We start from the raw sequence: 58,191 nt of genomic DNA on the forward strand, positions 1-58,191 counted from the left end.
GAACCTGTCATGGTGGACCTTCCCTCCCCCCTTAGTGTCAGCCTGCCAGGAGACTATCTGAAGATTATCAGACACATGCTCAGACATCCTTGGTTCTCCGGTCCCGCGTCGGCTCGGTAACAGGCTCCAAAGCCCATTTCGCTGGTTGCGTCGCAAATGGCACCCTATTCCCTTTGTAATGCACTAGTTTTGACCAAGGCCCATAGGGCACTCGTCTAAAGTAGTGCACTACATAGGGAATAGGGTGCCATTTGGGACCGATATCTCCCTCCACAAAGAGGGCCTGTTATATCCCCAGCTTTAAAAACTGATGCATCCAATTGATTAAAGGGAAAGGGGATGAAAGGGAGACGGAGATAAAACACATGACTGGGAAAAGGGGGGATACCTAGTCAGTCGTACAAATGAATGCCTTCAACTGAAACGTGTCTTCCTGCATTTAACCCAACTCCGCTGAATCAGAGAGATGAGGGGGGGGGGGGGCTGCCTTAATCGACATCCAGCAGCAAAAGGGGATGAAAGGGAGACAGAGAGATAGTGAGAGAGAGAGAGAGAGAGGGGGGAGTAGTGAGAGAGAGGGGGGGGGGAGTAGTGAGAGAGAAAGAGAGAGAGAGCGTGGGGGGGAGTAGTGAGAGAGAGAGAGAGAGAGAGAGAGAGAGAGAGAGAGAGAGAGAGAGAGAGAGAGAGAGAGAGAGAGAGAGAAAGAGAGAGAGAGAGAGAGAGAGAGAGAGAGAGAGAGAGAGAGAGAGCAGAGAGAGAGAGAGAGAGCAGAGAGAGAAAGAGAGAGAGAGAGAGAGAGAGAGACAGAGAGGATAGAGTGTCTTGCAAAAGTATTTATCCCCCTTGGCATTTTTCCTATTTTGTTGCATTACAACCTGTAATTTAAATGAATTTTATTTTGGATTTCATGTAATGGACACATACACAAAATAGTCAAAATTGGTGAAGTGAAAACAGAAAGTTGTGCGTGCATATGTATTCACCCCCTTTGCTATGAAGCCCCTAAATAAGATCTGGTGCAACTAATTACCTTCAGAAGTCACATTATTAGTTAAATACAGTCCACCTGTGTGTAATCTAGGTGTCACATGATCTGACACATGATCTCAGTATATATACACCTGGGCTGAAAGGCCCCAGAGTCTGCAACACCACTAAGAAAGGGGCAACACCAAGCAAGTGGCACCATGAAGACCAAGGAGCTCTCCAAACAAAGTTGTGGAGAAGTACAGATCAGGGTTGGGTTATAAAAAAATATACGAAACTTTGAACATCCCACGGAGCACCATTAAATCCATTATCAAAAAATTTAAAGAATATGGCACCACAACAAACCTGCCAAGAGAGGGCCGCCCACCAAAACTCGCGGACCAGGCAAGGAGGGCATTAATCAGAGAGGCAACAAAGAGACCAAAGATAATCCTGAAAGAGTAAGAGGCCGACCCTTCTCCGGTCTCTACTCTTCCCGTTACGGAGTCTGAGACACCGAAGGCTCCCACCATTAGCTCTGACAAATTGAAAACCCTAGTCATTGGCGACTCCATTACCCGCAGTATTAGACTTTAAACTAATCATCCAGAGATCATACACTGTTTACCAGGGGGCAGGGCTACCGACGTTAAGGCTAATCTGAAGATGGTGCTGGCTAAAGCTAAAACTGGCGAGTGTAGAGAGTGTAGGGATATTGTTATCCACGTCGGCACCAACGATGTTAGGATGAAACAGTCAGAGGTCACCAAGCGCAACATAGCTTCAGCGTGTAAATCAGCTAGAAAGATGTGTCGGCATCGAGTAATTGTCTCTGGCCCTCTCCCAGTTAGGGGGAGTGATGAGCTCTACAGCGGAGTCTCACAACTTAATCGCTGGTTGAAAACTGTTTTCTGCCCCTTCCAACAGATAGAATTTGTAGATAATTGGCCCTCTTTCTGGGACTGACCCACAAACAGGACCAGGACTGGCCTGTTGAGGAGTGACAGACTCCATCCTAGCTGGAGGGGTGCTCTCATCTTATCTACCAACATAGACAGGGCTCTAACTCCCCTAGCTCCACAATGAGATAGGGTGCAGGCCAGGCAGCAGGCTGTTAGCCAGCCTGACAGCTTAGTGGAGTCTGCCACTAGCACAGTCAGTGTAGTCAGCTCAGCTATCCCCATTGAGGCTGTGTCTGTGCCTCGATCTAGGTTGGGCAAAACTAAACATGGCGGTGTTCGCCTTAGCAATCTCACTAGGATAAAGACTTCCTCCATTCCTGCCATTATTGAAAGAAATCGTGATACCTCACATCTCAAAATAGGGCTACTTAATGTTAGATCCCTCACTTACAAGGCAGTTACAGTCAATTAACTAATCACTGATCATAATCTTGATGTGATTGGCCTGACTAAAACATGGCTTAAGCCTGATGAATTTACTGTGTTAAATGAGGCCTCACCTCCTGGTTACACTAGTGACCATATCCCCCGTGCATCCCGCAAAGGCGGAGGTGTTGCTAAAATTTACAACAGCAAATTTCAATTTACACAACAAAAAAAACGTTGTATTTGTCTTTTGAGCTTCTAGTCATGAAATCTATGCAGCCTACTCAATCACTTTTTACAGCTACTGTTTACAGGCCTCCTGGGCCATATACAGCGTTCCTCACTGAGTTCCCTGAATTCGTATCAGACCTTGTAGTCATGGCAGATAATATTCACATTTTTGGTGACTTTAAAATTCACATGGAAAAGTCCACAGACCCACTCCAAAAGGCTTTCGGAGCCATCATCGACTCAGTGGGTTGTGTCCAACATGTCTCCGGACCTACTCACTGCCACAATCATACTCTGGACCTAGTTTTGTCTCATGGGATAAATGTTGTAGATCTTAATGTTTTTCCTCATAATCCTGGACTATCGGACCACCATTTTATTACGTTTGCAATCGCAACAAATAATCTGCTCAGACCCCAACCAAGGATCATCAAAAGTCGTGCTATAAATTCTCGGACAACCCAAAGATTCCTAGATGCCCTTCCAGACTCCCTCCACCTACCCAAGGACGTCAGAGTACAAAAATCAGTTAACCACCTAACCGAGGAACTCAATTTAACCTTGCGCAATACCCTAGATGCAGTCGCACCCCTAAAAAAAAATATACATTTGTCATAAGAAACTCTTTGGTATACAGAAAATACCCGAGCTCTGAAGCAAGCTTCCAGAAAAGTGGAACGGAAATGGTGCCACACCAAACTGGAAGTCTTTCTACTAGCTTGGAAAGACAGTACCGTGCAGTATCGAAGAGCCCTCACTGCTGCTCGATCATCCTATTTTTCCAACTTAATTGAGGAAAATAAGAACAATCCGAAATGTATTTTTGATACTGTCGGAAGGCTAACTAAAAAGCAGCATTCCCCAAGAGAGGATGGCTTTCACTTCAGCAGTAATAAATTCATGAACTTCTTTGAGGTAAAGATCATGATCATTAGAAAGCAAATTACGGACTCCTCTTTAAATCTGCGTATTTCTCCAAAGCTCAGTTGTCCTGAGTCTGCACAACTCTACCAGGACCTAGGATCAAGGGAGACACTCAAGATTTTAAAAACTATATCTCTTGACACAATGATGAAAATAATCATGGCCTCTAAACCGTCAAGCTGCATACTGGACCCTATTCCAACTAAACTACTGAAAGAGCTGCTTCCTGTGCTTGGCCCTCCTATGTTGAACATAATAAACGGCTCTCTATCCACCGGATGTGTACCAAACTCACTAAAAGTGGCAGCAATAAAGCCTCTCTTGTAAAAGCCAAATCTTGACCCAGAAAATATTTAAAAAACTATCGGCCTATATCGAATCTCCCATTCCTCTCAAACATTTTAGAAAAAGCTGTTGCACAGCAACTCACTGCCTTCCTGAAGACAAACAATGTATACGAAATGCTTCAGCCTGGTTTTAGACCCCATCATAGCACTGAGACTGCACTTGTGAAGGTGGTAAAGGACCTTTTAATGACGTCAGACCGAGACTCTGCATCTGTCCTCGTGCTCCTAGACCTTAGTGCTGCTTTTGATACCATCGATCAACACATTCTTTTGGAGAGATTGGAAACCCAAATTGGTCTACACGGACAAGTCCTGGCCTGGTTTAGACCTTATCTGTCGGAAAGATATCAGTTTGTCTCTGTGGATGGTTTGTCCTCTGACAAATCAAATGTAAATTTCGGTGTTCTTCAAGGCTCCGTTTTAGGATCCCTATTGTTTTCACTATATATTTGACCTCTTGGTGATGTCATTCGGAAACATAATGTTAACTTTCACTGCTATGCGGACGACACACAGCTGTACATTTCAATGAAACATGGTGAAGCCCCAAAATTGCCCTCCTGGAAGCCTGTGTTTCATACATAAGGAAGTGGATGGCTGCAAACTTCCTACTTTTAAACTCGGACAAAACAGAGATGCTTGTTCTAGGTCCCAAGAAACAAAGAGATCTTCTGTTGAATCTGACAATTAATCTTGATCGTTGTAAAGTCGTCTCAAATAAAACTGTGAAGAACCTTGGTGTTACTCTGGACCCTGATCTCTCTTTTGACGAACATATCAAGACTGTTTCAAGGACAGCTTTTTTCCATCTACGTAACATTGCAAAAATCAGAAACTTTCTGTCCAAAAATGATGCAGAAAAATGTATCCATGCTTTTGTCACTTCTAGGTTAGACTATTGCAATGCTCTACTTTCCGGCTACCCGGATAAACCACTAAATAAACTTCAGTTAGTGCTAAATACGGCTGCTAGAATCCTGACTAGAACCACATTTTTTTTATCATATTACTCCAGTGCTAGCCTCTCTACACTGGCTTCCTGTTAAGGCAAGGGCTGATTTCAAGGTTTTACTGCTAACCGACAAAGCCATTTTATGGAATGGTCTGTCTATCCATGTGAGAGACGCAGACTCGGTCTCAAACTTTAAAATCTTTATTGAAGACTCATCTCTTCAGTAGGTCCTATGATTGCGTGTAGTCTGGCCCAGGAGAGTGAAGGTGAACGGAAAGGCACTGGAGCAACGAACCACCCTTGCTGTCTCTGCCTGGCCGGTTCCCCTCTCTCCACTGGGATTCTCTGCCTCTAACCCTATTACAGGAGCTGAGTCACTGGCTTACTGGTGCTCTTCCTTGCCGTCCCTAGGAGGGGTGCGTCACTTGAGTGGGTTGAGTCACTGGCGTGATTTTCCTGTCCGGATTGGCGCCCCCCTTGGGTTGTGCCGCGAGGGAGATCTTCGTGGGCTATACTCGGCTTTGTCTCAGAATGGTAAGTTGGTGATTGGAGATATCCCTCTAGTGGTGTGGGGGCTGTGCTTTGGCATAGTGGGTGGGGTTATATCCTGCCTGTTAGGCCCTGTCCGGGGGTATCGTAGGACGAGGCCACAGTGTCTCCCGACCCCTCCTGTCTCAGCCTCCAGTATTTAGTCTGCAATAGTTTATGTGTCGGGGGGCTAGGATCAGTCTGCTATATCTGGAGTATTTCTCCTGTCTTATTGGGTGTCTTGTGTGCATTTAAATATGCACTCTCTAATTCTCTCTCTCTCTTTCTTTCTTTCTTTCTCTCTCTCAGGACTACCTGGCCTGATGACTCCTTGCTGTCCCCAGTCCACCTGGTCGTGCTGATGCTCCACTTTCAACTGTTCTGCCTGCGGCTACGGAACCCTGACCTGTTCACCGGACGTTCTACCTGTCCCAGACTGAAGTTTTCAACTTTCTAGAGACAGCAGGAGCGGTAGAGATACTCTGAATGAATGATCGGCTATGAAAAGCCAACTGACATTTACTCCTGAGGTGCAGACCTGTTGCACCCTATACAACCACCGTGATTATTATTATTTGACCCTGCTGAACATTTGAACATCTTGGCCATGTTCTGTTATAATCTCCACCCGGCAAAGCCAGAAGAGGACGGGTCACCCCTCATAGCCTGGTTCCTCTCTAGGTTTCTTCCTACGTTCTGGCCTTTCTAGGGAGTTTTTCCTAGCCACCGTGCTTCTACATCTACATTGCTTGCTGTTTGGGGTTTTAGGCTGGGGTTCTGTAAAGCACTTTGTGACATCAGCTGATCAGTAAGAAGGGCTATATAAATACATTTGATTTGAAGGAGCTGCAAAGCCCCACAGCTGAGATTGGAGTATTTTTTTATAGGCAAGTTAGTTAAGAACAAATTCTTATTTTCAATGACGGCGTAGGAACACAGTGGGTTAACTGCCTTGTTCGGGGGCAGAACGATAGATTTTTACCTTGTCAGCTCAGGGATTTGGTCTAGTCCAACGCTCTAACCACTAGGCTCTATGCCGCCCAAATAAGTATTGGAGTATCTGTCCATAGGACCACGTTAAGCCGTACACTCCACAGAGCTGGGCTTTACGGAAGAGTGGCCAGAAAAAAGCAATTGTTTAAAGAAAAAAATAAGCAAACGCGTTTAGTGTTTGCCAAAAGGCATGTGGGAGACTCCCCAAACAGGAAGGTACTCTGGTCAGATTAGACTAAAATTGAGCTTTTTGGTGGTGGCAACATCATGCTGTGGGGATGTGTTTTTGGCAGGGACTGGGAAACTGGTCAGAATTGAAGGAATGATGGATGGCGCTAAATACAAGGAAATTCTTGAGGGAAACCTGTTTCAGTCTTCCAGAGATTTGAGACTGGGACAGAGGTTCACCTTCCAGCAGGACAATGACCCTAAGCATACTGCTAAAGCAACACTTGAGTGGTTTAAGGGGAAACATTTAAATGTCTTGGAATGGCCTAGTCAAAGCTCAGACCTCAATCCAATTGAGAATCTGTGGTATGACTTAAAGATTGCTGTACACCAGCGGAACCCATCCAACTTCAAGGAGCTGGAGCAGTTTTGCCTTGAAGAATGGGCAAAAATCCCAGTGGCTAGATGTGCCAAGCTTATAGAGACATACCCCAAGAGCCTTTCAGCTGTAATTGCTGCAAAAGGTGGTTCTAACAACGTATTGACTTGGGGGGGGGGGGGGGTTGAATAGTTCTGCACGCTCAAGTTCTCTGTTTTTGTCTTATTTCTTGTTTGTTTCACAATTAAAACAATATTTTGCATCTTCAAAGTGGTGTCATGTTGTTTAAATCAAATGATACAAACCCCCCCAAAAATACATTTTAATTCCAGGTTGTAAGGCAACAAGATAGGAAAAATGCCAAGGGGGGTGAATACTTTCACAAGCCAGTGTAGATGCTCCTCTGAGGCTCTGCTCCAAGATCACAAGGGAATAGACTGTGTTATAACTTTATAGGGCTCTAATAACAGTAAGATGGACTAAAATAAAAAAGTGTCCTTATTTTGGGTTTGATTACTTTTTGGATTAGTCAGAGAGTGTTTACATACTGTTATACTTTTACATACTGTAGATGTTTGTGTTATTAGAGAGAGTACTATTGTCATTTTGATGTCATAAACTGTGCATGACTCCAAATTCTTTCTTTCTTTCTCTCTCTCTCCCTCGCTCACTACTCCCCCCTCTCTCTCTCACTTCTCCCCCCTCTCTCTCACTACTCCCCCCTCTCTCTCACTACCCCCCCTCTCTCTCTCTCTCTCTCTCTCACACACACTACTCCCCCCTCTCTCTTTCTCTCTTTCTCTCTCACTACTCCCCCCCTTCTTTCTCTCTCACTACCCCCCCCCCCCTCTCTCTCTCTCTCTCTCAACATAATCTGCTACCCCTCTGTCTGTCTCTCTCAATTTCAGGGGCTTTATTGGCATGGGAAACATATGTTTACATTGCCAAAGCAAATTAAATAGATAATATACAAAAGTGAAATAAACAATCAAAATTAACAGTAAACATTACATATACAAAAGTTCCAAAAGAATAAAGACATTACAAATGTCATATTATATATATACAGTGTTGTAATGATGTGCAAATAGTTAAAGTACAAAAGGGAACATAAATAAACATAAATATGGGTTGTATTTACAATGGTGTTTGTTCTTCACTGGTTGCCCTTTTATTGTGGCAACAGGTCACAAATCTTGCTGCTGTGACGGTACACTGGTATTTCACCCAGTAGATATGGGAGTTTATCACAATTGGATTTGTTTTCAATTTCTTTGTGGGTCTGTGTAATCTGAGGGAAATATGTGTCTCTAATATGGTCACACATTTGGCAGGATGTCAGGAAGTGCAGCTCAGTTTCCACCAACCGGTTTTGTGGGCAGTGTGCACATAGCCCGTCTTCTCGAGGGCCAGGTCTACCTTTCTCAAAAGCAAGGCTATGCTCACTGAGTCTGTACATAGTCAAAGATGTCCTTCATTTGGTGTCAATCACTGTGGTCAGGTATTCTGTACTCTCTGTTTTTGTCACACCCTGATCTGTTTCACCTGTCTTTGTGATTGTCCCTCTCCAGGTGTCGCCCATCTTCCACATTATCCCCTGGGTATTTATACCTGTCTTTTCTGTCTGTCTGTGCCAGTTCGGCTTGCCTTGTCAAGTCAACCAGCGTGTTACGCCTGCTTTTTCCGTTTTTCTCTGTTTTTTTGCTAGTCCTCCCGGTTTTGACCCTCGCCTGTCTTGACTCTGAACCCACCTGACCATACTGCCTACCCTGACCTCGTTCCTGCCTGCCACTCTGTACCTCCTGGACTCTGACCTTATGATCTTTTGCCTGTCCACGACCATTCTCTTGCCTGCCCCTTGGATACGAATAAATATCAGAGACTCAAACCATCTGCCTCCCGTGTCTGCATCTGGGTCTCACTCTGTGTCCTTATAGTTTATGGCCAAACAGCATTCTAGTTTTCAGTTTTTTTTTGTAAATTCTTTCCAATGTGTCAAGTAATTATCTTTTTGTTTTCTCATGGTTTGGTTGGGTCTAATTGTGTATCTGTCCTGGGGCTCTGTGGGGTGTGTTTGTGTTGGTGAACAGAGCCCCAGGACCAGCTTGCTTAGGGGACTCTTCTCCAGGTTCATCTCTCTGTAGGTGATGGCTTTGTTATGGAAGGTTTGGGAATCGCTTCCTTTTAGGTGGTTGTAGAATTTAACGTCTCTTTTCTGGATTTTGATCATTAGCGGGTATGGGCCTAATTCTGCTCTGCATTCATTATTTGGTGTTTTATGTTGTACACGGAGAATATTTTTGCAGAATTCTGCATGTAGTCTCAATTTGGTTTGTCCCATTTCGTGAATTTTTGGTTTGTTTACGGACCCCAAATCTCACAACCATAAAGAGCAATGGGCGCTCTCACTCTTTTTCTCTGGGCCCTGTCCACCTGAACATAATCTGCTACCTCTCTCTCTCCCCTGTCCACCTGAACATAATCTGCTACCTCTCTCTCCACTGTCCACCTGAACATAATCTGCTAACTCTCTCCCCAGTCCACCTGAACATAATCTGCTACCTCTCTCTCTCCCCTGTCCACCTGAACATAATCTGCTACCTCTCTCTCTCCCCTGTCCACCTGAACATAATCTGCTACCTCTCTCTCTCCACTGTCCGCCTGAACATAATCTGCTACCTCTCTCTCTCCACTGTCCGCCTGAACATAATCTGCTACCTCTCTCTCCACTGTCCGCCTGAACATAATCTGCTACCTCTCTCAGGGCTCTGTCCGCCTGAACATAATCTGCTACCTCTCTCTCTCCACTGTCCGCCTGAACATAATCTGCTACCTCTCTCCCCCCCTGTCCACCTGAACATAATCTGCTACCTCTCTCTCTCCCTGTCCACCTGAACATAATCTGCTACCTCTCTCAGGGCTCTGTCCACCTGAACATAATCTGCTACCTCTCTCAGGGCTCTGTCCACCTGAACATAATCTGCTACCTCTCTCTCTCCACTGTCCACCTGAACATAATCTGCTACCTCTCTCCCCCCTGTCCACCTGAACATAATCTGCTACCTCTCTCTGGGCCCTGTCCACCTGAATATAATCTGCTACCTCTCTCTCTCCCCTGTCCACCTGAACATAATCTGCTACCTCTCTCTCCCCCCCTGTCCACCTGAACATAATCTGCTACCTCTCTCTGGGCCCTGTCCACCTGAACATAATCTGCTACCTCTCTCTGGGCCCTGTCCACCTGAACATAATCTGCTACCTCTCTCTCTCTCCACTGTCCACCTGAACATAATCTGCTACCTCTCTCTGGGCCCTGTCCACCTGAACATAATCTGCTACCTCTCTCTGGGCCCTGTCCACCTGAACATAATCTGCTACCTCTCTCTGGGCCCTGTCCACCTGAACATAATCTGCTACCTCTCTCTCTCTCCACTGTCCACCTGAACATAATCTGCTACCTCTCTCCCCCCTGTCCACCTGAACATAATCTGCTACCTCTCTCAGGCTCCAGTTCACTAGCAGTCACCAATAGCCCTGTGGGTGCCGCAAAAATTAAAGCAGGAAGCACCAGTGACTCGGTCTATAAAAAAGTGGTCAGATGAAGCAGGTGCAAAACTACAGGACTGTTTTGCTATCACAGACTGGAACATGTTCTGGGATTCCTCTGATGGCATTGAGGAGTACACCACATCAGTCATTGGCTTTATCAATGACGTCGTCCCCACAGTGACTGTACGTACATACCCCAACCAGAAGCCATGGATTACAGGCAACATTCGCACTGAGCTAAAGGGTAGAGCTGCCGCTTTCAAGGTGCGGGACTCTAACCCAGAAGCTTACAAGAAATCCTGCTATGCCCTGCGACAAACCATCAAACAGGCAAAGCGTCAATACAGGGCTAAGATTGAATCATACTACACCGGCTTCGACGCTCGTTTTATGTGGCAGGGCTTGCAAACTATCACAGACTACAAAGGGAAGCACAGCCGCGAGCTGCCCAGTGACACGAGCCTACCAGACGAGCTAAATTCTATGCTCGCTTCGAGGCAAGCAACACTGAGGCATGCATGAGAGCATCAGCTGTTCCGGACGACTGTGTGATCACGCTCTCCGTAGCCGACGTGATTAAGACCTTTAAACAGGTCAACATACACAAGGCTGTGGGGCCAGATGGATTACCAGGACTTGTGCTCCGGGCATGTGCTGACCAACTGGCAGGTCCCTGATTAAGTCTGTAATACCAACATGTTTCAAGCAGACCACCATAATCCCTGTGCCCAAGAACACAAAGGCAACCTGCCTAAATGACTCCAGACCCGTAGCACTCACGTCTGTAGCCATGAAGTGCTTTGAAAGGTTGGTCATGGCTCACATCAACACCATTATCCCAGAAACCCTAGACCCACTCCAATTTGCATACCGCCCAAAAAGATCCACAGATGATGCCATCTCTATTGCACTCCACACTGCCCTTTCCCAGCTGGACAAAAGGAACACTTATGTGAGAATGCTATTCATCGACTACAGCTCAGCGTTCAACACCATAGTACCCTCAAAGCTCATCACTAATGTAAAGATCCTGGGACTAAACACCTCCCTCTGCAACTGGATCCTGGACTTCCTAACGGGCCGCCCCCAGGTGGTGAGGGTAGGTAGCAACACATCTGCCACGCTGATCCTCAACACTGGAGCTCCCCAGGGGTGCGTGCTCAGTCTCCTCCTGTACTCCCTGTTCACTCATGACTGCACGGCCAGGCACAACTCCAACACCATCATTAAGTTTGCTGATGACACAACAGTGGAAGGCCTGATCACAGACAACGATGAGACAGCCTATAGGGAGGAAGTCAGAGACCTGGCCGGGTGGTGCCAGAATAATAACCTCTCCCTCAACGTAACCAAGACTAAGGAGATTATTGTGGACTACAGGAAAAGGAGGACCGAGCACGTCCCCATTCTCATCGACGGGGCTGTAGTGGAGCAGGTTGAGAGCTTCAAGTTCCTTGGTGTCCACATCAACAACAAACTACATTTTACATTACATTTAAGTCATTTAGCAGACGCTCTTATCCAGAGCGACTTACAAATTGGCTAGAATGGTTCAAACACATCAAGACAGTGGTGAAGAGGGCACGACAAAGCATATTCCCCCTCAGGAAACTAAAAAGATTTGGCATGGGTCCTGAGATCCTCAAAAGGTTCTACAGCTGCAACATCGAGAGCATCCTGACTGATTGCATCACTGCCTGGCACGGCAATTGCTCGGCCTCTGACCGCAAGGCACTACAGAGGGTAGTGAGTACAGCCCAGTACATCACTGGGGCTAAGCTGCCTGCCTGCCATCCAATTGTCAAAGACCCCAGCCACCCCAGTCATAGACTGTTCTCTCTACTACCGCATGGCAAGCGGTACCGGAGTGCCAAGTCTAGGACAAAAAGGCTTCTCAACAGTTTTTACCCCCAAGCCATAAGACTCCTGAACAGGTAATCAAATGGCTACCCGGACTATTTGCATTGTGTGCCCCCCCAACACCTCTGTTACGCTGCTTCTACTCTCTGTTTATCATATATGCATAGTCACTTTAACTATACATTCATGTACATACTAACTCAATTGGGCCGACCAACCAGGTCTCCCGCATATTGGCAAACCGGGCTAACTGCATTGTGTCCAACCCACCACCCACCAAACCCTCTTTTACGCTACTGCTACTCTCTGTTCATCATATATGCATAGTCACTTTAACCATATCTACATGTACATACTACCTCAATCAGCCTGACTAACCGGTGTCTGTATGTAGCCTCGCTACTTTTATAGCATCACTACTGTATATAGCCTGGCTTTTTACTGTTGTTTTATTTCTTTACTTACCTATTGTTCACCTAATACAGTCTCTAACCAATAGTGCAAAAAAGGTAAGTAAGCATTTCACTGTAAGGTGGCCATCTGTGAAACAACCTCTACACACATAATCAATTGACCTGTTGTATTCAGCGCACGTGACAAATAAACTTGGATTTGATCTCACGTCAGTGGCTTTGTGGCACCGCGTGTGTGCCTGGTTGCTTGAGCTCTCCTGCTGTGTGGGCCTCCTACATCTCTCTCTTTCTTAACGGTGTCACTTCCCATCACTCAGAGAGCAGCGAGGTATTGAATCACACACTCTCACCTCTGATATGTCAACCATCTTCCCTCCCTCCCTCCTGCCTTCCCTAACTCCCTCCCTCCTGCCTTCCCTAACTGCCTCCCTCCTGCCTTCCCTAACTCCCTCCCTCCTGCCTTCCCTAACTGCCTCCCTCCTGCCTTCCCTAACTCCCTCCCTCCTGCCTTCCCTAACTCCCTCCCTCCTGCCTTCCCTAACTCCCTCCCTCCTGCCTTCCCTAACTCCCTCCCTCCTGCCTTCCCTAACTCCCTCCCTCCTGCCTTCCCTAACTCCCTCCCTCCTGCCTTCCCTAACTGCCTCCCTCCTGCCTTCCCTAACTCCCTCCCTCCCTCCTGCCTTCCCTAACTCCCTCCCTCCTGCCTTCCCTAACTCCCGCCTTCCCTAACTCCCTCCCTCCTGCCTTCCCTAACTCCCTCCCTCCTGCCTTCCCTAACTCCCTCCCTCCTTGTTTTCAGCAAGGGCCTCTGCTTTTTCCCTCCACAAACACACACTCACACACACACAATCAGACACAAACTCAAACACAGACACAGATCTGGGGAAAATAAAGAGTGATTCTTTATTATCTCTAGCCGCCATCTGTGAAAGCACCGCTACACATATAATCAATTCACAGCCAGGCGCTCAGCTCAGCTCCCCCCTTCCTACCAGTTCAAACGAGAACCAATTGAAAGCAGGACTAGTATAGTAACTCTACCCTGACTACTGTTCTGACCCTAACCTTCAGCTAGTATAGTAACTACCCTGACTACTGCTGTAACCCTTACCTTCAGCTAGTATAGTAACTCTACCCTGACTACTGCTGTAACCCTTACCTTCAGCTAGTATAGTAACTACCCTGACTACTGCTGTAACCCTAACCTTCAGCTAGTATAGTAACTACCCTGACTACTGCTGTAACCCTTACCTTCAGCTAGTATAGTAACTCTACCCTGACTACTGCTCTAACCCTTACCTTCAGCTAGTATAGTAACTCTACCCTGACTACTGCTGTAACCCTTACCTTCAGCTAGTATAGTAACTACCCTGACTACTGCTCTAACCCTTACCTTCAGCTAGTATAGTAACTCTACCCTGACTACTGCTCTAACCTTTACCTTCAGCTAGTATAGTAACTACCCTGACTACTGCTGTAACCCTTACCTTCAGCTAGTATAGTAACTACCCTGACTACTGCTGTAACCCTTACCTTCAGCTAGTATAGTAACTCTACCCTGACTACTGCTCTAACCCTTACCTTCAGCTAGTATAGTAACTACCCTGACTACTGCTCTAACCCTTACCTTCAGCTAGTATAGTAACTCTACCCTGACTACTGCTCTAACCCTTACCTTCAGCTAGTATAGTAACTACCCTGACTACTGCTCTAACCCTTACCTTCAGCTAGTATAGTAACTACCCTGACTACTGCTGTAACCCTTACCTTCAGCTAGTATAGTAACTACCCTGACTACTGCTCTGACCCTTACCTTCAGCTAGTATAGTAACTACCCTGACTACTGCTGTAACCCTTACCTTCAGCTAGTATAGTAACTACCCTGACTACTGCTGTAACCCTTACCTTCAGCTAGTATAGTAACTACCCTGACTACTGCTCTGACCCTTACCTTCAGCTAGTATAGTAACTACCCTGACTACTGCTGTAACCCTTACCTTCAGCTAGTATAGTAACTCTACCCTGACTACTGCTGTAACCCTTACCTTCAGCTAGTATAGTAACTCTACCCTGACTACTGCTCTAACCCTTACCTTCAGCTAGTATAGTAACTACCCTGACTACTGCTGTAACCCTTACCTTCAGCTAGTATAGTAACTCTACCCTGACTACTGCTCTAACCCTTACCTTCAGCTAGTATAGTAACTACCCTGACTACTGCTGTAACCCTTACCTTCAGCTAGTATAGTAACTCTACCCTGACTACTGCTCTGACCCTTACCTTCAGCTAGTATAGTAACTACCCTGACTACTGCTGTAACCCTTACCTTCAGCTAGTATAGTAACTCTACCCTGACTACTGCTCTAACCCTTACCTTCAGCTAGTATAGTAACTACCCTGACTACTGCTGTAACCCTTACCTTCAGCTAGTATAGTAACTCTACCCTGACTACTGTTCTAACCCTTACCTTCAGCTAGTATAGTAACTACCCTGACTACTGCTCTAACCCTTACCTTCAGCTAGTATAGTAACTACCCTGACTACTGCTGTAACCCTTACCTTCAGCTAGTATAGTAACTACCCTGACTACTGCTCTGACAGTTACCTTCAGCTAGTATAGTAACTACCCTGACTACTGCTGTAACCCTTACCTTCAGCTAGTATAGTAACTCTACCCTGACTACTGCTCTAACCCTTACCTTCAGCTAGTATAGTAACTACCCTGACTACTGCTCTAACCCTTACCTTCAGCTAGTATAGTAACTACCCTGACTACTGCTCTAACCCTTACCTTCAGCTAGTATAGTAACTCTACCCTGACTACTGCTGTAACCCTTACCTTCAGCTAGTATAGTAACTCTACCCTGACTACTGCTCTAACCCTTACCTTCAGCTAGTATAGTAACTATTCTGACTACTGCTGTAACCATTACCTTGATAATTTATTTTATTCACTAGAAATTAAGAGTCTCTGTAGTATTATATGATCCTCACGGCACGGCAGGCCAACACGCAATATGAGTGCTGAATGAATTAAGCTAAGAAACCACAGTCCCATAGTTGTATTGATCTTGCACAGGCCTGTCTCTCTCTTTAGGGAATTGATGAGAATCATTTCAACAGAGAAGTATATCTTGACGATTATGATCGGGAGGAATTACTATTGATCCGTCTCTCTCCAAAACCTTATTCCATTGTGTGCTAAATAAAGGATCATTTCATTGCAGTGTAGGAACGGTACTTCAGCTCTCTCTCTCTCTGGCAGACTTTAATTCACTTTTCCTCATTACAGAGTTCAGGCTGCTGAGGCATTTCCTCTGAGAGTTCTGTTGTTGACGACACTGTGTGTGTGTCGTGTTCTCGCTTCAGATTCCTCCAATCAATCGATAGTGTTCATCCTCACTGAATTCATGTATTTCCAGATGCCATTACATCCGTAAAGGAGTGGGTCGGCGTAATATGGGCCTAATGTTATTGCAGGAGTAAACTTCCTTTTAATTTAATTGTGATCACTCTCATATAAGATTAGTCCTAGCCTAACAAGGCCTTGCATCCTGCCTGTTTCGTATTAGAGCTCATATATTCCCCCCCCAAAAGCACACTTACTGTCAATTAGGTCCCATACGGAAGGAGATGGACAGCAGACACTGACATCTTGATGTCCCTGCCGGGTCACGATGCTAAAATTATCCCACACTTGTTTTGTCTTCTCTTCATGTACACGCTGTGTGTAATTTGGCTTTCGGTGACACATTGTAGGCTACATCAGCGTAGAATGATTATCCTATATCTTACCTCCCTTCGCTTTGTACATTTTCTCCCCTGGTGTGAGTTGTTCCTGTTCCTGTGTGAGTTGTTCCTGTTCCGGTGTGAGTTGTTCCTGTTCCGGTGTGAGTTGTTCCTGTTCCGGTGTGAGTTGTTCCTGTTCCGGTGTGAGTTGTTCCTGTTCCGGTGTGAGTTGTTCCTGTTCCTGTTCCGGTGTGAGTTGTTCCTGTTCCGGTGTGAGTTGTTCCTGTTCCTGTTCCGGTGTGAGTTGTTCCTGTTCCTGTGTGAGTTGTTCCTGTTTCTGTTCCGGTGTGAGTTGTTCCTGTTCCGGTGTGAGTTGTTCCTGTTCCTGTTCCGGTGTGAGTTGTTCCTGTTCCGGTGTGAGTTGTTCCTGTTTGTTTGTTCAAGAACATCTAGGAAACACATTAAATTGTACTGCAGTCATCGTGTCAAAAGCTAGTTGCTTTAATTTCCCCCTTTGGAAATGTATTGGGAAACATTGAGAGTTAGACAGATTTGGCAGTGGGTTTTGCAGTGGGTTTTGCTATAGATAGACTGAGGAGTAATTATGTAAGCTAAATGATTAGTAATTTACCACTCATTTATATGAAAGGTAGCATTCTTGACTTCAGCCATTTAAAAAATATATAATACATAGGAAAGAAAAGCCCCCCTCTGTGGTAGGCCGCGTGACAGTCAGGGCAGGCCGCGTGACAGGCCATGTGACAGGCCATGTGACAGGCCATGTGACAGGCCATGTGACAGGCCATGTGACAGTCAGGGCAGGCCATGTGACAGGCCATGTGACAGGCCATGTGACAGTCAGGGCAGGCCATGTGACAGGCCATGTGACAGTCAGGGCAGGCCGCGTGACAGTCAGGGCAGGCCATGTGACAGGCCGTGTGACAGTCAGGGCAGGCCATGTGACAGGCCATGTGACAGTCAGGGCAGGCCATGTGACAGGCCATGTGACAGTCAGGGCAGGCCATGTGACAGGCCGTGTGACAGTCAGGGCAGGCCGCGTGACAGTCAGGGCAGGCCATGTGACAGGCCGTGTGACAGTCAGGGCAGGCCATGTGACAGGCCATGTGACAGTCAGGGCAGGCCATGTGACAGGCCGTGTGACAGTCAGGGCAGGCCATGTGACAGTCAGGGCAAGCCACGTGACAGGCCATGTGACAGTCAGGGCAGGCCACGTGACAGGCCATGTGACAGGCCATGTGACAGTCAGGGCAGGCCATGTGACAGGCCATGTGACAGGCCATGTGACAGTCAGGGCAGGCCGTGTGACAGGCCGTGTGACAGTCAGGGCAGGCCGTGTGACAGTCAGGGCAGGCCGTGTGACAGTCAGGGCAGGCCATGTGACAGGCCATGTGACAGTCAGGGCAGGCCGCGTGACAGTCAGGGCAGGCCGTGTGACAGGCCGTGTGACAGTCAGGGCAGGCCATGTGACAGGCCTTGTGACAGTCAGGGCAGGCCATGTGACAGGCCGTGTGACAGTCAGGGCAGGCCGCGTGACAGGCCATGTGACAGGCCATGTGACAGTCAGGGCAGGCCATGTGACAGTCAGGGCAGGCCACGTGACAGGCCATGTGACAGTCAGGGCAGGCCACGTGACAGGCCATGTGACAGGCCATGTGACAGTCAGGGCAGGCCATGTGACAGGCCATGTGACAGGCCATGTGACAGTCAGGGCAGGCCGTGTGACAGGCCGTGTGACAGTCAGGGCAGGCCGTGTGACAGTCAGGGCAGGCCATGTGACAGGCCGTGTGACAGTCAGGGCAGGCCATGTGACAGGCCATGTGACAGTCAGGGCAGGCCGTGTGACAGTCAGGGCAGGCCATGTGACAGTCAGGGCAGGCCATGTGACAGTCAGGGCAGGCCATGTGACAGGCCATGTGACAGTCAGGGCAGGCCGTGTGACAGTCAGGCCATGTGACAGTCAGGGCAGGCCATGTGACAGGCCATGTGACAGTCAGGGCAGGCCGTGTGACAGTCAGGGCAGGCCATGTGACAGTCAGGGCAGGCCATGTGACAGGCCATGTGACAGTCAGGGCAGGCCGTGTGACAGTCAGGGCAGGCCATGTGACAGGCCGTGTGACAGTCAGGGCAGGCCGTGTGACAGTCAGGGCAGGCCATGTGACAGGCCGTGTGACAGTCAGGGCAGGCCATGTGACAGGCCATGTGACAGTCAGGGCAGGCCGTGTGACAGTCAGGGCAGGCCATGTGACAGGCCGTGTGACAGTCAGGGCAGGCCATGTGACAGGCCGTGTGACAGTCAGGGCAGGCCGTGTGACAGTCAGGGCAGGCCATGTGACAGGCCATGTGACAGTCAGGGCAGGCCGTGTGACAGGCCGTGTGACAGTCAGGGCAGGCCGTGTGACAGTCAGGGCAGGCCGTGTGACAGTCAGGGCAGGCCGTGTGACAGTCAGGGCAGGCCATGTGACAGGCCATGTGACAGTCAGGGCAGGCCGTGTGACAGTCAGGGCAGGCCGTGTGACAGTCAGGGCAGGCCGTGTGAAGGTCAGGGCAGGCTATGTGACAGTCAGGGCAGGCCATGTGACAGTCAGGGAAGGCTATGTGACAGTCAGGGCAGGCTATGTGACAGTCAGGGCAGGCTATGTGACAGTCAGGGCAGGCCATGTGACAGTCAGGGAAGGCTATGTGACAGTCAGGGAAGGCTATGTGACAGTCAGGGCAGGCTATGTGACAGTCAGGGCAGGCTATGTGACAGTCAGGGCAGGCTATGTGACAGTCAGGGCAGGCTATGTGACAGTCAGGGCAGGCCATGTGACAGTCAGGGCAGGCATGCCAAGACTTAATACATCTGGGATGTAATATAGATGGATATTAATTTATTAATTCTAAATCACAGAAGTCTTGGAGCCGAGGTACTTCATAAATCCAATGTCTCCTTACAGTGAGGGTGCACTGAAACAAAAAACAGAGTAGGCTATAAAATAACACAGGCCATATCCACATCAGGTACAAATTTACCCCGTTGAGTTGAATTGTAATACAGTAGGTGGAAGAGGCAATTGATCCAACTACAGACCACAAGCTCAGTGATGGGAGATACAGCTCCAACTACAGACCACATGGTCAGTGATGGGAGATACTGCTCCAACTACAAACCACATGCTCAGTGATGGAGATACAGCTCCAACTACAGACCACATGCTCAGTGATGGGAGATACTGCTCCAACTACAGACCACAAGCTCAGTGATGGAGATACTGCTCCAACTACAGACCACATGCTCAGTGATGGGAGATACAGCTCCAACTACAGACCACATGGTCAGTGATGGGTGATACAGCTCCAACTACAGACCACATGGTCAGTGATGGAGATACAGCTCCAACTACAGACCACATGCTCAGTGATGGAGATACAGCTCCAACTAGACCACATGCTCAGTGATGGAGATACTGCTCCAACTACAGACCACATGCTCAGTGATGGAGATACAGCTCCAACTACAGACCACATGCTCAGTGATGGGAGATACTGCTCCAACTACAGACCACATGGTCAGTGATGGGAGATACAGCTCCAACTACAGACCACAAGCTCAGTGATGGGAGATACAGCTCCAACTACAGACCACATGGTCAGTGATGGTGATACTGCTCCAACTACAGACCACATGCTCAGTGATGGAGATACAGCTCCAACTACAGACCACATGGTCAGTGATGGGAGATACAGCTCCAACTACAGACCACATGGTCAGTGATGGAGATACAGCTCCAACTACAGACCACATGCTCAGTGATGGAGATACAGCTCCAACTAGACCACATGCTCAGTGATGGAGATACTGCTCCAACTACAGACCACATGCTCAGTGATGGAGATACAGCTCCAACTACAGACCACATGCTCAGTGATGGGAGATACTGCTCCAACTACAGACCACATGGTCAGTGATGGGAGATACAGCTCCAACTACAGACCACAAGCTCAGTGATGGGAGATACAGCTCCAACTACAGACCACATGGTCAGTGATGGTGATACTGCTCCAACTACAGACCACATGCTCAGTGATGGAGATACAGCTCCAACTACAGACCACATGGTCAGTGATGGGAGATACAGCTCCAACTACAGACCACATGCTCAGTGATGGAGATACTGCTCCAACTACAGACCACATGGTCAGTGATGGGAGATACAGCTCCAACTACAGACCACATGGTCAGTGATGGGAGATACAGCTCCAACTACAGACCACATGGTCAGTGATGGAGATACTGCTCCAACTACAGACCACAAGCTCAGTGATGGGAGATACAGCTCCAACTACAGACCACATGGTCAGTGATGGAGATACTGCTCCAACTACAGACCACATGGTCAGTGATGGAGATACAGCTCCAACTACAGACCACAAGCTCAGTGATGGAGATACTGCTCCAACTACAGACCACATGCTCAGTGATGGAGATACAGCTCCAACTACAGACCACATGGTCAGTGATGGAGATACAGCTCCAACTACAGACCACATGGTCAGTGATGGAGATACAGCTCCAACTACAGACCACATGGTCAGTGAAGGAGATACTGCTCCAACTACAGACCACATGGTCAGTGATGGAGATACAGCTCCAACTACAGACCACATGGTCAGTGATGGAGATACTGCTCCAACTACAGACCACATGGTCAGTGATGGAGATACAGCTCCAACTACAGACCACATGGTCAGTGATGGAGATACTGCTCCAACTACAGACCACATGGTCAGTGATGGAGATACTGCTCCAACTACAGACCACATGCTCAGTGATGGGAGATACAGCTCCAACTACAGACCACATGCTCAGTGATGGGAGATACAGCTCCAACTACAGACCACATGCTCAGTGATGGGAGATACAGCTCCAACTACAGACCACATGCTCAGTGATGGAGATACTGCTCCAACTACAGACCACATGGTCAGTGATGGGAGATACTGCTCCAACTACAGACCACATGCTCAGTGATGGAGATACAGCTCCAACTACAGACCACATGGTCAGTGATGGAGATACAGCTCCAACTACAGACCACATGGTCAGTGATGGGTGATACTGCTCCAACTACAGACCACAAGCTCAGTGATGGAGATACAGCTCCAACTACAGACCACATGCTCAGTGATGGGAGATACAGCTCCAACTACAGACCACAAGCTCAGTGATGGGAGATACAGCTCCAACTACAGACCACAAGCTCAGTGATGGGAGATACTGCTCCAACTACAGACCACATGGTCAGTGATGGGAGATACAGCTCCAACTACAGACCACAAGCTCAGTGATGGGAGATACTGCTCCAACTACAGACCACATGCTCAGTGATGGAGATACTGGGGGCGGGGTACAGCTCAGTAAAGGCAATACTGCCATCTAGTGGACACTTGAATTTTCCAACATGGATTGGTCATGTTGATGTTGGGGTACCGAGCAGCATCTTATAAACTCAGCAACAACAAAAAATGAAACGTCCCTTTTTCAGGACCCTGTTCTTAAAAGATATTTGGATTTTTACAAATGATCTTCATAGTAAAGGTTTTAAACACCATTTCCCATGCTTGTTCAATGAACCATAAACAATTAATGAACATGCACCTGTGGAACGGTCGTTAAGACACTAACAGCTTACAGACGGTAGGCAATTAAGGTCACAGTTATGAAAACTTGGGACACTAAAGAGTCCTTTCTACTGACTCTGAAAAGCACCAAAAGAAAGATGCCCAGGGTCCCTGCTCATCTGCGTGAACGTGCCTTAGGCATGCTGCAAGGAGGCATGAGGACTGCAGACGTGGCCAGGGCAATAAATTGCAATGTCCGTACTGTGAGACGCCTAAGACAGCGCTACAGGGAGACAGGACGGACAGCTGATCATCCTCGCAGTGGCAGACCACGTGTAACAACACCTGCACGGGATCGGTACATCTGAACATCACACCTGCGGGACAGGTACAGGATGGCAACAACAACTGCCCGAGTTACACCAGGAACGCACAATCCCTCCATCAGTGCTCAGACTGTCCGCAATAGGCTGAGAGGCTGGACTGAGGGCTTGTAGGCCTGTTGTAAGGCAGGTCCTCACCAGACATCACCGGCAACAACGTTGCCTATGGTTACAAATCCACTGTTGCTGGACCAGACAGGGCTGGCAACAGTGGATTTGTAACCATAGGCAACGTTGATGCGCTCTTCACTGACGAGTCGCGGTTTTGTCTCACCAGGGCTGATGGTCAGATTCGCGTTTATCGTCGAAGGAATGAGCGTTACACCGAGGCCTGTACTCTGGAGCGGGATCGATTTGGAGGTGGAGGGTCCGTCATGGTCTGGGGCGGTGTGTCACAGCCTCATCGGACTAAGCTTGTTGTCATTGCAGGCAATCTCAACGCTGTGCGTTACAGGGAAGACATTCTTCTCCCTCATGTGGTACCCTTCCTGCAGGCTCATCCTGACATGACCCTCCAGCATGACAATGCCGCCAGCCATACTGCTCGTTCTGTGCGTGATTTCCTGCAAGACAGGAATGTCAGTGTTCTGCCATGGCCAGCGAAGAGCCCGGATCTCAATCCCATTGAGCACGTCTGGGACCTGTTGGATCAGAGGGTGAGGGCTAGGGCCCCCCAGAAATGTCCGGGAACTTGCAGGTGCCTTGGTGGAAGAGTGGGGTAACATCTTACAACAAGAACTGGCACATCTGGTGCAGTCCGTGAGGAGGAGATGCCCTGCAGTACTTAATGCAGCTGGTGGCCACACCAGATATTGACTGTTCGTTTTGATTTTGACCCCCCTTTGTTCAGGGACACATTATTCAATTTCTGTTAGTCACATGTCTGTGCAACTTGTTCAGTTTGTCTGTTGTTGAATCTTATGTTCATACAAAAACAGTGAGAGGACGTTTCTTTTTTTTGCTGAGTTTACATGTTCTTGGTGTTGGTTTACCTGTCTATTTACATCCATGTGTCAGCCAACAGAACGTTCTGTCGGCAGTACGGTCTACAGTATGCATCATAGTACATACCTGCAGGCTTCAAGTAATGTTTTACTGGACAATCATGTGTTGAGGTGAAAACACGTATTTCAAGGTTGTACGTCATCTAGCCTACCATCAGCCCCAAAAGGGAAGGGCAGAATGAAAATAAAAAGATGAGACAACTGATCCAGATGAATTCTCGCTACATCATCCCCCTCAAGGTACCCTGCATCCCTAAAACATCTCACCTGGACTGGACCTGCCTCTCTAAATCAACCTCAGAGGGAGGGAGGGAGGGAGGGTGAATCAGTCTCAAGAGGTAGTGTGGGAGAGGCATGAAGGGGGGAGAGAGGGAGGCGAATTAGCCTCATAGGGAGGGACGCAGGTGAAAGTCTCAAGAGGGAGGGATGGAGGGAGAGAGGCAGATATGAAAGGAGGGATGGAGGAGAAAAGATCAGTGTCACCTTCAACCGTACGTCAGCAGCACTTGTTCCAACACATCTGACTGAAGCAGGGAGACACACAGCACGCCCCCTAGACTCACACAACACGCCCCCTAGACTCACACAACACGCCCCCTAGACTCACACAACACGCCCCCTAGACTCACACAACACGCCCCCTAGACTCACACAACACGCCCCCTAGACTCACACAACACGCCCCCTAGACTCACACAACACGCCCCCTAGACTCACACAACACGCCCCCTAGACTCACACAACACGCCCCCTAGACTCACACAACACGCCCCCTAGACTCACACAACACGCCCCCTAGACTCACACAACACGCCCCCTAGACTCACACAACACGCCCCCTAGACTCACACAACACGCCCCCTAGACTCACACAACACGCCCCCTAGACTCACACAACACGCCCCCTAGACTCACACAACACGCCCCCTAGACTCACACAACACGCCCCCTAGACTCACACAACACGCCCCCTAGACTCACACAACACGCCCCCTAGACTCACACAACACGCCCCCTAGACTCACCTGCATACCCTTCAAATACAGACGCAGGGCTTATACCCTAAACAAGTGGAGGCTTTAAACATATTATTATTATGGTCACGCCACAAGTGGAACCCTATTCCCTTTAAAAACGCACTACTTTAGAATAGGAACCAGATGGTGTCTCGAACATTAAACTCTCCTCCATACTCCTCTGGCTGGAATACTACCTACAAATGTCATGAGTGTTTTACAGACTAACACTGGAACGGAGTCAGAAGTCTTTGTGGTAAAAGTAAACACTGTATAGTTCATCGTGGCATATAAAAACTAACAGACACCCAACTGGTATTCAAATGATGTGACATTTATTTGACAAAAATAGTAAGCAAGTGACAGAGACAGTAGAAACAGCAGACATAGTAGAGAGCAGAGACAGGTGACAGTAGAAATAGTAAGAAGAGACAGTCGAAATAGTAGACAGTCGAAACAGTAGACAGTAGAAACAGACAAATAGTTTTAAATGGATATAAGACAAGACATTTGATACAACGACAGTTTTGTGAGATCATCTTTAAAAAATAAAAAATAAACACTAAATGTTTGACAGCACACAAAAAGGCATTTCTTATTAAATCACAATTCTTAACTCTGATCCTGTTATATTTACCGTTGTTTACTATTGAACCACTTAGGGGGAAAAAAATAAAAATAAACCTGTACTCTCTCACTCTAATCAAACAGGAGGATACTGATGTGCAACCTTGACTTCCAACTGTCAAAGCAGCACTTAGTTAAGATACTGAAGACAGGAAATGTGGGCATCCAAAATGGCACCCCTATTCCCTACAGACCCTTATGGACCCTGCTCAAAAGTAGTACACTAAAATAGGAAATAGGGACATTTGGGAAATATGTCTTGATTATGTGGGATTCATTCGGCATCAACTCATATGAAAGAGCCTTTAAAATTCTCCTCGAGAGGAGAAGTAGCAAATAAGACTTTGTAACTAAAGAAGACCAGTGTAGGTCTGCATTTGTCGGGTCAGCACCGTGACGTCTGCACGCAACAACAACAAAAAAACACTTCATTCAACGTCAACATACAATATACGGTGTTCGTCTAGTCAAAATCCTGTCCATTCAAATCACCACATCTTGTATGGTCGTCGCAGGGTTGAGGAAATCCACATTGGCTTGGTTCCCCCCAAATCACTAACACACCTGATCCCCAAATGGTACCCTATTCCCTATGTAGTGCACTACTTTTGACCAGGGTCAATTGGGCTATTAGGGTACCATTTTAGGACACACCTCCACAACACGGTGATGACGGCTGCTGTCGGTTTATTCAGTTTTTATAATATAAAAAGGCGCTCGGCCAATCGGAGGAGAACGTCTCACCAGCTAAACATGTACTCCATCGCTTTAGAAACCAAACTGTCGTCTTTCCTCGGGGTCTGTTCGTCGGCCACCACCTGAAATCAAACGAGTAACACGGTTGGTTGAATTCCACGTCGGTCCCTGCCCATAGAAACAGTGATCACTCAGTGGCATTAGGACTGAAATGTATCGTTAAATTTAAAAAAGGCAACCAATCCGTACACTACTTTTAACTATTATAAATCATGTAGTACGCATAGAGTGCATTGTATGCATTGAGGTTTGGGAATCTTTTTATCCAGAGCCGTCGCTTTGCTGTCCTCTAGTGGACATATAGCCCTCTAGGGGACATATAGCCCTCTAGGAGACATATAGCCCTCTAGGGGACATATAGCCCTCTAGGGGACATATAGCCCTCTAGGGGACATATAGCCCTCTAGGGGACATATAGCCCTCTAGGGGACATATAGCCCTCTAGGGGACATATAGCCCTCTAGGGGACATATAGCCCTCTAGGGGACATATAGCCCTCTAGGGGACATATAGCCCTCTAGTGGACATATAGCCCTCTAGTGGACATATAGCCCTCTAGTGGACATATAGCCCTCTAGTGGACATATAGCCCTCTAGCGGACATATAGCCCTCTAGCGGACATATAGCCCTCTAGCGGACATATAGCCCTCTAGTGGACATATAGCCCTCTAGTGGACATATAGCCCTCTAGTGGACATATAGCCCTCTAGGGGACATATAGCCCTCTAGGGGACATATAGCCCTGTAGTCCTCTACTGTAGTCTATAGCCCTGTAGTCCTCTACTGTAGTCTATAGCCCTGTAGTCCTCTACTGTAGTCTATAGCCCTGTAGTCCTCTACTGTAGTCTATAGCCCTGTAGTCCTCTACTGTAGTCTATAGCCCTGTAGTCCTCTACTGTAGTCTATAGCCCTGTAGTCCTCTACTGTAGTCTATAGCCCTGTAGTCCTCTACTGTAGTCTATAGCCCTGTAGTCCTCTACTGTAGTCTATAGCCCTGTAGTCCTCTACTGTAGTCTATAGCCCTGTAGTCCTCTACTGTAGTCTATAGCCCTGTAGTCCTCTACTGTAGTCTATAGCCCTGTAGTCCTCTACGGTACATCTACTGTGATCCTGGTTTCCTAGCATACTTTTATCATGTATGACTCTCCTGCTGTCTCCATTTGGTCTCACTCCTAATCGAGGCCAATATACCCACTACATATTTTTAGAACCTATACTGCCTATCGTTTACTATGTAGTGTCCACCAATGACCATGTGACCACTCCCTCTCCAATCAGGGTTGACTGGAACACGGTTTGTTAAATACGTGCATTATTGTACTCCCTGACCAGGGCAACGCGGTCGAAACACATTAGTGTTTTTAAAATGTTTGTTCCTTGTACATGCCGTGACAATAACTGCATTTTAATTATATGAAGAGTGCCTTGGTCCTCGTCTTTTTTTTGATGGCCTTACAACTTCTGTTGGTTTGGCGTAAGTGTTTAATGACGAAACCCCCTGATCCTACCTGGTAGTCACTGCTGGAGGCCTTGTAGGCTGCACTGAGGGGCCTCATTGAGGAGCGAGGTGTAGAGACATGGTGGCTGGGGGTTCCATTTCTGACAGGAGGAGTAAATACTGAGCCAGAAGAGGTCGAGCCTCGGTCTGAGTCCATCACATTCTGAGAGACACACACAAATATTAATGAATGATTAGATACGTTGTTTACATAATGGTAAAAGACATATATTATCACTAATGAGTGTTCCTAATTTGAAAATGTAGCCAGCAGCGACTTACCTTATCGATGCATGGTTTAACACCAATCATTATAGCCTCTCCAAAAATCTTCCCATCTTTACTTAAAGCTTTTCTTGCTTGGAGTCTAGACTGATATTGAATGTGCATCCAGTTACCGGTGTTGGACATCTAGTACAACAAGAGAACAGAATGGTGTAACCACACACACACTTAGAATTTCCGTTTCAACGAATGCAAATAATCTTACCACGTGTTTCGTTATGTTTCCATACTGGGCGAACTGCAACAGAATGTAAGACGCGGAGGCCGGAGGGAACCTGTTTAAACAAAGTTTATTATTCATTCATCAAACTGTTCAATTTTTCACCTCAACAATAGATATCCATTCTAAGGGGTGCGACATTGTCATCTACAGATCAGACACAATTCGGTGCATCTGTTTAAGGTCACCCGGGGCAGCAAGTGAGCGTCGTTTGCCACATCGGAGACAAATTTGATTGGTCCTACAGTGTAAACTCAGGCTAAAAAGATTGCACCCGTTATTTCGACAGTTAAAAGGTACAGACAAACTGCCCAAATAAAGGAAACACTTGAGTGAACGAGGGATACAAAGTATCTTGAAAGGAGGGATTTCCCACACCGGTTGGGGTTTCTGAGTTAATTATACATGCTTGGGGTCATGTATAAAAATGCTGGGCAGGCCATTATTTCTGCTACCATAGCTATGCTCCAATAGGATGACAATGCCGCCATCCGCAGGACACGAGTGGTCACTGAATGGTTTGATGAGCATGAAAAACGATGTAAACCAAACCATATGTCACGGCCGTCTCAGTCACCAGATCTCAACCCAATTGAACTCTTTTACGGGAGATTGTGGAGCGGCGCTTGAGACTGAGTTTTCCACCACCATCAAAACACCAAATGATGGAATTTCTTGTGGAAAAATGAGGTCACATCCTTCCAATAGAGTTCCAGACACTTGTAGAATCTATACCAAGGTTCATTGAAGTTGTTCTGGCTCGTGGAGGCCCAATGTCCTACTAAAGTGCAATTGAAGGCGATAAAACAACTTCTTATAGCCTGTTTTTCGATGTGGCATTGATAATATCCAGAAAAATGTATTATATTGTCCAAATTGACTACCAAGTATAAACAAGGATCATTTTATGCAATGCTCACCAACACGGGGTACACAGCTACATGATTGTGCGCTATCCAATCCTACTGCAGAATACTAGACAGTGAGACAGACCTGCCCCATCAGTGCAGCCTTATCTTAGATTCTGATTATTGTTGAGGAAGTAATACTGGCTTTGTTCCTATGGTGTCTCTTGGTGGACAAACATCAGTAACTACAACATTGAACCACAACGCCCAAAGACTGAAATCTCATGTTCCTTAATGAGCAACAGAGAAACGCATGCAGGCTCGGTACGTTGACTCTTTAATACACCTTTTTTTTGGCAGTCACCTGTAGATATTAGAGGGTACAATACTGGAAACTTACCCAAATACAGTGATCCAAGTATCATCTAGATGGTCTTCAGAAGACAGTGCGTCTCCCTGAGTGAAGAAAGGGTCTACTTGAGCTGGAGACATCGTTGACTTGGCCTGCTGCCCGATGGTAGCAGGACTAAATAGACTGGACGCTGAACAGAAGACGACATTAGGACGTACCTATGAATTCTCTCTCTTAGTAAATCTAAAGACAAGTTGGTACAAACAAGTTTGAAGAAAAAATAATAATAATAATCTCACCTGTTCCTGGTGTAACTGCCATATAGCCAGACAGCGGGGTGTGCATCATTGAGAAGGGCTGAGAGAAGATAACATCCAGATTATTACATGCCCTCTTGATGCAGATACACTACTCAAAATCAAACGCTACTGGTGAGATGCTAATGTAGCAGGTGTAGAATCACTAGCGATTGGTTAGAACACTTCTCTGGCTAAAGCGACAGACTCCAGGGGGACTGAAGAGTCGGGGGAGTTGGGTGACGACTCCAGGGGGACTGAAGAGTCGGGGGAGTTGGGTGACGACTCCAGAGGGACTGAAGAGTCGGGGGAGTTGGGTGACGACTCCAGGGGGACTGAAGAGTCGGGGGAGTTGGGTGACGACTCCAGAGGGACTGAAGAGTCGGGGGGGGGGGGGGGGGGGACTCCAGGGGGACTGAAGAGTCGGGGGAGTTGGGTGACGACTCCAGGGGGACTGAAGAGTCGGGGGAGTTGGGTGACGACTCCAGGGGGACTGAAGAGTCGGGGGAGTTGGGTGACGACTCCAGGGGGACTGAAGAGTCGGGGGAGTTGGGTGACGACTCCAGAGGGACTGAAGAGTCGGGGGAGTTGGGTGACGACTCCAGAGGGACTGAAGAGTCGGGGGAGTTGGGTGACGACTCCAGGGGGACTGAAGAGTCGGGGGAGTTGGGTGACGACTCCAGGGGGACTGAAGAGTCGGGGGAGTTGGGTGACGACTCCAGAGGGACTGAAGAGTCGGGGGAGTTGGGTGACGACTCCAGAGGGACTGAAGAGTCAGGGGAGTTGGGTGACGACTCCAGGGGGACTGAAGAGTCGGGGCAGTTGGGTGACGACTCCAGAGTATGAAGAGGCTCTAATTTTCTTTTTTTTTAAATTTTATTTTTATTTTATTTAAAAAAAAAAATATATATATATTTTTTATTTTTTTTATTTTTTACCTTTATTTAACTAGGCAAGTCAGTTAAGAACAAATTCTTATTTTCAATGACGGCCTAGGAACAGTGGGTTAACTGCCTGTTCAGGGGCAGAACGACAGATTTGTACCTTGTCAGCTCGGGGATTTGAACTTGCAACCTTTCGTTTACTAGTCCAACGCTCTAACCACTAGGATACCCTGCCGCCCCATCCGCTCTTTGATGGGATTGAAAATGAAGGGAGCTGTACTATTGGTTCTCCTCTGTGTCACTCACTCAAAAACCAACACACAGCACCTGAGTGCCACCCCCTTGATTTTACAACCAAGAGGCCTCAATCCCACATGGGGGAAAAAAGTCAGAGAACCAATCAATGTGCTGGCTTCAAAGCCGAAAGGAAGTGTTACCAGACCAGTGGGTCCACAGCTTTCCTGCTCACTGTCCTGATCAGTGACCAGGCTATTAGAACACTGCTCTGTGAGTGTAAAGTGTCCAGACTAGTGACCAGGCTATTAGAACACTGCTCTGTGAGTGTAAAGTGTCCAGACTAGTGACCAGGCTATTAGAACACAGCTCTGTGAGTGTAAAGTGTCCAGACTAATGACCAGGCTATTAGAACACTGCTCTGTGAGTGTAAAGTATCCAGACTAGTGACCAGGCTATTAGAACACAGCTCTGTGAGTGTGAAGTGTCCAGACTAGTGACCAGGCTATTAGAACACTGCTCTGTGAGTGTAAAGTGTCCAGACTAGTGACCAGGCTATTAGAACACTGCTCTGTGAGTGTAAAGTGTCCAGACTAGTGACCAGGCTATTAGAACACTGCTCTGTGAGTGTAAAGTGTCCAGACTAGTGACCAGGCTATTAGAACACTGCTCTGTGAGTGTAAAGTATCCAGACTAATGACCAGGCTATTAGAACACTGCTCTGTGAGTGTAAAGTGTCCAGACTAGTGACCAGGCTATTAGAACACTGCTCTGTGAGTGTAAAGTGTCCAGACTAGTGACCAGGCTATTAGAACACTGCTCTGTGAGTGTAAAGTATCCAGACTAATGACCAGGCTATTAGAACACTGCTCTGTAAGTGTGAAGTGTTGTTGTACATAAGGTCCTGGGTTCATGCCCAGGTCAGGAGAGGGATGGAACCTACTCTGTTAACACGTACCTGTTTATGTGCACCCATAGGGGACATGCCGACAGCAGGGCAGGAGAGGTCATCATAGATACTCCTGACTGGAGGGGCCCCACTCTTGTCTTTGGGTGTAGGAACCACAGGTTGAGGGGGAGAGCCACCTAACAGAGAGAGAGAGAGTTAGAGAAACAGTCAATTGGAAATATTGCTGAGAGGAGAGACTACCTTTGCCATATTACAACACAGAAAGTGGAATTAACAGATCTGATAGTAACCAACAAGCAGTGGTTTTAAACCAAGTTAGACCTATCACGCTATGAAAGGGGGGTTAGATTATTAGATAACAGATTAGAACGTCAGCTAGCTAGTTATTTGTTTTAGTGAATTACAAATTACCCCCAAAAGTAAACTATCACTCACCTGTTTGAAGTGGTGACCTCATATCCATGACCCCAAATGACCGAGGCTGGGGTGTGATAGGTGCTGGCAGATCCCCCATCAAAAACCCGGGGAGAAACTGGGCACCCGGGCCGGGCTTGGGTGATGTCGGGGAACCCAGAGTCATTGGTTCCGTGCCTAGGGACAGATGGCAGATAACGTTAGTTAATGAATAAGTAAGCTTGCTAGTTGTTAGCATACAGGTACCTAGCTATGGCTCTTGTTATTTTTGTTATTTACTTAGTCTATAGCCTTGCCTTCCTCCACACGGTTAGCAAAATAGACCAGCTGCTGATTTCAAAACTATGCTTTTAGCTAATCATCAAAGTTACTAACTGGCAAACATAGTAGCTGACTTTGCTAGCTAGCTATAAACATTACAACAATAGCTAGCTAGCTAATTTAGCTAACTGACCAGTCACCATGCCAAACGTGTTAGTTAGCTAACGTTAGTTGGTTCGCTTCACTAGCTACCTTTGCCCACCAGCGATTGTTTTTGTTGACATTCTCTGAATGTTAGCTAACGTTAGCTAGTTTGTAATAAGTTCACAGCGAAGCTCAAAAGTAAACATTGTACTCTAAGCCACTAACGTTAGCGGTACAGAAAACGAACTAGTTGGCTAACTCACGTGACAATGCTAACGTCGTTAACTTATAACTAACTAGCAATGTTTCTGCATCTGTTTAGCTTGCTAGACTGAGAAAAATGAATATTTACCCACCTTGAAATTCCATCCTAAACCTAAGGACCCCTGATTATACAAAACCTTGGAACAGCTAGACACCAGAGAAGCTAGCAAAGTTGAAGACACCTCAAGTTTTCAAATTGTCGGAAATCTCGCGTTAGTTCGACAGCTATCTCGCTGGGCTGTGTCCTTTCTTTTTACAGTATATGGTTCTGTATTCAGGCAAATGTGGTGGATTGTTTCCTTGAGGGCAGGAAAAGCAACATTGATTTATTATTTAGAAGCTAGCCATTTCCAGAAAGTGTAAAGCCGCGGGAAGTAGGAGTGCTGCAGTAACGCCTGACAAATCTGAAAAATATATAATTTTTTCCTTCATAAAAGTAGTGCATTGGGCATTTACTAGTCCTGTATTAGCGGACCGATATTGTCCCTCTGTAGGCGGGCGAAATTTTTAAAACGTGTCAATTTGTAACTTTCAAGAGTTTGGAGTAATAACATTGAGAACCAAGGGAAAATGTTTAACTTCTCTCGTTGACATCTCAAACCCGGTGCCTGGTCTGTTTGGTAAATGTTCCTGGAAGTCTCTCGATGTTGCCCTCTGGCACAGCAGGAGGTTACTGGGGGGGAGAATGTCTCTTAATAATGGCCTGAATGGAGCAAAAAGAATGGCACCAAACACTTTCAAACCAAGTATTTGATGTATATGATACCATTCCACTGGTTCCGGTGTCCTCAATTAAGGTGCCACCAACCTCCCGTGGCTGGATTTTGAAACTCTGTGCTATAGAGTTCGCCCGTTTGTAGTTCTAAAATCAAGAAATGTGGGGTTAGTTCAGTTTTCCCTATGTGGGAAATGAATGGGAAAGAATACGGTTTTGGGATGAAGGTCTGAGATTAACACAGGTTTAGGAGATTTAATACGTTTTGGTATATGAGATAATATCAGTCAGTTAACATGACCTTTATGAATTATTAAGCCTTTAAGAGCTTTATCTGCATTTTTTTTTAAATATAAATGCATCGAAATTAACCAAAAGTGATGTTAGCAGATTATTTCATAGAACAAAATGTATAAGATCTCCTTAGCCTGTGTTTACCACAGACCTTATTTTCGGCGTTTATCCAAAAACGTCATAATTTCCCCCATAGGCTTTGTCCAACGACCCATGCCTACAAAAAGACACATTTACTATTTCTCTCTATAGGATTTACCCTATTGATTTACCACAAATTTCACGACATTTATAGTGAGTATAAGAGTATATTACGATTTGATTATGAAAGGGAAAAGGGATACCTACACAACTGAATACATTAAACCGAAATGTGGCTTCCGCAGTTAACACAAACCCTCTGAATCAGAGACACTCATGCCACATCCATCCATTTATCTATTAACAGGCTACTGTTTGTATATTGTTACTGTATACGCAAAATGTATGAACTGAAACAATCAGAAAACACAAAACAAAGACAAAATGAGGATACTGAAAACATTGTTTTGACATCTTAAAAGGTATAAATTCAGTTATGTCTAATACGACAATTCATATTATTTTTCCAAAAGGAATTTGTCACACTACAAAATGTTGGGTTAAAAATAACTCAATTTGCGTCATTTCGACCCAGCGCTGGGATTGGACAAACACAGGGTAGGGTTGTGCTTCTAACCCAGTGCCTTCGGTTGAGCGCTTTACCCAGCTTCTGGGTAAATTAGACCATATTACTGGGTTAAATCAATCAAGTGTGCTGAGTTGTGACATAAACCCAGCACATTGGGTAATTTTTTGTTATCCTTGGGTTATTTTCAATGTAATCCTAATTTCATTTTTGCTTATATATTTGTGCCTTCTTTACCACCTCACCCCCTCCTTTTCCTTAACACGATCAATATCCAAAGTTCATTAATAATTCATTAAAATAAATTAAATAAACAAAGAATTTGTATTGACTGCATTTCAGAATTTACATCGCAGCACGTCAGAGAATTGTCCACTATGTACAAGAATATAACAAATTGAAATAGCAAATTGAAACAAAATACCTATTGTCTAAGTATGTGTTATCTCATAAGATAAGAGTTCATAAAATAGGATTGATTATTAAAATTGATTTATATTATTTCATGAACCGAACAGTCCAAACATCAGATTAAAGCTTCGGCTGAATTTGATGTGCACACTCAGATTGTAATCTGAGAAGAACAAAGTATGCATGTGTGAGACACAGTCTGTCACAAATGGTATTATCAAGGCACAAGGCGAGATCCAAATGCAGACACAGGAGGCAGATGGTTGGAGTCTTACATTGTTTATTAATCCAAAGGGGTTAGCAAGAGAATGGTTGTGGACAGGCAAAAAGGTCAAAACCAGATCAGAGTCCAATCGGTACCAAAGGGCAGGCAGGAAAATAGTCCAGAGTCAGGCAGGGGTCAGAACCAAGAGGACTATAAAAAGAGAATAGAAAAGGAGTATGGAAAACCACACTTGTTGACTTGACTAAACATACAAGACAGAACTGGCACAGACAGAAGACAGGAAACTCAGGGATAAATACACTGGGGAAAATAAGTGACACCTGGAGGGGGGTGGAGACAATCACAGGAACAAGTGAAACAGATCAGGGCGTGACGTATTAATAACACAGATCTGTCTATCAGACAGTGCCAGGGCTAATCAATAGATTAGCACATTCACCGACACACTTCAGCTACATTAGGCCATGTTAGGTGCTAGCACAAACACACATCATGTTGTTTTGCTGTACAATAATGGTCTACATTTAGATCAAACACAGAGAACAAGTGTAAAATATTACGTTTGAAGGCCACTCTACCAAGGACATGGACTAATGACTGCCATTGCTTCAAAACGTTTTTCATTCATAAAGCACTTTTCACAATCCCCAAAATGTAACATTTGTAAATTGTTGTGATAGAATGAAAGCTTACCAGAATGCACTTCAGCCCAGCCATAACACTTCTTTATTTATTAATCATACCAATAGATTTATGTGCAACAGTAGTTGAACTAAAGGCAAACAAACACATAGCGTACAGTAGGCAAAACGCAGGCACAAATGCATCAAAACAAACAAATGTATATTTAACAGAGCTATACATTGTGCTTTAATAGAATATTACCATTGGATTATGAAAGGGAAAACGGATACCTACACAACTGAATACATTAAACTGAAATGTGCCTTCCGCAGTTAACACAAACCCTCTGAATCAGAGAGACACTCATGGCTCATCCATCCATTTATCTATTAACGTGCTACTGTTAATTTATTTAACCTTTATAACTACGCAAGTCAGTTAAGAACACATTCTTAAATTACAATGACGGCCTACCCCGGCCAAACCTGGATGACGCTGGGACAACTGTGCGCCGCCCTGTGGGACTCCCAATTACGGCCAGATGCGAGACAGTCTGGATTCGAACCAGGGTTCGAACCTCTTGCACTGAGATGCAGTGCCTTAAGACCGCTGCGCCACTCGGGAGTCCACAGAGGCAAATGTATAATTCTTCACATTTAGCCTAATGTCAGTTTCATTGAAGACGTTTCCCCCATAACAATAACTACGCGAGGGAATTCAAATAACATCCATTTCAAATTTCCACTCCGGCAGCCCTCGAGACCCAAGAACCGAGCATGCATAAAGCACTTCGCTTGATACCGTTTTCTATAAGCAGTCAACATTATAATGCAGTTTAAACCACCCCCCCGAGCGAATTTATGTAATGCGCTCTAGTGCGCCCAAAGTCGTCTTCCATTGCTTTATCTCCGTTATTTCTTGACGTGCATCAGTTCTAGCGCATTATTATGTTTTTTTTAAATCGAAAATGGGTTTGAAATAGGTGTCTCCATAATGACAATCTAAATAGAGTACCTACAACTGGTAAAGTTGTCATGAAGTGCGCACGTGCTACTCTCGCTCTCCTTGTGCTCACGTGACTCAGCCAATACATGTACTGCTCTCTCAACACACACACACACATACACACACACACCTCGGGCCCTCTCCACCACTCAATTTCAATTTATGGGGCTTTATTGGCACGGGAAACATATGTTTACATTGCCAAAGCAAGTGAAATAGATAATAAACAAAAAGTGAAATAAACAATAACAAATTTACAGTAAACATTACACTCACAAAAAAGGTCATATTATGTCTATATACCGTGTTGTAATGATGTGCAAATAGGTAAAGTATAAAAGGGAAAATAAATAACCCTAAATATAGGTTGTATTTATAATGGTTTATGATCTTCACTGGTTCTTCACTCACTCGCTCAACAACAGTCTGCCTAATTGCCTGACAGTCAGCAGCAGCAGGTCACAGTGAAATATATATATATTTATTTTAAGAGAAATGCCATGGCGGCCGCCATGCAACTTAGAAATAGCCCAAAAAACCTGCAACCCGCGACATATAACGTTTTCAAAATAGTCCAGTTTTGGGGTGAAAACCTTGAACATGGTAACACTGACGCGCAGACGGATTTTACGGCCTTTACCTTATTTGAAGATGGTAATTAGGCAACTTCAAAGAGCCAATCAGTAGCCGAATGTGTTGGCATGTGACGCACAAAGATCGCTTGGTGTCAAGGAGCTGACTTAAACCAGTAGACAGGAGAAACAGGGACGAGATGTGACTGGAAACTTAGGGCTATTGACTAAATAACATTAAAACAAAACAAAAAAAGCCTCATATTCGCCAAGGGTATTTCAGTTTATTGAAGAAAGGCATCACACACTATTCTGACTCTTTATTTTTTAAAGATGTGTGAGACAGAAGATGTGTGAGGCAGTTTAGCTAGCTAGCTAACGTTAGCTAGCTGAGGCGGCAGGAGAGCAACATATTTTTTTCTTCAGTTTTGACATGTTGCCCTGACACCCAAGTCCATGCAGAACGTGTCGTTACCAACACAATGCCCGTGTTACTTTTCCTGATAAGACAGGTCCGCTTCAATGAACCAGCGCCCCCACCTGGGCACTACCTATCTGGACATAGCAAAAGGCGCTGTTGAGACTTTCATGAAGGTACTGTAGCACCGAGACGAACCGCCCCCCACCGAGACGAACCGTGGTGTCAACTTGGAGAGAGGGGTTGCTGCTAACCCACCAGCAGAGAACTAACTTGTTACTAGTTTACCATTTTGTCTGTACAGTTTATTATGGTTAATATGATACAGTAGCAAGCAATAAGCTGTATATCTGTGGAAAATGTTTAAGGCAAATTTAAATTAAAAAAAATACAAGGCAATGACATTCTTTGAGATGTTTATCAAGGCAATTACATTGTAACAGTGTTATGATGACCTGATTCTTGAAATCCATCCATATCGTGTCAGCCACAGTCCTATCTTGTTGCATGCATGTTGTTGATGACGAAAGTGTCTCTTTCCTTATTTCAAAAGGCTGGATGGAAAGAGAGCCATGGCCACATTCATGACAGAGTTGAGGAACCTTCAAGCAGCAGGACCCTCAACTATTGGCCAGTCTTTGAGGACCGTCTTTTGATTTGTTCAATCTCAGTAGATTAGTGTCTGGGATAGACAACTATGGACAGGTATGTTGTACTCAGAGATAGAAAGGAGAGAATTGGTCCATTTTTTCTTCTTCTCTAGGGTCCCCCTATCTTTTGTCCCCCTGCCAATCTCAGTCTTACAAGCACCACACTCCTGTACATTGTCGTTGTCGTCGTCGTCCCCCCCCCCCCCCCCCTTTGCGTGAAAAGTGATGATGACATGAACCAACGGTGTGGTAGGAGTTCCAACAACAATTTTTATGTACCGTTTTTTTATGTACCGGTATTGACCTTTTTTTTTAAGATATTGAGTCTATTTTTTTATTTTATAAAAATTATACTCGATGGTAAGGAATTTCATCTAGAGTAACACTTCGCCATGAACTTCCTTAATCTCAAACTATTTGTATAAAAGATAAATGGATAAGCAATAACTTAGAGTTAGCATGTTACTTAGAAATGGGATCACTAAACTGAAACATTGGTGGGGGGGACCATTCTTTTTTGGGGGAGGAACCGAATCAAATTTATTTATATAGCCCTTCTTACATCTGTACAAATGTTCATAAATGACCAGCATGGTCAAATAATAATAATCACGGTAGTTGTCGAGGGTGCAGCAAGTCAGCACCTCAGGAGTAAATGTCAGTTGGCTTTTCATAGCCGATCATGAAGAGTATCTCTACCGCTCCTGCTGTCTCTCGTTTTTTTCCTTTACATTGCACTGTTCCTATCAGCAAGATAAAGTTCTGAACTGGTTCCGGAACCCCCAAAAAGTAACAGTTTATATCGTTCCCTTCTGTTCCTTTTTAAACTTTTAAGAATCTCTTTTATTTATTTTTTTTACATTTAGCTCTACGTTAAATTACTTCACCAATAGATAGAGCAGCTTGCTATGGAGCGGGCAAGCTATGTAGAAGCATTGTACGGACAAGTGTAGTGTACGACATGCGACTGAAATTTTGCGGGTGAGGCATGAAGCGCTGGGCATTTTGTTGTTATAACATGCATTATCTGAATTAGGCCCACGGAATTATACCTACGGAGGAGCATTTAGATTCCTTAAATTAAACAAAATCAAGCTGGTGGTGTATTTTAAACAATCATAAAAAGGGGGCTGGTGACTTTTTTCAAATGTGTAAAAGGGGGGAAACCCCTGTCCTAGACTAGCATCAGTGATCAGTTCAACAGAACAGGACTGAGGAGTTAGTCAAGTAGGCCTCTCCTGATCAAATCAGTCACTTTGTATATACCACATGCTTGGTTAACAACAGGCGTAGACTAACTGTGAAATGCTTACGGGCCTTTCCCAACAACGATGAGAGAAAAAATACGAAATAATAGAAACACAATGTGTAATGATAACTTGGCTATATACACGTGTTACCAGTCGATATGGCTCGGGGGTAGATGCTGTTCAGGGTCCTGTTCAGGGTTTATCTTGGGTGGCAGGGTTTATGACTTGGGTGGCTGGAGTCTTTGACAATTTTTAGGGGTTTCCTCTGACACCGCCTGGTCTAGAGGTCCTGTATGGCAGGGAGCTCGGTCTCAGTTGCCATACCAGGCGGTGATGCAGCCATTCAAGATGCTCTCCATGTTGCAGCTGTAGAACTTTTTGAGGATCTTAAGACCCAATGGCGAATATTTTCCACCTCCTGATCGGGATGATGTGTTGTTTTAATTAATTGGTTTTAATTACTTGTTACTTATTTTTTTCACTGTAAGGTCTACAGACCTGTTGTATTCGGCGCATGTGACTAATAAAGTTTGATTTGATTTGAGAGAAAGGGGTGGGAGGGAGAGGGGAGGGGAGAGGTAACCGGATGCTGGGTAATCCAGGGCCTGAACTGATTTCCACTAGATGGAGAGAAGGGAGAGGGAGGGAAGGAGAGAGGGGGAGGGAGGGAAGGAGAGAGGGGGAGGGAGGGAAGGAGGGAAGGAGAGAGAGAAGGGGGGGGAGAGAGAGCACAAATGGCAACCCATCTCGTTGAGATCTAATGACCTCTGTCTATACATGTTAGTAGACTTGGCAACATGCCAACGCACATAGACAGACAACCAGCCCCATAGGGGAACACTCCACCACCCACACCTGCCCTGCCAGGCCAGGGGATTACATCAGTCACGCTGAAGTCTAGAAGTGTGTCACGCTGAAGTCATTTCCATGCTGTGACACTTACAGTGATTCTAATGAGGATCTGAGTAAATATGTATATTCTTTGGCATCCAAGTTCTTCTGTTAATATTTGTGTTTTCTAATGAATATATTGGTTTAAGCCTAAATCCGCCCGCAGGGTTGTCTCTGGCTGCTACTTCATATTCAGTCAGATCAGCAGGGGGTTGAATAGAATAAGATATCATTAGTACCGTTCTGAAGGAAAACTCCAGGTTGTCATGGATACCCTCCCTCGTCGATCTGCGTTTGTGGCTCTGTGTTCTTTACTCTGTTTATAGACTCCCAATTGATCACTGAGCAACAACAACAACAACAAAAAAATGACTGTCTGGCCTCAATGACGAGTTAGAAAGGAATAGATCGATATCCGTTGATGGGAACAGTCACCAGTGGGGAAAGAGCTGTACACCTCAACAGGTATCCATGTTGTGTGCTAGCAGAGGTTTGCCACTCCTATATAAATGGACAAAGGTTCCCTAGATGTGCCAAGTCAGTGTTATGTGTTTTTTTGCGAAGTAGGGAGAGGACATAGTGAGTGGTTTATACACTGCTCAAAAAAATAAAGGGAACACTTAAACAACACAATGTAACTCCAAGTCAATCACACTTCTGTGAAATCAAACTGTCCACTTAGGAAGCAACACTGATTGACAATAAATTTCACATGCTGTTGTGCAAATGGAATAGACAAAAGGTGGAAATTATAGGCAATTAGCAAGACACCCCCAATAAAGGAGTGGTTCTGCAGGTGGTGACCACAGACCACTTCTCAGTTCCTATGCTTCCTGGCTGATGTTTTGGTCACTTTTGAATGCTGGCGGTGCTTTCACTCTAGTGGTAGCATGAGACGAGTCTACAACCCACACAAGTGGCTCAGGTAGTGCAGCTCATCCAGGATGGCACATCAATGCGAGCTGTGGCAAGAAGGTTTGCTGTGTCTGTCAGCGTAGTGTCCAGAGCATGGAGGCGCTACCAGGAGACAGGCCAGTACATCAGGAGACGTGGAGGAGGCCGTAGGAGGGCAACAACCCAGCAGCAGGACCGCTACCTCCGCCTTTGTGCAAGGAGGAGCACTGCCAGAGCCCTGCAAAATGACCTCCAGCAGGCCATAAATAAAATCTCTCCAGAAGGTGAGTATTTTTATGGGAAACAGCAGTGATCAGTTGAGTTTGAATAAAATGTGGTGGATGTGAGAGTTTCTGAATCCTCTCTGACACCATGCATCAGACAGGAAGTGGCACCATGCATCAGACAGGAAGTGACACCATGCATCAGACAGGAAGTGACACCATGCATCAGACAGGAAGTGGCACCATGCATCAGACAGGAAGTGGCACCATGCATCAGACAGGAAGTGGAAGGCCTATAATATAGCTGCAGGAGAAAAAAATGGACCAAAACACTTTTGGTGCAAAACACAAAGTATTAACATTTTATTTACAATGTACAAAAATATTGTTCCTCTTCCTGAAGTGTCTTGACCCTCTTGTTGGGTCACCAATAAATACGGGTAGTTTAGTTTATTAGGATCCCCATTAGCTACTGCACACGCAGCGGCTACTCTTCCCGGGGTTCCACATAAAATGTACAAATACATGACAAAGTACAGAACAGTTATAGAACAGAACAACAGAAGATATTACATTGAACAGTTTTATATAGCAAAGACACCAAGAGACAACAAAAATACTATTTACACACACTTCATATATACATATTCATATTGTTATATACAGTTAAAGTAGATCTTTAGAATGGTTGAGGTTGAATATGAGGTAAGGTATGGTTGAGGGGGTAAGGGGGTCCTAGGGTGGTTGAGGGGGTAAGGGAATCCCAGGGTGGTTGAGGGGGTGAGGTGATAAGGGGGTCCCAGGGTGGTGGAGGGGGTAAGGGAGTCCCAGGGTGGTGGAGGGGGTAAGGTATGGTGGAGGGGGTCCTAGGGTGGTTGAGGGGGTAAGGGGGTCCCAGGGTGGTTGAGGGGGTAAGGGAATCCCAGGGTGGTTGAGGGGGTGAGGTGATGTAGGTGATAAGGGGGTCCCAGGGTGGTGGTGGTGGTGGTAAGGGGGTCCCAGGGTGGTGGAGGGGGTAAGGGTTCCTAGGGTGGTGGAGGGGGTAAGGGGTTCCTAGGGTGGTGGTGGTGGTAAGGGGGTCCCAGGGTGGCGGTAAGGGGGTCCCAGGGTGGTGGTGGGGGTAAGGGGGTCCTAGGGTGGTGGAGGGGGTCCCAGGGTGGTGGTGGCAAGGGGGTCCCAGGGTGGTGGAGGGGGTAAGGGGGTCCCAGGGTGGTAAGGGGGTCCTAGGGTGGTGGAGGGGGTAAGGGGGTCCCAAGGTGGTGGAGGGGGTAAGGTGGTCCTAGGGTGGTGGAGGGGGTCCCAGGGTGGTGGTGGCAAGGGGGTCCTAGGGTGGTGGAGGGGGTAAGGGGGTCCCAGGGTGGTGGAGGGGGTAACGGGGTCCCAGGGTGGTGGAGGGGGTAAGGGGTCCTAGGATGGTGGAGGGAGTCCTAGGGTGGTGGAGGGGGTAAGGGAGTCCTAGAATGGTGGAGTGGGTAAGGAGGTCCTAGAATGGGGGCAAGGGGGTCCTAGGGTGGTGGAGGGGGTCCTAGGGTGGTGGAGGTGGTCCTAGGGTGGTGGAGGGGGTCCTAGGGTGGTGGAGGGAGTCCTAGGGTGGTGGTGGAGGGGGTCCTAGGGTGGTGGAGGGGGTCCTAGGGTGGTGGAGGGGGTCCTAGGGTGGTGGAGGGAGTCCTAGGGTGGTGGAGGGAGTCCTAGGGTGGTGGAGGGGGTCCTAGGGTGGTGGAGGGGGTCCTAGGGTGCCTGTTCAGCTGGATTCACCACACGCCCCATAAATAGAACAGATCCTGGAGAGAGAAAGAGAGTGAGATGATAAATAGACGACCAAACTAACAAGGTGATGCTGTAACGGCAATAAAACACCAAAATAGTGCTCTCCTTTTCCTGTGACGTCAGTGATCACGCAGATCATGTCAGCTATCTGTCCACTTTTTGTATGGTAGACCTACCTGTGCTGACTTGTCGCAGGAGAAAGAAGAAAGGTCTGTCTGCTTTGAAGACGGGAGCTCGGGATCGTTTGAGTAGCACCATAGCTGTTACTGCAGCTGCCTTGGTCCCGCCCTCTGTTACCTCTATCCTGGCCTCATGAAAGGCATCTGACACATACAGGCCTTCCTCTGCTGTGGAGAGATAACAAACACAATGCTGTAAGTACTGGACAGTCATCTGTCCTGAGGATGACATGGATCTCTAGCCTGGGTGCCAGTCTGTTTGTTGCTCTACAGACAGTTCCTTAGGGAATTTTCATGCAAAAAAACATTGGCTTGACAATGGAATAGGCAAAAAGCACAAACTGATCTTAGGACCAGCCAAATGGATCTCATATTTAACCAGAATAAGGCAGTTGAATGAGTATACTGTACCTGAGATGCCAGTGAAGTCTGCTGCCATTGGGTTGAAGGCGTCACTGACCCCCATTGACGGCAAAACCGACCTCAGGTTGAACCTATTCTGCATTTTAAACCTGTAAGTAAAAGCCAGTCCCATTACTCTACCATTCACCTGTTTTTGCCATGCTACAGTAGATCAGACACCATGAAGATTAGGACACTTTGTGCTCGGAAAAATATATATAGCGACTACCCTGGTATAACTAAAGTTCAGATAGATACGTATTGAGATCGACGTGTACCTGGGGAGGAAGACATCCATCTTGGTTCTGCGGAGGCCAGTGTCCCAAGTGGCCACAGCGCGGGGGGTTATCTGGGATTCCAGCGAGGACAGGGGTGTCTTCCTGTCACTGGGCAGAGCCACCAGCAGACTGAAGAAGTGGCCCAGGTACGGCAGCTCCAGGACTGTGTAACGCTGGTCTGACAGGGTGCGGAACTGACCTGCACATAGAGGGAAACCAAGGGACGGACAATTTTAAATAAGACCACCAGGATATAATCAATCATGCACATTTATTTTATAAAGTCCTTTTTACATCAGCAGTTGTCACAAAGTGCTTTACAGATACCCAGCCTAAAAACCCCAGAGAGGAAGCAATGCACATGCAGAAGCACTAAACATTAACACTTTACAATGTCTTGTATAATGTCTACTATACTATGAATCAAAACTCTCATTGTGTTGTTTTGTGCTTGATGATTTGGTTTGACAAGTATCTAAGTGACGAACTGACAAGTATGTAAGTGATGAACTGACAAGTATCTAAGTGATGAACTGACAAGTATGTAAGTGATGAACTGACAAGTATCTAAGTGATGAACTGACAAGTATGTAAGTGATGAACTGACAAGTATGTAAGGGATGAACTGACAAGTATCTAAGTGATGAACTGACAAGTATGTAAGTGATGAACTGACAAGTAGCTAAGTGACGAACTGACAAGTATCTAAGTGACAAACTGACACGTATCTAAGTGATGAACTGACAAGTATCTAAGTGATGAACTGACAAGTATCTAAGTGATGAACTGACAAGTATCTAAGTGATGAACTGACAAGTATCTAAGTGATGAACTGACAAGTATCTAAGTGATGAACTGACAAGTATCTAAGTGACGAACTGACAAGTATCTAAGTGACGAACTGACACGTATCTAAGTGATGAACTGACAAGTATCTAAGTGATGAACTGACAAGTATCTAAGTGATGAACTGACAAGTATCTAAGTGATGAACTGACAAGTATCTAAGTGATGAACTGACAAGTATCTTAAGTGTTGAACCGATAAGTATGTAGGTAATGAACCGATAAGTATGTAAGTGTTGAACCGATAAGTATGTAGGTAATGAACCGATAAGTATGTAGGATAATGAACCGATAAGTATGTAGGTAATGAACCGATAAGTATGTAAGTGATGAACTGACAAGTATGTAAGGGATGAACTGACAAGTATCTAAGTGATGAACTGACAAGTATGTAAGTGATGAACTGACAAGTAGCTAAGTGACGAACTGACAAGTATCTAAGTGACAAACTGACACGTATCTAAGTGATGAACTGACAAGTATCTAAGTGATGAACTGACAAGTATCTAAGTGATGAACTGACAAGTATCTAAGTGATGAACTGACAAGTATCTAAGTGATGAACTGACAAGTATCTAAGTGATGAACTGACAAGTATCTAAGTGACGAACTGACAAGTATCTAAGTGACGAACTGACACGTATCTAAGTGATGAACTGACAAGTATCTAAGTGATGAACTGACAAGTATCTAAGTGATGAACTGACAAGTATCTAAGTGATGAACTGACAAGTATCTAAGTGATGAACTGACAAGTATCTTAAGTGTTGAACCGATAAGTATGTAGGTAATGAACCGATAAGTATGTAAGTGTTGAACCGATAAGTATGTAGGTAATGAACCGATAAGTATGTAGGATAATGAACCGATAAGTATGTAGGTAATGAACCGATAAGTATGTAAGGGATGAACTGACAAGTATGTAAGGGATAAACTGACAAGTTCAACTACGGCAAAAAAAAGTCCAGACAGAAAACTATTGCTGTTCTGTTCTCACTAGGGATTGTGGGTAAAAATGAACTTTGGTGCATACTTCACTGTCTGAAATGTGCTTTTAATTGCACATGGTCCCTTTAAAATACACTACTACTTACCAAAGTTGACCTCTGTGGCCTGGTGCATCATGGGCACCTTGATGGTGCTGCCGTCCGACAGGGTGAAGGGAAGGTTCTGGGTATCAGTGAAGAGGAACTGTTTCTGCCACACTCCCCGGAAGTTTACTGTGTTGACCAGGGCCATCTGCAACCGCTGGCCCCACAACGAGGCCTCTCCCTGGGCCTCGCCAGACCCAAACAGCCCCCCGCTGCCACCGGACTGGAGCAGCTCACCGGTTCCGTGGTTGCGTCCCCACTGTTGCAACTGGCTGTGGGTGTGGTTGGGCTGACTGAAGTTGGCTCGGACCAGACTGCTGTTGCTCAGGGCTGCTGCATGCTGGGTAAAAACAGGAAGGAGCTGGACGCCGGTCTGGATGAATAGGGCGCAGGCCTGCTGGAGCCGTACCCCGTGACTGGAGTTACCCACGTCCCCCTGCGACCGCAACAGGAAGTCCTGCACCTGCATGTCTGGAGAGACAGGAAGTGGAATCAGTGGCTAGGCCAAGTGGAAAGGTTCCCGCTAGAATCAATGAGTGAAAAAGAGACCAGGCGTCAGCCAATCCATTTAATCCAGGTCTGCATTGGTAAATGCATTTCGGCCCACCCTTGGTTTTCTTCACTCTGACACCTTGCCACCTGCACCGTTTTTTTCAATCAAGTATGCTAAATAAATCAAGAGAATATGTTATTATGTCTCTGCCTGGAGTAAATCCTTCACATGACCTCATGAACTCTACTTGTTTAGTCTCTGCTGTCACTATTGCAGTGTAACACAGTGGCCTTTCGACCGCAGAGTCTCAGTATTACCCTCTGAATAATCAGATTATAGAGCAGGGGCAGGTATTAGAGCTCCAGACACCACTCTACTCTACATTGCCTTGGCCAACCGGCCCACGGGGCCCCGTAGCAACGGTGTAGCCCAGCACCAGTTTAAAGGAATGGTATGCACACACCTAGAAACACTTGAACTAACAGTAATAGAGAGCAAAATAAACCCACACTTAGATGTTACTTAAAGTGCTCTGTCTTTGTACCAGCACAGCATGTTATACCAGCAATCAACAGCTGTGGCCCCCCTTCCCCACTGACTGGTCCCGGAGAGTTATAGGGGTTTTCAAACAAATGCAGGGTTTCGCTCCAACACAGCACTAAAACTGCTTTAGAATCGACTTCTCATCAAGACCTTGATTCGTTGAACAAGGTGTGTTGGTAATGGGCTTTCAACACAAGCCTACACACCCAGTAGTCTGACCACCCAGTACCCTGACCACCCAGTACCCTGACCACCCAGTAACCTGACCACCCAGTACCCTATACACCCCGTACCCTGACCACCCAGTAACCTGACCACCCAGTACCCTGACCACCCAGTAGTCTGACCACCCAGTACCCTGACCACCCAGTTACCTGACCACCCAGTAACCTGACCACCCAGTACCCTGACCACCCAGTAACCTGACCACCCAGTAGTCTGACCACCCAGTAGTCTGACCACCCAGTTACCTGACCACCCAGTACCCTGACCACCCAGTACCCTGACCACCCAGTACCCTGACTACCCAGTACCCTGACCACCCAGTAGCCTGACCACCCAGTAACCTGACCACCCAGTAACCTGACCACCCAGTAACCTGACCACCCAGTAGTCTGACCAGCCAGTAGTCTGACCACCCAGTACCCTGACCACCCAGTACCCTGACCACCCAGTACCCTGACTACCCAGTACCCTGACCACCCAGTAGCCTGACCACCCAGTAACCTGACCACCCAGTAACCTGACCACCCAGTAGTCTGACCACCCAGTAGTCTGACCACCCAGTACCCTGACCACCCAGTACCCTGACCACCCAGTACCCTGACTACCCAGTACCCTGACCACCCAGTACCCTGACCACCCAGTACCCTGACCACCCAGTACCCTGACCACCCAGTAACCTGACCACCCAGTACCCTGACCACCCAGTACCCTGACCACCCAGTACCCTGACCACCCAGTAGCCTGACCACCCAGTAACCTGACCACCCAGTAACCTGACCACCCAGTAACCTGACCACCCAGTAGTCTGACCACCCAGTAGTCTGACCACCCAGTACCCTGACCACCCAGTACCCTGACCACCCAGTTACCTGACCACCCAGTTACCTGACCACCCAGTAGTCTGACCACCCAGTACCCTGACAACCCAGTAGTCTGACCACCCATTACCCTGACCACCCAGTAGTCTGACCACCCAGTACCCTACACACCCAGTAGTCTGACCACCCAGTACCCTACACACCCAGTAGTCTGACCACCCAGTAGTCTGACCACCCAGTACCCTGACCACCCAGTACCCTGACCACCCAATAACCTGACCACCCAGTAGTCTGACCACCCAGTACCCTACACACCCAGTAGTCTGACCACCCAGTAGTCTGACCACCCAGTACCCTGACCACCCAGTAACCTGACCACCCAGTACCCTGACCACCCAGTAGCCTGACCACCCAGTACCCTGACACCCAGTAGTCTGACCACCCATGTACCCTGAGCACCCAGTAGCCTGACCACCCAGTACCCTACCACCCAGTACTCTGACCACCCAGTACCCTGACACCCAGTAGCCTGACCACCCAGTAGCCTGACCACCCATACCTGACCACCCAGTACCCTGACCACCCAGTACCTGACCACCCAGTAGTCTGACCACCCAGTACCTACCACCCAGTAACCTGACCACCCAGTAGCCTGACCACCCAGTAACCTGACCACCCAGTAGCCTGACCACCCAGTAGCCTGACCACCCAGTAACCTGACCACCCAGTAGCCTGACCACCCAGTAGCCTGACCACCCAGTACCCTGACCACCCAGTACCCTGACCACCCAGTACCCTGACCACCCAGTAGCCTGACCACCCAGTACCCTGACCACCCAGTAGTCTGACCACCCAGTACCCTGACCACCCAGTAGCCTGACCACCCAGTAGCCTGACCACCCAGTAGCCTGACCACCCAGTAGTCTGACCACCCAGTAGCCTGACCACCCAGTAGCCTGACCACCCAGTAGCCTGACCACCCAGTAGTCTGACCACCCAGTAGCCTGACCACCCAGTAGCCTGACCACCCAGTAGTCTGACCACCCAGTAGCCTGACCACCCAGTAGCCTGACCACCCAGTAGCCTGACCACCCAGTAACCTGACCACCCAGTAGCCTGACCACCCAGTAGCCTGACCACCCAGTAGCCTGACCACCCAGTAGTCTGACCACCCAGTAGCCTGACCAGCCAGTAGCCTGACCACCCAGTAGCCTGACCACCCAGTAGCCTGACCACCCAGTAACCTGACCACCCAGTAGCCTGACCACCCAGTAGCCTGACAACCCAGTAGCCTGACCACCCAGTAGCCTGACCACCCAGTAGTCTGACCACCCAGTAGCCTGACCACCCAGTAACCTGACCACCCAGTAGCCTGACCACCCAGTAGCCTGACCACCCAGTAACCTGACCACCCAGTAGCCTGACCACCCAGTAGCCTGACCACCCAGTAACCTGACCACCCAGTAGCCTGACCACCCAGTACCCTGACCACCCAGTAGCCTGACCACCCAGTACCCTGACCACCCAGTAGTCTGACCACCCAGTACCCTGACCACCCAGTAGCCTGACCACCCAGTAGCCTGACCACCCAGTAGCCTGACCACCCAGTAGCCTGACCACCCAGTAGCCTGACCACCCAGTAGTCTGACCACCCAGTAGCCTGACCACCCAGTAGCCTGACCACCCAGTAGCCTGACCACCCAGTACCCTGACCACCCAGTAGCCTGACCACCCAGTAGCCTGACCACCCAGTACCCTGACCACCCAGTAGCCTGACCACCCAGTAACCTGACCACCCAGTAGCCTGACCACCCAGTAACCTGACCACCCAGTAGCCTGACCACCCAGTAGCCTGACCACCCAGTAACCTGACCACCCAGTAGCCTGACCACCCAGTAACCTGACCACCCAGTAGCCTGACCACCCAGTACCCTGACCACCCAGTACCCTGACCACCCAGTACCCTGACCACCCAGTACCCTGACCACCCAGTAGCCTGACCACCCAGTAGCCTGACCACCCAATAACCTGACCACCCAGTAGCCTGACCACCCAGTAGCCTGACCACCCAGTAGCCTGACCACCCAGTAGCCTGACCACCCAGTAGCCTGACCACCCAGTAGCCTGACCACCCAGTAGCCTGACCACCCAGTAGCCTGACCACCCAGTAGCCTGACCACCCAGTAGCCTGACCACCCAGTAGTCTGACCACCCAGTAACCTGACCACCCAGTAGCCTGACCACCCAGTAGCCTGACCACCCAGTAGCCTGACCACCCAGTAGCCTGACCACCCAGTAACCTGACCACCCAGTAGCCTGACCACCCAGTAACCTGACCACCCAGTAGCCTGACCACCCAGTAGCCTGACCACCCAGTAACCTGACCACCCAGTAGCCTGACCACCCAGTAACCTGACCACCCAGTAGCCTGACCACCCAGTACCCTGACCACCCAGTACCCTGACCACCCAGTACCCTGACCACCCAGTACCCTGACCACCCAGTAGCCTGACCACCCAGTAGCCTGACCACCCAATAACCTGACCACCCAGTAGCCTGACCAGCCAGTAGCCTGACCACCCAGTAGCCTGACCACCCAGTAGCCTGACCACCCAGTAGTCTGACCACCCAGTAGCCTGACCACCCAGTAGCCTGACCACCCAGTAGCCTGACCACCCAGTAGCCTGACCACCCAGTACCCTGACCACCCAGTAGCCTGACCACCCAGTAGCCTGACCACCCAGTAGCCTGACCACCCAGTAACCTGACCACCCAGTAACCTGACCACCCAGTAACCTGACCACCCAGTAGCCTGACCACCCAGTAGCCTGACCACCCAGTACCCTGACCACCCAGTAGCCTGACCACCCAGTAGCCTGACCACCCAGTACCCTGACCACCCAGTACCCTGACCACCCAGTACCCTGACCACCCAGTAGCCTGACCACCCAGTAGTCTGACCACCCAGTAGTCTGACCACCCAGTAGTCTGACCACCCAGTACCCTGACCACCCAGTAGCCTGACCACCCAGTAGCCTGACCACCCAGTACCCTGACCACCCAGTACCCTGACCACCCAGTACCCTGACCACCCAGTACCCTGACCACCCAGTACCCTGACCACCCAGTAGCCTGACCACCCAGTAGTCTGACCACCCAGTAGTCTGACCACCCAGTACCCTGACCACCCAGTAGCCTGACCACCCAGTAGCCTGACCACCCAGTACCCTGACCACCAAGTAGCCTGACCACCCAGTAGTCTGACCACCCAGTAGCCTGACCACCCAGTAGTCTGACCACCCAGTAGCCTGACCACCCAGTAGCCTGACCACCCAGTAGCCTGACCACCCAGTAGCCTGACCACCCAGTACCCTGACCACCCAGTACCCTGACCACCCAGTAGCCTGACCACCCAGTACCCTGACCACCCAGTAGCCTGACCACCCAGTAGCCTGACCACCCAGTAGCCTGACCACCCAGTACCCTGACCACCCAGTACCCTGACCACCCAGTAGCCTGACCACCCAGTAGCCTGACCACCCAGTACCCTGACCACCCAGTAGCCTGACCACCCAGTAGCCTGACCACCCAGTAGCCTGACCACCCAGTACTGGGACAGTCCCACTCCTCTGCTTGGTAGTGGGTTCTGGGACAGTCCCACTCCTCTGCTTGGTAGTGGGTTCTGGGACAGTCCCACTCCTCTGCTTGGTAGTGGGTTCTGGGACAGTCCCACTCCTCTGCTTGGTAGTGGGTTCTGGGACAGTCCCACTCCTCTGCTTGGTAGTGGGTTCTGGGACAGTCCCACTCCTCTGCTTGGTAGTGGGTTCTGGGACAGTCCCACTCCTCTGCTTGGTAGTGGGTTCTGGGACAGTCCCACTCCTCTGCTTGGTAGTGGGTTCTGGGACAGTCCCACTCCTCTGCTTGGTAGTGGGTTCTGGGACAGTCCCACTCCTCTGCTTGGTAGTGGGTTCTGGGACAGTCCCACTCCTCTGCTTGGTAGTGGGTTCTGGGACAGTCCCACTCCTCTGCTTGGTAGTGGGTTCTGGGACAGTCCCACTCCTCTGCTTGGTAGTGGGTTCTGGGACAGTCCCACTCCTCTGCTTGGTAGTGGGTTCTGGGACAGTCCCACTCCTTTTATAATATATATTTTTTATTGAAAATATAGTACATTGTGAAAGATGGGGAACATGGGCAGGGTGAGCCAAAGGGCAGTGGGCCGGATTCGAACCCATGCCGACTCTGGCATACATGTGTTCCCGGGGTCAGAGTTTGTAACTGTTGGATCACACAGGCCACTCGTGGCGGGGGTTCTTACCGTTGACGTCATATCCCAGTGCCGCCTCCAGTTGTGCCAGCGTGTTGCCGCGGGCGCCCAGCTGCAGAAGGCCCAAGGACAGCGAGACGCTCAGCGGCGACACCATCAGGTTGGAGTTATTCTCCGTCTCGGTGAGCGTTTGGTAGAGTCTGACCGCGAACTCTGTGTGCAGCGCTCCCATGGAGTCCTGAAAGCTAGCGTCACACTGACCCCTCCCCGCCAACCAGAAGCAGACGAATAGTGAGGTCATCGACAGGCGACACATGGCCTTGGAGGTGCAGGGTCAAAGGTGAAATAGAGCTGATGATGTCAGAGTTGGCGGGTCCTCAGAGATGGGGTCACTGCAAAGAAGGGTGGGTGATATAACTTTATAACAATCCAAGGCATAGAGGCCTATTGTGATGTTTCAATACATTGACAAATGTATTTATTTTATTTGCCAGTTTAAAAAGCAAGCATATCCACAGCAGCGTAATGACACAATAATTCCAATGACTTATTTCCATTGTTATTCCTGATGATAGTTGTGTTGAGTAAGATACATTTCATGAATCGGTCTTGACGGAATCATGGAAGAACTTTTCATTGTAAAACCACACTTCCAAATTGTTGAAACATTTGTTAAATTACTGCCCGGCTCTCTCTCTTATCCTAAGCTCCACCACGTGCCTGCTCTTTCCATAGAAGGCCAAGTACCATTGAGGGGCGCTGTCATCCCCATTCAATCAATTGAATTGCAATGTTGACCTGCAGAAAATGGAGACCTCATGAACCAATATTTAATTAATCCTATTTTGTGGCCAGGAAATTGCACCACATTCAGAGTTAATGTTATTATATATATATATAGTATTATTATAGATATATAGTATTATTATATATATAGTATACAGTTGTATTAGTAGTTTTATTAGTTGTAGCAGTAATTTTATTAGTTGTAGCAGTAGTTTTATTAGTTGTATTAGTAGTTGTAGCAGTAATTTGTATTAGTTGTATTAGTAGTTGTAGCAGTAGTTTGTATTAGTTGTATTAACCCCCCTCTAACCCCCCCCCCCCCTTAAAAGAGTTAGATGCACTATTGTAAAGTGGTTGTTCCACTGGATATCATAAGGTGAATGCACCAATTTGTAAGTCGCTCTGGATAAGAGCGTCTGCTAAATGATTTAAATGTAAATGTATTAGTAGTTGTAGCAGTAATTGTATTAGTTGTAGCAGCAGTTTTATTAGTTGTATTAGTAGTTGTAGCAGTAATTGTATTAGTTGTATTAGTAGTTGTAGCAGTAGTTTTATTAGTTGTATTAGTAGTTTATATTAGTTGTAGCAGTAATTGTATTAGTTGTAGCAGTAATTTTATTAGTTGTATTAGTAGTTGTAGCAGTAGTTTGTATTAGTTGTATTGGTAGTTGTAGCAGTAGTTGTATTGGTAGTTGTAGCAGTCATTTTATTAGTTGTAGCAGTAGTTTGTATTAGTTGTATTAGTAGTTTATATTAGTTGTATTAGTAGTTTATATTAGTTGTAGCAGTAGTTTTATTAGTTGTATTAGTAGTTTATATTAGTTGTAGTAGTAGTTTTATTAGTTGTATTAGTAGTTTATATTAGTTGTAGTAGTAGTTTATATTAGTTGTAGCAGTAGTTGTATTAGTAGTTGTAGTAGTAGTTTATATTAGTTGTATTAGTAGTTTATATTAGTTGTAGCAGTAATTTTATTAGTTGTATTAGTAGTTGTAGCAGTAGTTTGTATTAGTTGTATTGGTAGTTGTAGCAGTAGTTGTATTGGTAGTTGTAGCAGTCATTTTATTAGTTGTAGCAGTAGTTTGTATTAGTTGTATTAGTAGTTTATATTAGTTGTATTAGTAGTTTATATTAGTTGTAGCAGTAGTTTTATTAGTTGTATTAGTAGTTTATATTAGTTGTAGTAGTAGTTTTATTAGTTGTATTAGTAGTTTATATTAGTTGTAGTAGTAGTTTATATTAGTTGTAGCAGTAGTTGTATTAGTAGTTGTAGTAGTAGTTTATATTAGTTGTATTAGTAGTTTATATTAGTTGTAGCAGTAGTTTTATTAGTTGTATTAGTAGTTTATATTAGTTGTAGTAGTAGTTTATATTAGTTGTAGTAGTAGTTTATATTAGTTGTAGTAGTAGTTTATATTAGTTGTAGTAGTAGTTTATATTAGTTGTAGTAGTAGTTTATATTAGTTGTAGCAGTAGTTTTATTAGTTGTATTAGTAGTTTATATTAGTTGTATTAGTAGTTTATATTAGTTGTAGTAGTAGTTTATATTAGTTGTAGTAGTAGTTTATATTAGTTGTATTAGTAGTTTATATTAGTTGTAGTAGTAGTTTATATTAGTTGTAGGCCTATTAGTAATTGTACAACTTTTCTATGTTGTTAATGTACGTTTGTTTTTTATTATTATTTAGTTGTTATTATTATTAGACTGTAGTCGCCATATTATTCTTGTTACTAAGTTATTTTTATTACATTTTTTGGCGACACTTGAAAACGAGATTTCATACTGCAACATTTTTTTTAATACAAATAATCATGTAAAATCTGGAAATTGCAAACAAAGTAGTTAAAGTAAAAAAAAAAAAAAAAAGTCTTATAATTCATTATAAACCCATAAATATTTGTAGCCTGTAATGATCACGACTGACACATCAGCCAACGTAAATGTTCCTTCCCAAGTGGACACAACTTGTATCTATTGTAGCCTACACATTCTATCCATATTTTAACGAGCTCAAGCTAATGGATATCATAGAAGACAATAAATAAGGAATTTTAATGATCTGAAATCATTTTAAAGTTAAAACTCATCGCAGTTGTAGGTCTGTTATAATTTATCATGCCCCTAATCATGAATAATTCACCTGCAAGAAACGTACCTGGATGACAGGTACAGAGAAAGACTACAATTATTTTGGTTTTCCGTTCCAATTCCAGGCAGTTATCGCCAAATATCCGATGTCCACAAACGTCGGCTGGAGAGCTTGTGTGCGCGTATGTTCCCCCTCTCCTATCCCGGTGTTTGTAGGCTACTCCTGTCTGCTCCTTGAGTAGCCAGCAGATTGAGCGGGTTCTCAGTCATAAGACCGTGTTTAACCGGAGTGCTCCGTGTTTGCGGTCTCTGTCGGCGATGTCCGTACCATTCGACTCGGCTAGAATTCCTACCTCCCTAACCCTACCCGGTCCGGCACTATAAGGAGCCAGGCGGAGGGAGGCATGTCACCAACCAGCAAATCCCAAAACGAGCTGAGAAAAAAAAGACTCGCACACATTTCTCAAAAGACAGTCGGTCCCCTTTATTCAAGCAGCTTGCCCTTTTGTTGTGGTGATCAAAAGCCATCTCCCAACGAGAACAACAACACGCTGACCATCAAAGTGCTGTGTCAGCGCTTCCAATTGGAAGACACTATGGAATGTGCCATTTAAATGATCTGGAAAATGAATGATTTGTGAGTCCTGTTTGGACACTCTTCTCACTCATCATCGCTACATTTCTAACCCAATCAACCCTAACATAAATATTATTTTTGTGGTATTATGTAGCTCCGTCGGTAGAGCATGGTGCTTGCAATGCCGCCGGGGGTCACGGGTTGAATCCCACTGGGGGGGCAACCCATACCTAGAGTAAAACTGAACACATGACTAAGTCGCTATGGATAAAAGCATCTGCTAAATGGCATTTCATTATATTATAGTGACACCAGAATGAAAATATGAGGAGAACAGAAGAGAGGGAGATCATTTTATGAAGAAAAGGGGGGATGGTGTATCCCCCCTTTCCCCCGGGTCTGAATGGAACATGATTTGCTTTGGCAATGTTAACACATGTTTCCCATGCCAATAAAGCCCCTTGAATTGAATTGAATTGAAATTGGTGTGAACTTCCCTCCTCAGAGCCAACTGAATGTGACTTTAAACTGTCATGTCTTGTAAGCTAGCACCTTTTTCATTACATGTAGTATTTTGTGTTTTAATTATTTCTTTTTTAAGTATTGTCTAAATGTAATACATTCTGCTTCATTTTTGTCATGTCGACTGTGAATGAAATAAATCAAACCAACTCTATTAATTAGTATCTCCATGATGGCTAACTGGCCTTGAAACAGAAGTTGTCAAAGACACATTTTCCCATGGTGAACTGAAGGAAGGAGGGACAAGGACATGATTGGTAGCCATCAGGTATTTGGCTTCATTGTGGCCTGGGATTCCTCCCATTACTGGAACAGCACTAATGAGTCCGGCCAGCTTGGCTCTCTCGACAATGGAGACACCACATTCTTTAATACTCATGTTTCAACTCCGCCGGCACAGGAATTTGGAATTTTAAGGACTCAGGGCCTCGGGAAAACAGGATGAAATGTCATTGGTAAATTGCCCAAAGACAATCGTTTGAACTACCACCAAAAGTAAACAACAGCTTTCATCTTGATGGTTAGCTTCAAACAATGTGACTTTGGCCTGGAGAAAGAAAAACACAATTTGGATTGGAAGATAATGATTTGTGCACTCAATTTATGATTCCTGGTCCAATTAAGAAAAACAAGCTCATACTAGACTGATAGGGAAGGAGTGGAGGGTGGATGAGAGAAACACACACACGTACAAAAACCCTGAAGCCTTTCAGGGACACCTACAGACGTTCATCAACTCCTCCTCATATGAGAGAGAGAGAGAGAGAGATATAGATATATTGCAGAAGGTATTCACAGCCCTTGACTTTTTTACATTTTGTTGTGTTACAGCCTGAATTTTAAATGGATTTAATTGAGATTTTGTATCACTGGCCTGCACACAATACCCCATAATGTCAAAGTGGAATTATGCTATTTTGTCTATTTTCAATGTTGTCTTGGTAAGCAACTCCAGTGTATATTTGGCCTTGTGTTTTAGGTTATTGTCCTGCTGAAAGGTGAATTTGTCTCCCAGTGTCTGTTGGATAGCAGACTAAACCAGGTTTTCCTCTAGGATTCTGCCTGTGATTATAGCTGTATTCTGTTTCTTTTTAACTGAGTGGCCTAGTTATAGTTTAGACTTAAATCGGCTTGAAAATCTATGGCAAGATTTATAATGGCTGTCTACAACCAATTTGAGACAGCTTGAAGAATTACAAAAACAATCATGTGCAAATGTTGTACAATCCAGGTGTGGAAAGTTATTAGAGACTTACCCAGAATGCCTCACAGCTGTGATCACTACCACAGGGGATTCTAACATGTATTGACTCAAGGGAGTGTGAATATTTATGTAGATGAGATATTTCTGTGTTGCATTTTCAATACATTTGCAAACATTTCTCAAAACGTGTTTTCACTTTGTCATTATGGGCTATTGTGTGTAGATGGGTGAGATATTTTTTGGGGGGGGAAATCCATTTTGAAATTAGGCTGTAACAACATGTGGAATAAGTCGAGGGCTATGGATATTTTCTGTAGGCACTGTAGATGGATAGATGGATTAGATAGATGAGATAGATAGAGAGCTGCCACTCTAAACCATATCGACTGCCAGCCCAGTTGAGGGCCATGCCAGCTACCAGGCTATAGTAACTCTCCACACAGGGCCATGCCAGCTAGCAGGCTATAGTAACTCTCCACACAGGGCCATGCCAGCTACCAGGCTATAGTAACTCTCCACACAGGGCCATGCCAGCTAGCAGGCTATAGTAACTCTCCACACAGGACCATGCCAACTAGCAGGCTATAGTAACTCTCCACACAGGACCATGCCAACTAGCAGGCCATAGTAACTCTCCACACAGGACCATGCCAAATAGCAGGCTATAGTAACTCTCCACACAGGGCCATACCAAATAGCAGGCTATAGTAACTCTCCATACATGACCATGCCAACTACCAGGCTATAGTAACTCTCCACACAGGACCATGCCAGCTAGCAGGCTATAGTAACTCTCCACACAGGGCCATGCCAACTAGCAGGCTATAGTAACTCTCCACACAGGACCATGCCAGATAGCAGGCTATAGTAACTCTCCA

At 46.5% G+C, this 58,191-nt stretch overlaps 2 protein-coding genes and 1 pseudogene across 3 annotated transcripts; 1 reads left to right on the forward strand and 2 right to left on the reverse strand.

Moving 5' to 3' along the window:
- Positions 1-24,710: 24,710 nt before the first annotated feature.
- Positions 24,711-32,624, reverse strand: LOC139546232 (nucleoporin NUP35-like). Of its 2 annotated transcripts, none has more exons than XM_071354366.1 (9): positions 32,484-32,624; positions 31,744-31,899; positions 31,357-31,484; positions 29,284-29,341; positions 29,033-29,174; positions 27,770-27,839; positions 27,562-27,690; positions 27,290-27,442; positions 24,711-25,842 (listed from the first exon to the last, which is right to left on the reverse strand). In XM_071354366.1, exons 1-9 carry the CDS (start codon positions 32,494-32,496, stop codon positions 25,765-25,767), a joined length of 927 nt encoding a protein of 308 aa, XP_071210467.1. In that variant the 5' UTR covers positions 32,497-32,624; the 3' UTR covers positions 24,711-25,764. The 2 variants fall into 2 exon arrangements, with proteins under 2 accessions (XP_071210467.1, XP_071210468.1); XM_071354367.1 differs by lacking the exon at positions 32,484-32,624 and adding an exon at positions 32,236-32,256.
- Positions 32,625-37,387: 4,763 nt separating this feature from the next.
- LOC139547270 (integrator complex subunit 6-B-like) lies at positions 37,388-40,452 on the forward strand (annotated as a pseudogene).
- A 1,983-nt stretch (positions 40,453-42,435) lies between these two features.
- serpine3 (serpin peptidase inhibitor, clade E (nexin, plasminogen activator inhibitor type 1), member 3) lies at positions 42,436-55,761 on the reverse strand. The gene is made up of 7 exons (XM_071356289.1): positions 55,078-55,761; positions 52,189-52,529; positions 45,798-46,265; positions 43,859-44,057; positions 43,590-43,690; positions 43,176-43,346; positions 42,436-43,013 (listed from the first exon to the last, which is right to left on the reverse strand). Exons 2-7 carry the CDS (start codon positions 52,451-52,453, stop codon positions 42,961-42,963), a joined length of 1,257 nt encoding a protein of 418 aa, XP_071212390.1. The 5' UTR covers positions 52,454-52,529; positions 55,078-55,761; the 3' UTR covers positions 42,436-42,960.
- Positions 55,762-58,191: the final 2,430 nt, after the last annotated feature.

Source organism: Salvelinus alpinus, chromosome 20, assembly GCF_045679555.1.
Source record: "Salvelinus alpinus chromosome 20, SLU_Salpinus.1, whole genome shotgun sequence".
Classification (NCBI taxonomy): Eukaryota; Metazoa; Chordata; class Actinopteri; order Salmoniformes; family Salmonidae; genus Salvelinus; species Salvelinus alpinus.

What these genes read in the sequence shown, in the direction of transcription:
- serpine3 (XM_071356289.1), bottom strand. Translation starts at nt 52,453, where the DNA reads ATGTGTCGCCTGTCGATGACCTCACTATTCGTCTGCTTCTGGTTGGCG. An exon ending in GGCCACAGAGGTCAACTTTG is followed by an intron (nt 44,058 to 45,797) that starts GTAAGTAGTAGT and finishes CTCTATGTGCAG; the next exon opens with GTCAGTTCCGCACCCTGTCA. An exon ending in CCTGCGACAAGTCAGCACAG is followed by an intron (nt 43,014 to 43,175) that starts GTAGGTCTACCA and finishes TTCTCTCTCCAG; the next exon opens with GATCTGTTCTATTTATGGGG.
- LOC139546232 (XM_071354366.1), bottom strand. An exon ending in TTAAACCATGCATCGATAAG is followed by an intron (nt 27,443 to 27,561) that starts GTAAGTCGCTGC and finishes TGTGTCTCTCAG; the next exon opens with AATGTGATGGACTCAGACCG. An exon ending in CCTCCAGCAGTGACTACCAG is followed by an intron (nt 25,843 to 27,289) that starts GTAGGATCAGGG and finishes GTTTGATTTCAG; the next exon opens with GTGGTGGCCGACGAACAGAC.